At 35.9% G+C, this 72089-nt stretch overlaps 3 protein-coding genes and 1 pseudogene across 4 annotated transcripts in view; 2 read left to right on the top strand and 2 right to left on the bottom strand.

Annotated features, from left to right (window-relative positions):
• LOC307186411 overlaps positions 1-1315 on the top strand; it is an 18710-nt pseudogene extending 17395 nt beyond the window's left edge. Inside the window, exon 3 of the transcript in view lies at positions 1065-1315. The product of the transcript in view is annotated as an uncharacterized misc_RNA (transcript). The remainder of the gene's footprint in view (positions 1-1064) is intronic.
• Positions 1316-34258: 32943 nt separating this feature from the next.
• KRTAP15-1 (keratin associated protein 15-1) lies at positions 34259-34706 on the bottom strand (the record flags this gene model as incomplete). The annotated part of the gene is given in 2 exon segments (XM_079921457.1): positions 34259-34468; positions 34470-34706. Coding segments are annotated over 2 exon segments (447 nt in total).
• Positions 34707-37481: 2775 nt separating this feature from the next.
• Positions 37482-38498, top strand: LOC307187319 (keratin-associated protein 14-like). Its single transcript, XM_079923188.1, is given in 3 exon segments — positions 37482-37851; positions 37855-37944; positions 37948-38498. Coding segments are annotated over 3 exon segments (474 nt in total). The 5' UTR covers positions 37482-37749; the 3' UTR covers positions 38230-38498.
• A 3846-nt stretch (positions 38499-42344) lies between these two features.
• LOC307187317 (keratin-associated protein 13-1-like) lies at positions 42345-66563 on the bottom strand (the record flags this gene model as incomplete). Its single annotated transcript, XM_079923186.1, is given in 3 exon segments — positions 42345-42482; positions 66189-66500; positions 66504-66563. Coding segments are annotated over 3 exon segments (510 nt in total).
• Positions 66564-72089: the final 5526 nt, after the last annotated feature.

The raw sequence follows: 72089 nt of genomic DNA, 5'->3' as shown, positions 1-72089 counted from the left end.
AAATTAGAGACGTGAGTAGAGGGATAAAATATTGATTGGAAAAAGTGGGTAAGAACAAAAGACCTAGCTGGTTCAAGCATGTATTGGGAATGAACGTAGAATGAGATTTAAAGAGATGTTTAAGAAGAGAATGATATATGGATTATAAAGAAGCATAGAGGAGAGAAGAAAAATGGTAACTGTGTAGCATAGAGCCAAGATCATCTGCATTTTTAGATCATATTTTGGGTATTGTCCATTCTGGAAAAGTGGGTAATTGTGCAAAGGGAATATTTTTTAATGGTTTTCAGACTGGTTTTGAAAGTGAGTTTGTCTTGTGTGCGTATATATATATGATATATATGTATATGTATATATATTTTATATGTGTATACAAATGGAAATAAATTTGATATTTATTTGGAGAATTTTATAGATTTAAAAACTTTAATCTTGGGCTTCCCTGGTGGCGCAGTGGTTGAGAGTCTGCCTGCCGATGCAGGGGACATGGGTCCGTGCCCCGGTCCGGGAAGATCCCACATGCCACGGAGCGGCTGGGCCCGTGAGCCATGGCCGCTGTGCCTGCACGTCCAGAGCCTGTGCTCCGCAACAGGAGAGGCCACAACAGTGAGAGGCCCGCGTACTGCAAAAAAACAAAAAACAAAAAACTTTAATCTTGATCAGCGTATTTAAATTTAGGTGGAATTAATACACAACAATCCAAAAAATGCTATGAAAATGAGAAAATATTTAATGAGAAAACTCCATCAAATATGAATGATGTAATATGCTTAGTAATGAAGAATTCTATTCAGGGAAGTTTTATTTTGTGACTTTGAAGACAGATTTTTTTTTTCTCATTAAAAAAGACTGTAATGAGTTCAAGGGCCTTTTGACCAGGCAGCTAACCAAGCTCAAATATTTTAATGAGTGTGTGCCTTTCCTTGTGTCAGCAAACAGATGAACAATTTGCCTCAAGTAAGTGAATAATCTGGAATGATACAAAAGAATGGCCACATGTTTTACCACATGTTCTGACCAGGGTATATAAGCATCCCTCTACACATGCTGATATTCACACTTAGGTTCTTGCTTTGAACAGCAAACCAAACTCACCACCCCTGACCGCAACTACTATGGAGGCCTGGGCTGTGGCTATGGAGGCTTCAGTGGTCTGGGCTATGGCTATGGCTGTGGATGTGGCAGCTTCTGCAGGTTGGGCTATGGTTGTGGCTTCGGAGGCTACGGACATGGCTCTGGTTATAGAAGCTTCAGATCTGGCTGCCATTGTGGTCCATTGTGCTATGGAGGTTATGGATTCTCTAGCTTCTACTGAACTATGGCCCTAGTAACCCAGTACCCGCTACCATGAGTGGATTTGACACAACATTATTCAGTCAATGAATTGAGATTACCCTAGACCTATTTAGCAAGAGAAACAAGAATTTCAGAGAATTTATTATTTATAAGCATGTCTGCTTTATGTCTTCTGGCATCTGTTAGCTTGGGCACTAACAGATGATGTATGTTGACTACCAATAAATGACCTAATTTGAAATAGAAAATATAGCTCTTTGGGGTTCATTTAACTCAGTTATGTGTACATACCTATATGTATTTTTGCTATTTGTCAATTATAAATACAAGGATTATCTCCTTTAATTTTTTTTTTATAAAAACAAGTCATGTTAGATACACCTATTTATAGTTGCTAGCCATCCATATTATTAAAACTGTAGTCAGAGCATACTTGCATTTCACAAATATTATAATCCATATTTCTAAATTTTTAGAGAATGTAAGCTCTGCTTTTCTGTGAATCTTTGAATTATATGTTATCTTCCTTTATTCATAATCTGCTTTCATCTAGTTTGTTATGCATGTAAGATAAGACTGACTTAAATTACTTAAAAGTCATTGACAAATTGGATAATAAAAATGTGAACTTGGACATGCAACTCATCTCATTTATCCTTTTATGGGAACACTGTCCTTCATCTTCCTCATCATTACTACACTGAAGTATTTGTAATCCAGTAAGAACAATAAATGAACGGAAATATCATCAAGGAGCAAAACATTGTTTACCTTCAACTGACCAAAATTACCATTCAATAATTTTTTTTAATTTATATAAAGATGAATTTCAGTCAAACATTATCTCTTCAAAAACAATCATTTTATTGCAACATAAGAAATAAGGAATAGAATAGGTAAAATACAAGATTTCCTAACTAGTTTTCCTAAAACTGAATGATATCTTCAGGTAATGATATAAACCAAATAATATTTGGTATAAACTGGGCAAATATAACTTTAAAAAAGGACTAAAATTAAATCATAGAGTTAAAAAACTGAAAGGGATGTTAGAACTCTATAATGCTGCCTCATAATCTTGCAGGCAGGGTATCTCAGAATAAATGATTTTCCCTTGAAAATTAGTGGTAAGACTAGGGTCTGAACCCTGTTGTCCTGAGTCCCAGGACAATTATACTATGTTGACTCTCTCTTTATGTATTTTCTCTTTGAAGGTTGTCAAATAGACCATTTAAAATGTTCTGTTCATGGTTACAAGAAGAGCTAAATTATGACAACTGATTTTTGAAGATTGGTCCCTTTACCTTGATTAACACCTGTGCTTCTTTAACATTTTTATTGTTCTGAGATAGAGATTGTACTTATAATTTTCTAGTCTATCTGCTGTTGAATGTAACTAAACAATAAGCAATGTTAAAACTCAAGTCTAAGTAAGAATAAGACACAACAAAACAAAAAACCCATGACTTCTTCTTTTAGTCATTGCTACCTAAAAGTTGTATGTAGCTTCACAGTGGGCTGAGCAGGAGAAATAAAGACAAGTTACTCTACTGAAGGATCAGACTATGTACTTTGACCCAGGAGGACAAAATTTCTATTTTCCTTTCATTTGGTTAATAACTCTAGGGACAGTATCCATGGGGCTGACAAGGAGTAAATAATCAATACAATCAAACAATATTATTATTGTTGCTGACATTCTTAGTATAATCAATATTATCATAATTCTGTGCTAAGATTGCATTGATCTATGTCTTAGGTGAGAGAAAAATGTTTTGAATTTTTAACAAAAGACTTCTTTACTTCCAGGGAAAATGTGAGAACATTTTTCACTCCATGAACAGAAACTTAGGTCATGAGTTAAAACTTTAAAAAATATAGTGACAATCCAAATCTGCTTTTGATCCACTGATTGGACAGAAAAATAATAACTCCCCAAAGAAATTTCCAACATGACTTTTTCTCTTATGCATGTGGAGGAAAAAAATACAGATTTGTTCCATATTTTTCAAACTGTTTTTTCTTGCTTTTGCAACTAATGGACATTTATGAAATATGCATACCTTTGTCACATGTTTTCTTTTTTGAAAACACATTTAGCATTATTGTTATTGAAGATTTTCATTTGTATCCCATATTCTTTCCATATATAAAGTAGAGACAGTCTTTATGTTTAAAAAAATAGCTATACATTTAGTCTATACATTTAAAAAAATAGCTCTTAATCATGGTCGCATGCTCTGACAGAGTTACTCAAGAAGAATGTGAAATCCTTAATGTTATGTAATTTATTCATATTTGTAAATTATTCATTAAAAATAAAAAGATTCTTATTTTCAATTGGCTGATTTTCTGAAATGAGGAATAAAAATGAAATAAAGTAGGGTTAGAGTAGTATGGAGTTTAAAGCCTTATACTGGATTAAACGCTAGTCTGTAACCAGAAAGCCTGTTGGAACTCATGTCAAACTTAAAATATTTCTAGAATAGCCAGTGAATTGCTCAGGTTATGATATGCATGTTCCTTGTTTTAATATTAAATTCTTATAATTCTTTAAAAAATAACTGTTGCTATGCTTTATTTAGATACTAGGGTCAGCTTAGTGAACAAATCTGTCAAAAAATATGTCATCCAAATATTACTTATAGATCTCAGCAAAAGCTTAGCAATATGGTTATAGTCATATAAGACATGTTTTGTGAATCTCAAGTTTCAAGATATGGGCACACTTACCTAGGGCTTATTCAGGTATGGGATCAACTTTGGGTATTAGTAACTACCTCTCTGGGCTGAGGTGAGGAACTCTGTGAATATCAGGCCAAACATTTCCAAAGAGTGTCTCCTTATTCTCTGTCCATTTTTACAATTATGCTGCATATTTAGATAATTTAAGTATTCCAGATTGTACAAGTCCTTTTAAAATTCAGATGATTTTAGGAGTTGAAATATGTTTTAAACAAGTATCAATATCTTATAGAAAGGTCTAGTTGGTATTTTAGAAAAGACTAGTAACAAAAAATTGGCACAGACTAGGTAAAGAGAAGACAAAGGCAAATGTAATATATTGCCTATGAGATCTAGATGGAAGGAATGCAGTGTTGATTTGAGTATGTAGGTTAGAGCCCAAACCATTTTTCTCTATTCACACTTTTACCTGGATGCATAATGAATCATGGAGGGAGGAAGTTGGATGATGTTCAAAATGGAATTCGAAAAAGATGTAAAGTACATGGATAAATGATGAAGAGTAGAGAAAGAGAGAAAATGTGTGGAGGTGAGTATAATCTGCATTTGGAGCAGCAGTGAGACTAGAACTTATTCTGGGGAAACTGTTCAGGATATTAAAAAAAAATAACTGTGCATGAAGGTTTTCCACAAGATGGAGTTTTGATCACTGTGATAGTCTCTCCATTTCTGAGTCCAATTCTGCTAGTTTTTAAGCCAAAACAAGTATGCTGGTGTGTAAAACCAAAAATAAATCGATCATAGTACATGGTCAAAGTTCTAAAACTCTAGAAATCAAGTGAGCTTTTGTTGTCGCTTTCTGGTATACACAGCAAGCGAACCAAATCTTTCTGGACTTAGAATATTCTTTTATCTTCTGAAGAAAGGTGCATCCTTTGTGTCTCATGCTGCAAAATATGTGTGCCTTTTGACAAAATTGATCAATTTAAATGTCTTGATATTTCCTAGAATCAGTTATGACAACCCTCAAATGCCTATGATGAGAAGATAACTAGAAATTCAACAACATTTAATATAACTGATGTTAAGTGACTGGTGATAAAGAATTCAATTTAAGGTTTGGTATGCTTATATTTTAAAGAAAGAGCAATTCATTTTAAGAAAATTAATGCACCTATCTCAGGAACAACCTAACTAGGGAGCCAAGCTGGTTAACACATTCTTAACGAATATGGTCAGAGCATCATAGATTTAGGAGTTTTCTTAGGCAAGTATAATTCATGAATGAAACCAAAGGATGGGCACCTGTTTTATCACATTCTCTGACCAGGGTATATAAGCCTCCCTGTAAAGATGTTGACATTCACACTCTATGTCTTGCATGGAACAGCAAACTAACTCACCACCTCTGATACCATGAGTCATTACAGCAACTGTATGGAGGCTTGGGCTTCAGCTATGGAGGCTTTGTTGGCCTGGGCCATGACCATGGCTGTGGACATGGAAGCTTCCAAAGACTGGGCCATGGCTGTGGCTTCAGAGGCTATGGATATGGCTCTGGTTATGGAAGCTACAGTTACAGCTGCTGTCACCATCCATCGTGCTATGGAGGATATGGATTCCTTAGTTTTTACTAAAGAAAATGGAAATTGGATGCAGAGGGAAAACCTCCAAATTTGTTTGGTCCTATTTTGTGCTTTCATCCCCAAAACATCCACCCTATTTTATCCAGGATCAATTAATAGCATTTATCAATGGTTACAGTGCCCTTATGAATATTTGGTGACTTTTTACCTCTAAAGCTGCCATCTAAATGCATAGTCAATAGGTATCACCATTCTAATTTGATATCCTCATTTTGGTTTACTCTTCTTGCCACCATTACCATGATGTTCTCTTTCTAGCAAGACCACAGAGAAAACTTGTATTTTGCTTTTGTCTAATAAACTGACACTTTAATAAAATATAAATGTTTCTTTCTGATGCTTTTATCTTTTTAACTCCTTCTTTTGAAACTAATCTAAAAAATTTACTTGTGAAGCAGTGAGAGCTGTGGTTACATGTTATAGTATGATACAAATGTTTCTAGTTCACCACATTATATAAGCTTGAGAACACCTAGGGTGTCAGTTAACACTAAATGAAATTAACGTGTCCCTGTTTACTCACTTAGGATATCAGCCCCCTCAAATGTCCCTCAAATGTCCCTCAAATGTTCCTAGAATGACTAAGGATTCTGGGGTTCTCATATTTGCATTCAAGTGCATTCTTCTGTGTGACATTGCTGTTAGCTAAATATCTTCTTTTTTTAAGACTTTTTTCTTAGAGCAATTTTAGGCTCGCAGCAAAATTGAAAAGTAGGTATTATGATTTCCCACATACTCTCTGCTCCCACACACTACCAGTATCTCCCTAGAGTGGTATACTGATTACAACTGAAGAACCTGCATTGACATATCATAATCACTCAAAGTCCATAGTTTACCTTAGCGTTCATTCTTGGTGTTGTACATTCTATGGGTTTGGACAAATATACAATGGCATGTATCCATCATTATAATATCATACAAAATATTTTCACTCTCCTAAATCTCTTCTATGCTACTCTTATTCATCCTTTCTCCCACTGAATATCTTCTTGGTACCACTGGCCAGACGTGCCTTTGCTTTATTTCCAAACTTTCTCTTGGACAAGGGGAGGTGATAGGGAAGTATCACTCATTTCCTGGGAAGGAACTACATTTCTATAGTTGGCATCTACTGAAGGTCGTTGTCCCTTACAAGGCTGATCCACCTAGCACTGCCAGGATGCACTGGATCATAGAGGTACAGTGTTCTATGGAAAATAGGGGTGGGGGATCTTTTCTCATTTCTTTTTGCATTCTATTAGAGTGTTCTTAATATTCTATACATTTTCTCATGAATGGATGATGGTACAAGTCAAACCTGAGTAACACAAAAGATGCTTTGCTGATAAGAGTTTCTCATGGCTGTCAACTCTGGCTCCATTACTCTGTCAAGATCAAGAAAATTTGTTGGCTCTTTCTTCTTTCAAGATTTATTCTCTCCCAGAAAATTCCTCAGTTTCTCTAGAGGGACTTTCTTTTTAGGTTATTTCATCATTCACCACTTGGAACAAGCTTTTTGGAACAAAAACAGTGAACACAGATTGAATCCTCCTCTAGAAGGTTTTTTAGCCAACAGGCCAGAGCAGCCTGTTTCACCAGTTTGTCCAACATGACCAGACATGTCTGAATCCACTTAAATTCATACTTGGACCACTATTGCTTACCTCTTGAGAAATTCTTTTTATCCTTTTGTAAATCTAAAGGAAGAGCATTACTATATGAAAAATTTCCCAATGAAAAAGTATTACTTTTTAACCTACACTGCAGTTTAGATTTCAAATTAAAAAAAAAAAAACAAACATGAGAAGCAAAAGAAAAAAAAATAAATGAAAAAGAAGAATTCATAGATCAAGGGCTCAGTGTCTTACATAGAAGATAGCTTACATCATGGGGATGACATGAAGCTCAGAGTGAACACACACCCAGTGCTATTAGCTGGAAGGCGTCAACTCAAAGAATCTCCAGAAGATCCCTTTGTATGCATTTAACCTTGCTAGTGATATATAAGCTTTGTATTTTCATGCATAAAGCTTAGTATGTTCTAAATCCCTTGGATAAAATAGAAGAGTTCTTCAGATAATTATTTTGTCCTTTAACTAAAAAGGGCAATGGAATGATACTTGTAGATTAATAATGATGATAATTGTAGTTCTTGTTCTGTATGATTCATATCTTTGATTTTCATTTTCTATTGTCTAAAATTTAACAATATGTGAATTGATTTGCATGTACTCTGATAAACATACAAAACATATGAGCCTTCTAGAGGACTATTACTTGGAATATATAGTATGTGATTGCTCAACTTAATTTTCTCCAGACAGATAGTACCTCCTACTAAGTATGACCTTGTATACCATGTATGTTATGTTTAAATATTGGCCTTATTTGAAGGTGTTTCTGATTTTTTGAACTGTCTAGATGCTATTAAATTGAATTTGTGCCCAAACATAATTAGTGATTCTCCTGAGTGTCATATCTTTTAGAAGCATATTGCAAAAGTGATGTTTATGTCCTTGGTTTGCTTGTAAAAGAATTGGAAGCCAGGAACATGAAACATTTTAAAATTGCGATCACTAAATAGTTCTGTTGAGAGAATTTTGTTTATATCTATTATGTCAGTAATACGTTAGAAAATAAGTAGGGGAGAAATATCTTGATTAAAAATAAGGTCCTAATTTTGAAGAAAGCATAATAGTGTTAGTTTTATCCCTGGTATGCTAGTAAATAAAGGTTGCATAATTTAGGATCCAAGATTAATGTTAAAGGATAGAGTGGAGGGAGAGTAATTTCTTGAAATGTGGATACAAAAAGTAAAATTTCTTACCCCCACTAAAAAGGGTTTTAGAGACATAACATTCATAATCACAACTCATTACAGCTTAAATTGGTCACAGGAAATCTAATGATAAAAATAAATATAAAAACTCTTTAATCAATGAAAAGTACTCTATTAATATGAAAGGGCAGTTTAGTAAATATTTTATCATATGTATGTATAGAATAAAAATTCAGTATACCTAGTCCATTTTCCAAGTCTGAATCAAAGTTTATTTTTTTTTAAATATATTTAACAAATATAATTGCTGGTCTCCAAATGGAGGGGCCTAGGCTAAATCTATGAATCCGCCTATAACTATAGCTATGAACTTGGAGATTCTGAGGTTTAATATTGGCATATATTTAGTTATGTTCTTGCCAAACACCTTGCTATGGGCTGTAGAAACCATGTGAATTCTATTGTCCAGTTTGTTGATAATGGCACAGTGATCCATACAGCCACTCTGGTCAGAATTTGGAGAGGCTTCACATGTCTTTTCTCTCATCCATATCCAATTGGTAACCATTTTGTGCTGCCTACTTAATGTATGTAGTTCAGTTTACTAATTTTTTAAAGTCTATAGTTATCGTTTGTCTCTTGGGCTATGGCTATACATTCTCATCTATTCATTTTTTCTTTTTCATTTTATAAATTTAATTTTTATTGGAGTATAGTTGCTTTACAATGTTGTGTTGGTTTTTGCTGTACAGCAAAGTGAATCAGTTATACGTACATATATCCCCTCTTTTTTAGATTTCCTACCCATTTAGGTCATCACAGAGCATTGAGTATAGTTCCCTGTGCTATATAGTAGGTTCTCTATAGATAATAGTTATCTATTTTATACATAGTAGTGTATATATGTCAATCCCAATCTCCCAGTTCATCCCACCTCCTTCCCCCCTTGGTAACCATAAGTTTGTTCTAGACATCTGTGTCTCTATTTCTGCTTTGCAAATAAGTTCATCTGTACCATTTTTCTAGATTCCACATATAAGCAATATTGTATGATATTTGATTTTCTCTGACTTACTTCACTCTGTATGACTGTATGACCAGTCTCTAGGTCTGGTTTCCAGGACTCAAAGCCTCCTTTCTTTTCTTTTCTTTTTTTTTTTTAATTTAATTTAATTTATTTATTTTGGCTGCATTGAGTCTTCGTTTCTGCGTGCGGGCTTTTCTCTAGTTGTGGCGAGCAGGATCTACTCTTCCTTGTGGTGCACAGGTTTCTCATTGTGGTGGCTTCTCTTGTTGCAGAGCATGGGCTCTAGGCACGCGGGCTTCAGTAGTTGTGGCTCACGGGCTCTAGAGAGCAGGCTCAGTAGGTGTGGCATACAGGCTTAGTTGCTCCGCGGCATGTGGGATCTTCCTGGACCAGGGCTCGAACCCGTGTCCCCTGCATCGGCAGGCGGATTCTTAACCACTGCACCACCAGGAAAGCCCTCAAAGCCTCCTTTCATCCTTTGGTCCCTTTGTTGAAAGCCCTTTGTTTAAAATGGTTTCTTATCTGTCTTGGGATGACACATTATGCTGCTATTATGAAGAGAATAATTCAGCTCCCAATGTGCTGATATGGAAAGAATTCAATTAAAAATCAATTTGCAGAAAAACATGGATCATAAATTTGGTCCACCAGATATGAAGCTCAGTAAACACTGACTGAATGAATATATGGAATTACCTAAATAATCCATAATCTTTCTCAAATAATTGCCTTTGTCCTAGCTCCTTCCTCACCTCAGATGATATGGTCTTCTCTTTTCATGATGAGCTCCTACTCATCTTCAAATATCAATCTAATTATTATCTCTGTTGGGATGCCTTCTTGTATTCCACAAGGCACCCAACAACATCACGTACAAATGCCCGTTCCTGACTACCTTATTGGCCTCTAATCCCCTATGTAGCTTTTTCCTCATAACACTTATCACCAATGGATATTATATATTTGCTTATTTATTCACATATATGGTTTGTCTTTCCCAGCAAGTGTAAACTCCATATGGGCAGAGACTTAATATGTTTTACTTACTGCTGAATCTTCAGTGTCTAGAGCAATGTTTGATCCATTTAAAGTATTTCATAAAGTATGTACTGAATAAATCTCTGCTAGCACTAATCTATTAATTATTTTTTATGTCACATTCTTCATTAAATTAGAAGTCATTTATTATAATAATATGATTCTATTGATGAAAATGAAAAATAAACTTTTATTTTTATTTTAAACATCATGGTTCATCATCTTTTTCACAGATATTTATTAACCGTTTACAATATGCTAAGCACTCTGCTTGGTACAAAGGCATAATCATAAGCCAACGTCAATATAACTACTAGTAATAATAACATATTTATTGTGTTCTTACTTTGCCTGTCATTGTCACACCTAAACTTCAGAATTTTAAGAGATTGTTGCTATTCTAGGGTAATAAGTGAGGGAATGATAGTTTGAGAGGCTAAATTACTTATCCCAAATCACACAATAGTGAGTTGTGAGATAATAATAATCAATGATAAATTAAAAAGTAAAAGATTTTCAACCTCAGCACAAGTTCGTATACATGTAGTAAAGATGGTCGGTTATAAGAATGTAGCTTCATGCTGCCATCACATTGCTGGTTAATGACTACAAACCTCAACTGTATACAAAAATAAGTCTAACGCTCATCCGAGAGCTGGGGGAAATGAGATAGATTTTCTGGGTTCACTAACTTGACTGGGGGTTGGTGTGGGTACTTGGCTCTGCACCACACATCTTTCATACTCCAATAGGCTAGACCAGATATGTTTTCATGCAAATGTCAGGGGTATGAGAGCAAAATAAATACCTGCAAGGATATTGGATACCCAAACCCAGAACTGACACACCATTAATTCTATCTCATTTTCTTGGTCAGAGCATCTTATATGGCTGAACTAGGGGTCAGACTGGGAGAACACTAAAAAGTCATAAGGCAAAGAGAGTTGATGAGAAAAGGGGCAAAACTTTGTATTTTATCAAGGACATCATTGTCTACCCTCACTTTTGAGAATTCTTTTTCTTAGGTAATGTCATTATTCAAGGCAATCAGTGATCTCTTCTCTGCAAGCTGATGACTCTCAAATCTATATCTCCGGTTTGTAGGGATGCCAAATTAAAAACAGGACAACTTGTGAAATTTAAATTTCAGATAAACAAAAAATACATTTTAAAAATAAGAATGTTCAAAATATCAAATGGAACGTACTTGTACTAAAAAAAATATCATTTGCCTGAAATTCAAATTTAACTGGCACTATGTTTTTTTTTTTTTTTTTTTTTTTGCTCTACGCGGGCCTCTCACTGTTGTGGCCTCCCCCGTTGCGGAGCTCCGGACGCACAGGCTCAGCAGCCATGGCTCACGGGCCCAGCTGCTCCACGGCATGTGGGATCTTCCCGGACCAGGGCACGAACCCGTGTCCCCTGCATTGGCAGGCGGACTCTCAACCACTGCGCCACCAGGGAAGCCCATCACTATGTGTTTTTATTTGCACTATATTGTATCTGTCTTAATCTAGCCTTTCTTCTGATATTTTTCTGCTTGGAGAATGTTTCTAAATGTGTGTCTATGTAGGCAACTGAACCTCAACATGGTCTAATAGTTTATTCTTACACATGTACCCTTTCTGCCTCCAGACCCTTTGTTCTGGTATTTCCATCCACCTAATACTACAAGACTGAAAAATCAATTACGAAAATAATTCTCAATTTGTCTCCTCTCCTCATTCATTGATTTATCTTTAATTCTGCCATTTAAATCTTCCTAAAAGAGATCTCATCTTCTTCATCACCAATTCTTCTCCTTTACTTGACATCTTTTCATCTCTTCATCACAATATTCTCCATTAAGAGTCTTCTTAAATCAACTTTTACTCCATTCACATCTTAAGATGACATTCTCTTTTACATCCATTGAAGTCAAACCGCTTGGGTTACAATGTCAATGTCAAATAACTCTATTACCTTGGGCAATTTATTTTACCTCATTAAGTCTCATTTTTGTTATCTGAAAATTGAAGATGATTTCATTGTTTTCCCTGTAATGTTGTGAGGATTAAATGAGCTAATGTTTGTAAAGCCCAAAGAATGGCCAGAGTAAACAATAGACTTGAGCTATAAGTATAATTATTACTCTAATACTTTCATTGCTGTATAACACGTTTTTCCTCTGTTTCATTCCATAGAAGCACCTCCTTATCCTGTAAGGCTTAACATATAAAAACTATTCTTTCATCATGGTCCTGAAAAAATAAAAATAAAAAATCTGTCCTCAACTATATTCTTTTCATGTGTTTTATTTTTTCACAACAACCTTTATTTTATAATGTAATATTTGCTTTTCTTTCTCCCCTGCTCAATAGTGAGCTCCTTCATTGAAGTCTAGATTTACTCAAGTTTAATGCAGCTACATTGAAATTCATTACAGACTCATACAGTGAGATGTCTTTCTTTTGTCATTCATTGCTGTAATACTAGATTCCTATTAAGACTGTAATACCAGATGGTTCTTAAACTTGATATGATCTTATTATAAGTTGAATTTCTTTTATGCTATATTTTTATGCTAAAATGAGAACTGAAATAATTTGCTAAAAAGATTTAAACAGCCCATATAAAACACTGCATTGCTTCCTAGGTAGACAGTAAATGCACAATTAAATTATCAGAACCCACATTCCAACAGTCATTTGTACCATATGAAGAGGCTCAAACCCACGTTCTCTCCACCAGTCTACTTCTTCTATCCGCCTGTCTACTCCAATGTTCTGTTCAGAGATCTTAGGAAAGCACTATTTACTAAGCAAGGAAGTAGTTAAAAGAAAGATTACCAAGTCATTACCATTGTCTTCATCATGTACTTTTCTTCCAGAAGTAAAGAATGTTAAGGAGAAATTGGATATATCTAACATAGTTCTTGATTGGAAGAGATGGAAACCACTTAAAAAATAAATTTATTGATAGTACAGGTAACTCAAAGAACCTGTTGGTAAGCTGGGAGATTAATTTAACAAACCATACAGGATCCAGGGATGTAAAGATGGCTGGAATAGCAACCAAACCAATGCTACAGCAATAGTCTTGTCACAATATCACTTTATCCATTACTGTCACAGTTGGACTGATGTGGTGGGACCTGCCCTGTGGTTTTTATAATTGTTAGAAACTATTAGCAATAATCAGGAAACTTTGGGGAAAAAAGAAAAGGTTTATTACTTACAGGACCTGGAAATTACACAACACACCTGGGGTCACACAGCGAGGTCAAGGGGAGAGAGAGGGAATGCATGGGTCTGAGGTTCTGCTTTTATTGAGGTTGAGGGTGAAGACCTAGGGTTTCATGGTCTTACTCTTTATTGGTGAATTAATACATAAGAGTGAGAATTTACAGTGCAGGAAGAGAAAAAGAAACAAATGGCCCGTTATTGAAATCAATCAAGAGCTCTAAAACAAAGGTGGCTTGACTCTCTTTATCTAATCATATGGCTGGAAATGTGTTTATTTGAGATACCTTCTTTGAAGTGGATGTCTCTTTGAAGTGGATGCCTGGGTAATCAAAGCTTAAGTCAGGCACTTGACTTACAAAAAGAAAAAAGCAAAACAAGACAAATGTCAAGGGTTTAAACTACATGGTGAGAGTATTTCTTCTTCTTTTTTTTTTTTTTCCAACATCTTTATTGGAGTAGAATTGCCCTACAATGGTGCCTTAGCTTCTGCTGTATAACAAAGTGAATCAGCCATATGTATACACATATCCCCATATCCCCTCCCTTTTGCATCTCCCTCCCACCCTCCCTATCCCACCCCTCTAGGTGTCCACAGAGCACCGAGCTGATCTTCCTGTGCTATGCGGCTGCTTCCCACCAGCCATCCATTCTACATTTGGTAGTGTATATATGTCCATGCCACTCTCTCACCTCGTCCCAGCCCACCCCTCCCCCTCCTCGTGTCCTCAAGTCCATGAGTATTTTTGAGATGTGGTTAACATCTACAATTAGTCCGCTTTAAGTAAAAGAGATTACCTGTGTAATGTGGGTGGATCTAAACCAATCAATTGGAAACCTTAAAAGCAAAAACTAAGGTTTCCAAAAGAAGGACTTGGAATGCTTTTAAGACTGCAGTAGCAAGTCCCGCCTGAATTTCCAGCCTCAGTGTGTGTGTGTATGTATATATATACACATATATATATATATACTATTGCGTCAGTTTATCTGGAGGCCCCAAAGATGCACCTTCCAAACAATTCTTCCAGTTTTCTATAGGTGGTGAAAATTTCCCTAAATGAAATCAAATCACCACTTAGCACTTAAGGTTATGACATGTGATCATGGTTAGAACTGTCAATTTGTTTCCCAGGGTTTGAGTGCACAGGTGGTACATTACTCCCCACCTGTCCCTGAAACACTAGACACAATAATATTGGGAGGAAAAGGAAAGAAGAAAACAAAGAGATAAATCTGGAGCAAGAGATATGGTGTCAAGAGGGCAGACTCATGTGGAGTGACACAGTGAGAGCCTTGGAACCTGTGAATGAAAAATGTTGCCCTCCATATTAGTAAACAAAGGAGGTTGCAGCCATCAAACCACTACAGTCATCCCCAGCAGTGAGCCCTGAGGGAACTCAGGATGGAGACAAATGGGCTGCCCACCACCAAGCTCTCAGCCACTGCAGCTCCCCAGCAGTGCACCCCAAGGGGACTCAGGATGAGAAAGCACAGGATACTGACCCTGGATAGCTAAGGTGTATATTAAAGGGATAATTTCAATGAGCCCAGACTCTTGCGTCTTCCCATACATAGAAAAGTGCTAAATTCATTAACTTGAGGTATCTGGTTTTCTTTAATTAATAGTAATCTTTTGCTGTTCCGACTACCTGGCCTTTGTTGCAAAAACTCCTATACATCCTGGATCCTCCCTTACCTCTTCAGAGCAGTCCCTCAGAGTTCTTCTGAGAGGCTGTCTCCCCAGCTTGAAGTCTTCGGAAGGTCCTCCAAATAAAACATAGTTCTCAATTTTTAGGTTGTGCTTTTTTTTTCAGTCGACAAACTCAGGGAAAAGCATTTGGTGAGGGAGATCCTAAGAACAGATGTGACAGGGGTGAGAGACAGTGACCAAAAGGAAGAGAAGTCACCAAAGATCAATCACCTCTACAAAAATTATGCCCCAAGCTTTTACTTGTTCTAAGTGTGTTGTAGAAACACCATCAAGAAGTGTCTATCTTATTTCTCTTTTGGGGGCTCTCTAAATCAGCAGTTCAGGCAAGTGAAAACCAGATAAGCTCTCAAGCCTCTTAGCTAAATTCAAAACCAACTTATGCAGTTAATAGCTGTGATGCCTTGGGTCATGTTATTACTTAAGTGCTCTGTGACATCTGTGGAATGGGGGTAATAATAGTATCTACCTCACAGGATGATTGTCTTAAATGAATTAATACATCTAAAGTTTCTGACACATAATAAATATGAATAGACACTATTTTTACTATTATTATTACCAAGTTGAGATTCCTTGTCTCTATTAGTTGTCTGATTATCTAATAGGTAGCCTATAAAATTTGCAAGGAAAGTGCTACAACATTCAAGCCAAATATGTTTCCAGCTTTACCTAATGTACAAAAGCATAAAAGATAACTGCTCTTTAGTGTTTACTAAAGAATCTACTGAGAATTTAAATTCATGACTTGAAATAACTTGGGTTAACTGATTTTTATTTTCAAGATATTTTCTTACCCTTCACGAATTGATTTTTACTGCTAAAAATAAAACAAGTAAGCATATGCTTTTTGATGAGTTTGAGCTACAGTGCTTAGCAGTTAGTCTGGCTGGCCTCAAATTTAATCACCTGGGATCAATTGAATTGAATTTAATAAAAAATCAACCATTTAAAGCTGAATAATTTGCAACAACATGGATGAACCTGGAGGATATTTTGCTAAGTGAAGTAAGCCAGACACAGAAAGACAAATACTGTGTGATATTACTTACATGTGGAATCTAAAAACGTCAAACTCATAGTAACAGAGAATAGAATGGTGGTTCCAGGGTTTTCGGGCTGGGGGAAGTGAGCAGATGTTGGTCAAATGGTATAAACATTCAGTTATGAGGTGAATAAGTTCTGGAGACCTAATATATAGCATGAGGACTGTGGCTAATAATAATGTATTTTATACCTGAAAATTTTCAGGAGAGTAAATTTCAAGTGCAAAAAAGAAGTTAACTATGTGAAATGATGGATATGTTAGTTCACCTGATTATGGTAATCATTTCACAATGTATATGTATATTACAACAGCACGTTGTACACCTTAAATGTATACAGTCTTTATTTGTTAATAATACCTCTATAAAACTAGAAAAAAGTTGCCATTTAAATGTGCCATTTCACACTAAACATTCTATCCTCCTCATATATCTATAGATGGGGAAGAGGAAGAAAGAAAACCCCTCTCTTTCATAAAATTCACTAAGGTTTTATTCCTTTCCTTACAAGGCAATAGTTGTCAAAAGTATGTTTGGACTCATCAACTTATTTTTATTTGTTCAATTTCTTCCTTTATTATATTTTCTTTAGGTAACTTTTAATCTCCTTTGTCCAAATTTCCCGTTCTTTTCTCCAAACATTTCCTTTACTGCAAAAGACAAAAAATAATTCCTTTCCAACATGTTTATCTCCTTAAATTCTTCCTACATTATATCTCTAAATTAAAAGGAAATAATAGAAAAACATACAGAATCAACTAAATCATCCCTTGACAGATTAGACAGAAACTATAAATATCAAAAACAGCTCCCTTTTTGGGGTAAATATCAAGTATGTGTTTGCATTTGAACAAATGCATATGTAGATTTTGAACTTTCTATATGTGAGGACCGTCTTGAAGACTATTTAAAATGAAATTTGTATTAATCTTTATCTGCATCAATTATAAGAGGAATACATTCAATTTTGAATATGACTGAAAGGTTTTTGAGCATCTAACCTCCAAGCAGAAAAAAAAGAGAAAGTACTTTTAATATGAGTTGATAAAATATTAAAGTTGGCTGTTTCAGTCTGAGTGTTCATCAGCTAGTGTTACTGAACTGTGAAGACATAATTTTAAACACATCACCTTCCATATCTTTTCTATGAGTCTCTTAAGGAAGAGAATTGAGTCTTCAGAAATCAAAATGAGAAGTGCAGAGAAAAGAGAAGAAATGTTTTGCTAAATTGCTTTAGTTCTTGTCATACAAAGATTGAGAAACAGTATTATAGTAGTATCATTGTATGAATATACCACATTTTCTTAACCCATTCATCTGGAGATGGATGTTTAGTTTGCTTCTGTCTTGAATAATGCTTAATAAACATGGGAGTGCAGATACTGCTGTTTCTATTTTGAGTGAAAGGTACTGAAGTTTCCATGGGTGACTTTATAAAGCATTGACCTTATAAAAAAATTAATATGGAGAAAAATGTAGTTGCAGAGAAGAAAAGATATGATTAGCTAGCGTTAAAGATACTAAGAACTTTAGAAGAGACAAGTACAATAGGAGAAATATAATATACAAAAATATTATAGACATCACTTATTAATTACCTAATTTAAGTCAGGCATTTTGAATACCTTACATAAACTCTGAAAAAATTACTATCCCCATTGTAAAGATAAGGGAATTGGATCAGACAGTGGAAGTGACTTGTCCAAGACCAAGTAGCTGGTAGGTGGTAAAGTTAGGATTTGAACCTGGATTCAAAACCCTTGTTTTTTCTTTATGCTACACCCTGCTGTTGCCAGAGAGAGGCATCAGTGGTGATATTTGGGATAAATTGTGGACTGCGAGAGATGATATTGATTTTGTAGTCTTCACTGGTTAATTTATATTGAGCATTAATTGGTAAAACTCAATAGTTTTAGAAACCAGAAAAGAATAGAGAAAATGAATTTTGCTTAAGATCATAAGTTTTTCATTGGCATATACCTGGGAAAAATTTAGGAAACTTTAGTATAAGCCAACTGTGAGTAATTTTCTATAGTGTTTTGTTTTAGCATATCAAATTTTACATAAATTGAAATAGATATTAATAAATACTTTGTGTATAGCTGTTGAACAAGACCTATAATTTTAAGTAGAGGATGGACAGAAAATCACTTAAATAGAGGAAAATTCATAAGGCTCAGGATCACAACAGTGGGTCTCGGTCTAGTGGGATATGGGTGAAGGAAGAATAGTCATGTAAGCAGCAGATTCTAATCTTTCTTCATCCTCCTGTTACTCTCTCTTTTTCACCATGGGATATATAATGTCTCAAACCCTAACTTTTAAGGAAGGGAAACTTTGCAAATATTCTCCCAGGTGGAATAAGACATTTTGTGGGAGGTAGCCTAGGTATTTGGAAGGAGAATTTTTGAAAGAATAGTCCAAATGGAGCACAGATTCTCAAGAAAAGGGAAGATGGACTCCTCTTCATGGAACATTTTCCTAATGTGCAATGTTGCCTAACACATAAAGTCTAGCTTCTCTGTGCTAAGAGTCGTTGGATTATTATTAGAGGGCAGATGGTTTGAACAGCAGAGGTCATATAAATGAAGCATTAATTAAATGTAGTTGTAAATAAAGTAATATTTGAAAGTAAAAACAAAAAATCATGGTTGTGGAAAGACTGTATTTGATTTTCTCAAGATTGAAGAGCCTCTAAAAATCCCTGATACAGGCAGACATCTTTTTCTTTAAGCAAGGCAAACGGCTGCAGAGGTACCTCTGTCCACCAGGGGGCATGTCACCATTGTTTACTCTCCACTTTCCACTTAGGAAATTTCGGAAGTAATTTTCAGAACTTTCATTCACTCCCTCTCTTGCTCATCAGCTCATTGATCATTTGATTATCTTTCAAGACTGCCTTTGGTCTCTTCTAATTTTATCCTGGAGTCTGAAGACCTTGAAGTTGGCTGGGAGTTTCTACTGCAAGTGTCGTTTATAGGCCGACTGAGAGACATTTTAAGATTGGAATAAATCTCTTCAAACTTTCTTTATTTCAAAGCCTAAATTCTTTGTTCTATTAAGCCTGACACTTCTGTTGAGGTAGAAACTGCTGCAAATTAGGAAGAGCACGACCTAGTTTTACATGCTTTGGATGGTTGTACTCCATTGCTAGTTTGCTGAGGATCTTTCTGACCTTACTTAGAACAATTCCCATGAAAATCAATGAAAAATTAGTGATACTTAAGGACACATAGAAAAAGCCCTAGAATACTGTCTAATGCTTCTTAAAGAAAAAATATTCATTAGCAAAAATCCTTTATTTTTAGTTATTAAAGAGTATATAGATTTTTGAAACTACTGAACCATAATCCTTGGTGTACAGAAGGTACTACTGCAGCCTTTTTGCCTTTGTCAACAAAAAGAAAAGGAGATTTCTCTCTCTCTCTCTCACTTGCTCTTTCTCTGTACACACACACACACACACACACACACACACACACACACCCCTTTATTACAATTTCAGGACAAATTGAAATGCAAATGTAAAATAGAATATAAAAACCGAGCATTCTCAGCCAATTGATTTTTAACACTTGAACCTGAAGGAAACAGAGGCTGTGTATCAATAATAGAAAACATGATTTTCAATTTGCCTTGCAAGGCACAGTCTCTGTAAGGTGAATCCCTCATACAGATCAGAGTTAAGCAACATAATGGAGAACAGCATCTGACGTGGTTTCTGAGGCATGCCATAAATCATATTCTATTTCAATTTGGAAATGTCTCTGCTGGCAACAACCTTTGCATTCGGGGATCAAGTGGAATACTCATCTCCTATTAAATCAATGCAAAATGTGAAGCAAAGCTTAGTGGCTGTGTTGTGGTTTATTTCTCAAGGGACTCTGGTAATTACAAGTGAAAAAACCCTGGACTGTTCTCATGATAGAAGGTTGTGGAAATAAATATACCAATGCACAAGTGTTGCTTAGCAACATGGTTTTCGTAAGGAAAAAGCAATTGTTGAACCTTTCAGAAAGTCATCACTGTGAGTATACCATATTCCAGTGCCTTTAGTGAAAAGGTGAGAAAATTGGAAAAAGGTACAAACACTTTTGACCTCACTGTTGATGCTAAACTAGTGATGTTTATGTGTAAGTTCCAATATTTATTTACTCATGCAAGAATTCACATTTTGGGGAACATCTGCTACAAGCTAAGTGTGCACTCCAAATGTGATGTCAATATCTCACCTCATCAGAACAACATCCACTATCTCTTAAAGAAGTAGCAGATTACAAATAAAATGATTACCATTTCATAGTACTTCCATATTTTTTAATGGCCATAAAATTGGAAAGAAGAGCAATATTGTAGGGGTCATTGTTTAAGACTGTTTAAAACATTGTCTAGGTAGCCTTCTCTAATTACATTAAGTCCAATGAAATAAATAAAAATGAAATTTCTAGTATATAACAATAAAAAATAGAAACCTGGGTTGGATGCTGTATTAGATTTTTAATGAAGTATGTACTCAAATGGTAGGAAACAAACATATATAAATTTCCCAATACAAAGAGAAAAATGGTTGTCATAAGTAGCAATATCATAAAACAGAGGAACACTTCTGAGAGGGTGAAAGTAAGAACAGGCTTAGAAAGAGTCGAGTATTTCAATATATAAAAAACAGAGCAAGGTCAAAAACAAAAGCAAATGTATATAAAAGCATAGTATAAGAGGAACTGATGAATAATTTGAAGTGTGGCAAGAAATAAACTGGAAACAGTGGGTTGGAACCAAATCATAGATTATTATGTGAAAGAACTGTACTGAAAAGATGAGTTTGGATTCAGACTGAGCTAAGAATCCTGGCTCCAAAAGTTATTAACCCTGTGTGCCCTGGGGCATATTATTTGTTTTCCCTGACTTCTAGTACCAACCACACAGAGTTGTGAGAATTAAGGTACCTCATGGCAAGATGAGACCTCATATTTAAACAGCAATGAGAGCCAGGCACTTTATATAAATAAGTACAAGAGAGCCACACATAAGGATTCAGTATATCGTTTTTCAAATGGTATCTTAGCTTCCTTTTTTTTTTCTCACAAACAAACTTGGTTAGTGTGGTTAGTGTATTCAGTATGTAGAAATAATCTTTCACAAAGAAGTATGTGCTTTAATATTTTTAAAAACATAGAAACCTCTCAGTATTTTTTTCACTTTTGATAGAGACTAGGGTTCAAGAAATATTTCACCGCTTTTAAAATTTTACTGTATGATAGAAAACAGTGCAAGTACATTAAAAAATTCTAATCACATTGGTTCTCAGTTTAAAAGAAAGAGGTGAACTTCTGCAAAGTGAGGATCATATCCCAGGATAAAAGGAAATATATCTACAGTTTTAATCTATTGTCCTGTAGGAGTCAGTCTGAGACTTACCAGATTAAAAATAAAAAATCCGAGTAGCAAGATATCTTTTAATTTCTCCCTTTTAAAACCTTGAAAACCTATTCAAATTAAAAAAAAAAAAACACTAGGGCAATCAACATATGTCAGTTGAACAAAACTTGGAAGAATCATTGGCATACAGATATTCTCTATAACTACTTATTGAATGAATGAATGATGACTGACTGAATGAATGATTGATTGAATAAATGAATGCAGGACCAATGTGGCCCACAGTTTTTGAACTCTGAAGTAAAGTATGTATCATATATGCCAACAGATAGTTCTCAATAAATCTTTATTCTTGTTATTATCATTGGCAAACCACTGAACATCTTTAAGGGAAGAAATGATATTATCTGAACTGATTTAAGAAGACAACTCTGTCTTATTATTCAACTCTGTTTTATCAATTAAATTCTGTTTTATTCAATGCAGAGACTAGATTTATGTGGAAAGTAACCAGACGCAGGGAAGTTCTTGCAATATTGTCTGACAAGAGGTCACACAGGCCTCCATAAGAGAGTAGGACAGAAATGAGAAGAAATGGTAGCTATTCAGAACATTTTAAAGTACAGACTAATCCGATTTGTTGTGAATGAAGGTTAAGAGAAAGATAAAAATCAAATGAATATCAAGATTTTTGAGACTCGGTTACAGAAGTAATGGTTTATCTTAATAGAAATAAGATATAACAATGAGTTCAAATTTAACAAGCTGCATTTGAGATAGTGATGGTTAACATACATGGCAAGACAGAACTTCCCTGGTGGTCCAGTGGTTAAGACTTCACCTTCCAGTGCAGGAGGTGTGGGTTCCATCACTGGTTGAGGAGCTAAGATCCCACATGCCTCGGGGCCATAAAAACCAAAACATAAAACAGAAGCAATATTGTAACAAATTCAATAAAGACTTAAAAAAAAAGGTCCACATCAAAAGATATATATATATAAAAAACTACATGGCAAGAGGTATAAGAGATATCTAGGAATTAGTTGACTTTCAAGACTTTCTTAGGAAAGTAGTTAAGATTTTGAATGCAAATTTTAAAATTATCTGCAACTTTGATAGTGGAAAACATGAAAGAAGATGCAATTGTCCTGGGAGGGAATATGGAGCTTAAAAAAAGAGAGAGCATGGTACTCCATCTTGCAAGATTCCTACATTTGAGGACTGGATAGGAGGACATGGCAATGGAGAACTTATGGTGAGGTGCATGGTGAGAGATCTGAATGACACAGAATCAAATAAATAGTTTCACGAGAAGTTCAAAGGAAGAGAGAATTTCAAGAGAACGTAGAAAAATAGTCCTATGACACAGTTTAGGAAGGGCAGGTAAGGTTAAGAATGAGAAGAAAAGTACTGAGTTTGATCACTAGCAGGGCATTGGTGACCACTAACTCAGCATTTCAGCCGAGAGGAAGTGGCAGTGGCCAACAAAGAGTGAACAGGTAAGAAAAAGAAGAGACATCAAATATGAAGTTTATTTGTAGGGACTTCCCTGGTGGTCCAGTGGTTAAGACTCTGTGCTCCCAATGCAGGGGGCCCAGGTTTGATTCCTGGTCGGGGAACTAGATCTCGCGTGCCTGCCACAACTAAGAGCACACATGCCACGACTAAAGATTCCTGCACACGGCAGCAAAGATTCCACGTGCCGCAACTAAGACTTGGCACAGCCAAATAAATAAGAAAATATTAAAAAATAAAATAAAAAGAAAGTTTGTTTGTAGATGTCGGTAAGGGTCATGGAGGTGAAAAATGGAGATGGGACATGTAAGTAGTATGGAGGCAGGGGAAGGGGCTGCGTCAAGCAATCAGATTTCACCAACTTGTTCATTTTTTCTCTGTTCTCATGATATGTGTATTTAACGTTACACTTTTTATTTGTTACAAGTTGATGAGTTGTATTGTGATTGTTTTGAGTCAGTCTAGATTGTAAACTCAGCATTTGCATCAGCGCCTTGAATTATTATTGTTCTAGTGACTAGACCTGGTAATGTCAGTGGAATGTAAGCTCTCCGAAGTCAGGAATCTTCCCTATCTTGTTCAACACTCTATACCCAGCATGTTTGACACATAAGGGGTCAAAGGATGTTGACTGATTGACTGATTGATGTAGAAACCCTTTCTGACTCACTTGCTCTAATGTTTTACATGCATATCTACTTCCTTAATTGGATTCTAAGTATCTTAATGGCGAGAGGTGTCAGTTTTTAATTCTTTTGGTTTCCCACAGTTACTTTGAAGATATGTGATATTCTTAAATGGTTTCCAGAAGGGTGGGTGGCAATTAGATTAAATTAAAAGGTGAAAAATATCTGATAAACTGTATTATCAGACTATTTTTAAAGGCCTACTTTTTAGGCATCCAGTTAGCTCAGGTTGTCCTAGATGCTTAGTCATGGCACATACTCTAATTCAGTGTTTTGAGAATTAATGTCTAAAATTATGTGAAATAATTACTTTAAAAAGATAAAAGATTTCTGAAAATGAAGTATTTTATTAGATTTATAATATATAAATAAATCTCTCCCACCACCAACTCCTAGGAAATTCAACTAAATATTAATGATCATGACATTTCTGCCTGCAGTTTCATTAAGGTGATAGATTCATCCAAATATCATGGTTGGACATCACAACCATTAGTAAGGCACAAAGGTTAGAATACTGGGTGCAATACTTTCTCAGACCACTCCCTAAAAATGAATGCATCAGAACCATTATCAACTGACATTCTGGAAACTTCAGTCAGGTCCTTAGGGTTCCTTTTAGCATCTCTCCTTCATTCTTCCTATCCAAGTCACTTTATTCTCTTCCTCATACCTTTAACTTCTCTCCTTCATTCTTCCTATCCAAGCTACTTAATTCTCTTCTTCATGCTTTTCAAGATGGCTCTCAAATCCACGAAGGTTGCCATGATTCTTTCTGCAATGCCATTCACTATCTGTGCTCCACCCCTGTGTATCCAGCCAAAACTTTCTCCCCGTCTCATTCTTGACAAAGAATTTATACCAGATAGTGGGATTACAGAAATGGAGTTTACCATCTGAGCAGAGAATTCCCTGGATTTCCATCTTTAAGTTATGATCCCTTGTGATATCTCACCAGGTGGAGAAACTGGTCACCTTGCAACTGATACATGAGTGTCCAGGACCTATGGCTGAATGTGTGGGACTTACCAATCAATGTGCTGGCCCTTTTGTTGGGATTCTTCTGGTTTTGAATATTAGCAATCTGCAAATTCTCTATTATGAGGACATTGTAATACAATACCTTTGAGAAAGTAGTAAATACCTGTATCTTCTATAGTACAATAGATGGTGTTCACATGTAATGTATTAAAATACCATATAAACTGTAAAACACTATATGAAAATTAAGGAACATTAAAATTTGTTAAGAGTTTTACTTGAAATAATTCAAACTTGAATAGGTACTTGATTAATATGTTTTGATTACAAATATAAGCAGAGATATATGTGAGTTATTTTTTAATTGATTTAAATTTGCATCAACATACTTTCCTAATTGTTATTTATTCCTTTTAGAATAGCAACTCTGATTTTGTCCTAAATCATCTTTCCTTCTAAGGTTTTGTAATTTCAACTGAAAAAACATGTCTAGAAATCTAAGATTTCTTCTATGACCATCTAGTGACCCATGGTAGAACCATTGTTTAATAGGAATTTTGTTCCACTTACTGGGAGAGAGATAGTGCAGTGTTATATAAAATAATGGAAAATGTTCGAGATAAGGTTAAGTAGAAGGACATGGAATTAGCTGCTTCAGTAACTCCCATGTGGGTAATATCCTTAGCAAAAGTTTCTATATGTGAGTTTTGTATCATTAATGGGTCACAAAATCTATTTCTTGATGGTGACCAGTACTTCTTCTAGTGAGGAATAATAGAATAGGATAGGATGGGATGGGATGGGATGGGAAAAAATTTCAGAGTTATCTCACACATTTTTTTCTGAAAGTTTGGTTTTTAAGAGAGAGTAAGACACACACACACACACACACACAGAGAGAGAGAGAGAGACACATACAGAGAGAGAGAGAGAAAGAAAGTAGGAGAAATAGGTTCTGAAGTAAAATGTGTTTCTCAGTATCGGTCAGGGTTACACATATTTGAAAGGCTCTGATATTACAAGAACTTTCCCTGTCTCCCATTGCCCTGCCTGCATAGTGAAGGCCACTGTGTCAGGGATGGTGTGGAAAATCTTCTAGTAGAAGAGCAGATACAGTTCTGGATACTGTTCTGGATACAGTTTTAAAGACTCATACATAGAAAGAGAAATAGTAAAATTCCTATGCAAAGTGTCCATTTTACTCTTCCAGCACTTGAAAACAATTTTCTTCTTGTGCTAGATGGAGTCTATTGTTTCTAATGCACTTAAATACACATGGGGATTTTCTTTCTTTCTGCTACAGTTTTTCTAACTGCCATGTAAGTTGTTTGAGGGTAAGAACTATGTTTCTTCATTTTGTAAACCCAAGGCCAGAACCGTGACTGCTACACTGTTGACATTCAGGGTTAAGTATCCACTGAAGAAATCTCCATGCTTTAGGACATATAAATTAAAACTAGTAAAAATAATACATCAAAGGACCTCACATTTGTGGCCACCTTCCATTAGATAACAAGTGTTTTTTTATATAATGTCTCTAATTCCTAGTCTAAACCTGCCAAATATAAGATTTTATTCAATTATAAAAATGAAGAAATTGAGGTTAGGAGGTAAGTCACCAAGAGTCACCAGTTTGTATGTCAGGAAAAAGTCACCCCTGATAACTAAGTTTAAAAGGAAAAAAAAAATTAAGTAGATTTCTCAAGAAGAAGATGTGGAAACTGAGATGGGTCATATTTCCACCATAACTGAGCTCAGAGGATATTCAGGATCTCAGTTTCTCAATAAAAACAGCCTCTCTCTATTACTTAGTGTTATTAGTTTCAGAAAACACTTAAAAAAAAGGAAAACACTTTTATTCTTAATAGAGCTCATTTTATATATAAATATAAAATGGTTGTATATATTAAATTGTTGTATATGCAACAGAATAAGAACCATAGACAAATAATGAATAGTTATGTGTACTCATTGAAATATAAGGCATCTTTGGGAGTTGAGCTGAAGAATCAACAAACTAAATAAATCCTAATTCCTCATAATAGAATTTGTACAAAAATGGCCTATTTCATAATTTTTAAGGGGCTAGAATGAATTTGCATTCACTTGACCACTGCTTCACAGAAGCCTGGTACTATGAACTTAAGCAATTTAGAATTTATCATTACAGACTTGCATTCCTCTGTTTCAAAAGGCAGCAAAAAATATTCCGTGCATGACATACAAAAGAGCAAATTAAAATGTTTCATAATTTTAATTTTCTTGTTGGTACTTTTTGTGTTCCTTCTATATTAATGTGAAATCTGATTACTTAAGTTGATCTCATGATAGTTGGAAATCTCTAATTTAGTTGTTATGAGAACGTGGTAGCCACATGTGTTTAATGAGACTGCATTGTGCAATATATAAGAAAGCCTGCTCTTTGCTTGGGTCTTCTGCATGAACACTCTTGTCTTTGTGTAGAGGTGTCACAATTTACGTAAAATAGAGCCTCTCTTCAATTGCAGACAATTTTGTCCAATTCTCCACACTATTTCTTTCATGTCATCATTTCTCAATTTGTACTTCACTTGCTCAAAAAATATTCTTAGATACCCATCATGCATATGGCTATAATTTTTCAGAGTGTTTTTCAGCATTCATTTTACCTTTTACTGGCCTTTACAAAATAAATTTGAAGAAATGCAATTTGTTAATGGTATAGATTCTTAATAACAAAATGCTACATTTTTCAAGGTCTTTGAAAAAGTAATGCTCAATATTTCCTTGATGTCAAAAGCTTAGAAAATATTAATAAGGAAAATAGATACTTTATTATCTAGAAGACTGTGATGGTTCACCATCATCAGGATGTGCTCCTTTTAAATTAATTAATTAATTATCACTCCTTGCATTGGGTGATATGTTAAAAAGATAAAGTTTTAAAAGTAAAGCTGAGTTTATAATACATCACTAACTAGCTGTATGATCTTGGACAAATTGACTTCTTTGTACATTATTTAAAAACAAAACAAAAACAAACAGACAAACAAACAAAAAAACTGAACTCATTGTCTTGTTTTATGGATTATAAGAGTATATTGTTATAACATATATTATTAAAAATGGAAGCCCTCAAAATTTAGACTACTGCTTTTAAAAGTAACATAAAAGTGGATGAATTAATGACTGTAATTGTGATAACTAATTTTTATTTTTGTCTACAATGAAAATTTTTAAATGTTGTGATCTTTTTTTCAGCCAGCAATAAAAGCCTAACAATATAATTTGGTATTAATGGAGCGACATTGTTCAAAACGTCCTTACACACAAGCATGTTTGAAATTGTCATTAATAAGAAATATGTGCTGCTTCTGAGATGGAACATTCAGCTCCTTTGAGAGGATTGCTCTGTCTCCAAAATTTTCTACTGTTCATCAGGAAACATGACCTGTCTGCAACATAATAAGATACATGTCAGAAACATCAGGAAATAACAGAGATTTTTGTCAATCAAGACAACTTCTGAGGGACAGAAGATATCAAGGTAGTTTTCTACATTTAATAAATAATTTATAACTAAAGTGCTGTGCTCCCTTAAAAGAAGAGTGACTCAATTGTTAGCATTTTATTAAATGATACTCTGAAGGTAACAAATTATGAAGAAGATATAGTTCTTGTCTTGGGGCTTCCTTTCAGGCAAGTGGGCAAGAGTTGGAAAAAAAGGATATAACCCTCTAACTACAAAATATTTCTAATACCTTTCTGGCCAGAATGATTCCAAATGATAAAACATGAAAAAAAAAAGTGAATTGCAAATATATTGCAAAAAATCTATTGACTAAAATAATCAAATGAAAGTTCTCATTTAAAAATCTGCCCCCCAAAATGCACATTAAATTGAGATGACAGAATGAAATTCTAAAATTATTACTCAGAAATTTCTATTGATCTCCAGTTTCTTATATAATATAATCTAAATTTGTAACTATGATACCCATGGCCAAATAACCTTTCTACTTCAAGCTGAAGCTTCTTTTCCACACACAAAGGCAAGGGAGTATCCTCATAGATACTCTTTGCCTATTTCACTTGTCCTATTTCCTGTGACTTTAATCTGCCTGTTCAAATGTATTATCTTCTAAGTCCTACCTTGAGCTTTACTTTTTCTGGGAAATGTCTTCCAATCTTCATGTCTTGTCTTGTGAGATTAAATCAGTCTAACTAAAATTATAGTTAGTTTACAGTATTGTTGATAGCTGTGTGTCAGTTTCATTACATTATTACCTAAACTTGTATTCTCCAGGACCTAGCATAAACCCTGGCATATAGCAGGAACAAATAACTGTTTGTTTAAATAAACTTGTTTTCTTGTATTTGAAATATTAATCTCTTTGAGTAGATGAAATATTTAGCATGAAATATTTGGTAGATACAACTGAAGAAGTTCATAGTAAAGTACCCATATGATGAATTGAATTGAAATGTTGAGATACTTAGAGAGTAAAACTTGTGATGTCAGCTTCAAAGCCTCAAATTGAAGAAATGTAGTTTATGATCAACTCCATCACTGCTGGCACATACTAAAAGAGTTGAAGTCTTTTTTGTGGAGTACACAGAATGAGTCAGATAAATTGAAGAAAGCTCTCAGAATGTCCAAGAGATATTGCAGCAGAGTCTATAAACCAGAAATTGGCCTCAATTGGTCTTGACTATTTGAAACAGAGTGAGAAGATAACTAAGTCTTACTATTACTTTTTGGTCTGGGATGATCAGAATAGGTGTGATCCCAACAGACAACTTAGACATTCTAGAGCTGAGAAGCTTGTCACAAACATACCATTTTCTTTTCTCTAATTGCATTTGAACAGATCATTATAATTGTGATAGTTGTAAACATAATCACAACTACTATATTTATGTGCAACAGTGGAATAATATTTGCCAAGTAAGTATTCAACATTATTTTAGATTTATGAAGTATAAATATATTTATTGGGTAGTCATCATTCATAACACCTCATTAATCCATGGAATAAAGTACTATTGCATTTTTACTGTTCTAGCCCTATCCCAAACATCTCATTCTCAGAATACCCATCTAAATCAGTGGTTCTAAACAAAGGACAATTTCACTTCCAGGGGACATTTGGTAATATCTGAAGACATACTTGTTTGTCACAACCGGGGTGAAGAGGGGATGGTAGTGGGAAGAGACCAGGGATGCTATTAAACATCATACAATGCACAGAACAGCCCTATCCTAACAAAATAGTATCCATCCTAAATGTTGATAGTGCCAAAAGTTATGGAAACTGTGAAGAGAATGAATACATGTATAAAGTACAGGAAACAAAGCAGGAAAGTAGAAAATGATAAAAGAAGGGCATGACAAACAATGGAGGCATGAAAGAAGTTAATGAAGCAAATATGAGAAATATGATGACAGAAATAGCATAAGTTGAGCAAATAGATTAAAAATGATCTTGGAAATAAATTCTCTGAACATTGCCCTCTGCCCTAATAAGTCTCTTGTGCACAGCTGGGTCATAGTTGTGTTCTTAGCAGAACCACACTAAAGAGGCCAGAGGGCTCATTAGCAGAAAAGAAATAATTTTTGTGAACAAATATAGACATTTTATTGAGACTTAGTTATTCTAGTGAGTGATCATGAAATTGTGCTAGAAATCTCTCTTACAAATTAGACATAAGAATCTGAAAAATTGATTATTAAAAAGTATGAAAATAATTTTGTAAACTGAGAGGAAGAAAAATTGATTATTAAATCAATTGATTGATTATTAAATTGATTGATTATTAAAAATTGATTATTAAAAAGTATGAAAAATTGATTATTAAAAAGTATGAAAATAATTTTGTAAACTGAGAGGAAGATTGCTTATAAGTAAAATTTTGATTTACTCTCACTTTCAGTCTTGTGCAGTAATTTAAACTATATTTTTTTATGAAACAGAAACTGTGAGCCCAGATTTTCTTGGAAACAGAGACTTTGACGGTTAATTTTATGTGTCAGTTTGGCTAGGCTATGGTGCCCAGTTGTTTGGTCAAATACTAGTCTTGCTCTTGTAAAGGCATTTTCCAGATGAATTTGTCATTTATAATCCATTGACTTTAAGGTGATTGCTCTCACTAATGTGGGCAGGCTCATTCAACCAATTAAGACCTTCAGAGAAGAAGACATTCTGCCCATCGAAAGCATGCTGCCAGACTCTGCTTGCATGAGTAGTGTAGCAAGTGTGTGTGTGTGTTTCCTTTAGGCTAAGAGGGTTGGCTCCACAACAAGTGGATCCTAGCAAAGGAAAGCTGGGTAGGTGCAGCACTGGTGGTGGGCAGGAACTGAGGGTGAGGACCTACAGAGAAGTTATGGAAGTGTGTGTGCTGTCAGGGTAACGGTTCAGTGCAGAGGGTCCCATGGAGTGGGGCGGGTGGTAAGACGGTGGTTTCTGGAAAACATACCACCAGAAAAGAGCTAGTATTCAGACATGAGTGATAAGTGAGGATATTCAACAGCAAAGACAGAACCATAGGGAACACTTAGCACTGGCTAAGTGGAAAGACTTTTGATGTCCCTTTTGAACATCTCGGAATATCACCAGACAATCTGTTAACTAAGCAAAATGAAGTGTATTCAAACTTCCTGCAGAAAAGGGAACACCGTTGCATGGAGGCATTTGGCTGCGTCTCTATAGACAGACATTAGAAGTGAGATCTTGGGCTCAGATGGTTTCAAGGCACAGAATTGATCAGCACTGGGCAAATTTATTAGTTGATAGTTTAGAATTGATGGGCATGGCAAAGAGGGGGTACCAACACGAGTCTCTTGAAAAGTTAACTGTTGCTTAATTAGAGAGCTATTTTTCAGGTCTGCAGACTGTTGTATTCATACTACAGGAGTTTCCTGAAGCATACAGTGAAATGATTTATTGGTTTAGTCTCATCTTTTCCCAGGAAAAGTTTCCTGAATCAACTAGCTCATGCCGACACAGTTGGTCTAAAGCAGATTGAGACAGATGGTCTCAGCTGTCATTTCCTTTCCTCCCATCCTTTCTTTTTGGCTTGAAGAGGAGAAGCCAGGAGGAGCACATTAATGGAAGACAAGGGAGATCAAAGCAGGTAAATAAAATGATTGGGCCCCTCCAAGTCACAGGCGGCCTACGTAATCACATGACAGGCTTGAACTCAAGATAAAGGGAGGAGGCTTTAATATGGCTGTAAGACTGGTTCTTAATTTATACTGGAGTAAACTTAACTACTAATATGGAATAAAATGTTTCTTAATATCTTAATGTGATCATAGATCTGCACAAGGTATTATTCAGAAATTCAGGGAAGTTAGAGTATGCAGGTCAAGAGTGAAGTTCCATAGCAGGAGAAAAATGAAGCACTTTCCTAATGATGCACTACTGGGTCTAATCTGTTTAATACATCACTTGCATTTAAAATCAAAGATGGCCATCCAATAATTCTGAATTGTTTCTCACATTCAGTTGTAAGGTTTGACTTTCACTCAGTGAGTCCCATATAGGGTCTAATATAGGAATTAATTTTTTTGATTGATGAAAGTAAAATAAAGTATATTGAACTTAATTCATGGAAAAGTCTTTTTTTCAGTTATTATTATACTATTTGTCATTATTTCGGCTTATTTGAAATCAGAATAAATTTCATGAACATGGAAACTATGAAAATGTAGCTCTCAGAACTTCCCTGGTGGCACAGTGGTTAAGAATCTGCCCGCCAATGCAGGAGACATGGGTTCGAGCCCTGGTCCAGGAAGATCCCAAATGCTGTGGAGCAATTAAGCCCATGCACCACAACTACTGAGCCCACGTACCACAACTACTGAAGTCTGTGCACCTAGAGCCTGTGCTCTGCAGTAAGAGAAGCCACTGCAATGAGAAGCCTGTGCACCACAACGAAGAGCAGTCGCCGCTCGCTGCAACTAGAGAAAGCCCGCGGGCAGCAGCAAAGACCCAACACAGCCAAAAATAAATAAATTAAAAAAAAAATGTAGCTCTCATATCTCCCACTTCAGGGAGCATAACTGACTTACAGTCCCAGCTGCCAGTCTCTGAATCTACCCCCACGTTTATGCCAAGGTCATGCTGTGCCCTGTTCTTGGCCAGTGACTGAGCTTGGCAGGGATACTCAGGCAGGCCCATCTCTGTGACTTGCGGGTGACTTACCAAAACTTTCTTGGAACTGCCTGAAGAAGATTATTCTAATACAAACTTCCTTCCTTCCTTCCCTCTTTCCTTCACTGAGTTCAGACCTGCATTGTTGTCTGCTGGATCTCCCAGAATTCTCCAGCTACCTCCCCATTTTCACTGACAGGTATTTTCCCCAATAAATATCTGTCATGTCAAATCCTAGAGAGCAGCTATTTCTCAAAGGACCACAACTAACACATTAGAACAGCAAGATTTATATTTTTATATGAACTGGTAATTTACACTTACTATTGTCAATAATGAGTTTTGTGTGATATTCTCACCATTCTTTGAAGTTTCTGTTCTTTGTGTTCCCTTTGAAACACGTTTTTATCACCATTTTGCACTTGCTACATGGCAGTGAGTTAAAATAGTGTGTGTGTGAATTCCGTGAAGGCAGGGAATTTATGTCTTCATTCAGCATAAATGCCTGGTCTAGCACCAGAACACAATAAATATTTTTCAACGAATGCCTACCTAAAAACAAAATTTTCTAAAGCAATTAGGTGAACAAATGCACCCATTGAGGAATATAAACCTGTTAAGACATAAGATATGCCATATATTTAGATTCTCTAAACTTCCTCTTTTCTACCCAGCAAAATATTAATGAAACATACGAAACAAAGAAAACAACAACAACAAGATGTTTAGCTAATGAAGACAGTTGAAGATACTGGATGCATTCACTAAATGTACCATATGGATAAAAAAATGGAATGCCATAATTCATGCTAGAGAAATAAGTTTATTTTAAATGCCATATCTATTTGAAGTACACTTAAGTGAAAGAGTCTCAGGAGGAAAATAAGAATCTTATTAAGATAGTAACAGAAATGATTCAGAACATTGGTATAGGAATGAAAATTCAAGATATATCTCACATGCCTGATTTAGAAAAGGTTACAGGCCAAGGTTACTTTGTTACTTCTGGGAGGACTGTGATAGCAAGTCCTAGTGTTGAAGATGGTCAGTAGTCAAAGATGTTGGAGAGGCTGAGTGTTAAAGTTTCATAAAGTGCAGATATAACCATGAGGTAACGGGAGACATTCAGTAAATTTATGCAAAAAAGCGAGAGCTAAAGGCTGGTTGGTAACAAGATGACTGGCAATTCCTGGAAGAAAAGTAAGCTGGGCAGCAGAAGCTGGATCCACACCCCAGAGACTGGAAGCCAGTATTTCCATAACCAAAAGATCCAAGGCCAGTATTTCCAAAACCTAGAGATCCAGTGTAATTTGTTTGGCAGGGACTGTGGAAGATGATATTTTTTTGGATGGAAGTAGGATTTCTGGTAGGATCTGGTCACAGCCCAGGGTGTCTGGAAGCTGGTGGGCTTAAAGAAGTTCTCATGACAACCACCGTGGAGAGAGGAGCCCGGCTGGAAAGTGTTGGGGTGGGGGTAGATTATATTGATGGGGTAGAAAGAATCATAGGTGGAAACTGGGTACCCCAGGTAACCTCCGAGGGAGAGGGAGGAGAAGTTTCCGGAGCTGCAGTTGAAAGGCATGTTGTCAGGAATTCTAAGTTCAACTGAGTTGCAGAGGGAAGTTTGTGAGTGTGAACATTACCTTCTATAGTGGACAGTTATATACTGTACTCTAGCAATGGGTGTAATAGCATGTGCCCATTTTAATAAGAACGCTTAATTAGGTTCTAGTCCAAATGAAATACATTAACCTTCAAAGACCTTTTTTTATGAATGTGGACTTTTAAATGAAAGAATTGCATTCGTTTTTTAAAGTAATTGTTCATGAAGCAAAAATGTTACTGTACTATAATTGTACCTATAAGATTGGTATTTTATTCATCCTATCCTTAAAGATATTGTATTGAATGGGTAACACAGTGAGAATTTTGTTGTGTTTAAGGCTCTAAAAAATACTTTGTATTCTGGAGGGGACATTTATTTAGTTCAAAGTTTAGCAACCAGATTGAGAAAAAGAAACCCTCAGTATCTGCTCCATCTCCCAAATTTTGTGTACCTTATAGAAGAAATAACCTACTTACAATCCTCAATTGGTACAAACATTAGATGAGTGTTTAAACACATTTACATTCTAGTTTTCTTATAGCACAGGTACCCAAGCTGCTCTTGTGTGCATGAGTTTTTGATTTAAAAGTAAGGGTTCAGTATTTGCAGGAGTGCTTTGAAGATTACATTATAAAAATACTTAAGTCAAGAAATTTTTGTTCTGAAGTTGATTTGCTTCTTGAAAGAACTCATCAATAAATTTAATTCTCAAAAAAATCTCTATCCCCATAAAGTTTAAGTAACTTTTGGTGGTGTTGATGTTACTGAGAAGTAAATGATAAGCAGTATACATTAAAAATGGGCTTTTATTCCCTTAGTTTTCACTCATAGAGTGGGATTTTTATTACAGAAGGTAAGTAAAATCAAGAAATTAGGAAAGTGTCTACCCCGGGTAAACTTCACCGAAAGATCAAGTTAGAAAAATTCATAGTTACAAATGATCTTTATAAATTGAACTGAGAGTGGAGGTTATCAAAATGTATGATAATGTAAAAAAGAGAATGAATCCTTTTGGGACCTCTGATGTGGTAAATATATCAAATGACATATATATATTCTGCCTAGAGGACTAGTATAAGTATTTTTCTAGACTCATAAAGTTCATCATCGCTAACTGTAAATAGAGTAGTGCCTGGTACAGGGGATGGCTTAAGATAACCTGTGGGTATAGGCAAATCTCTTAAGACATCTATCCTCAAAAATTGATGTATTGTCCAATGGAAATGAGCTGATACTCATTCTATGAAGACTTGAAATTACTAAGTGGAAGTTTTGAGGAAAGATTCACCTAAAAATCTAAAACAAGGTACTTTTGCAGGTAAGTGAGATTTCCATCTTGGGGGCACTTATTAGATATTCACCTAAAGAGGTATTGTAAATGGGATTCCAACATGGTAGAGTACTGAAGGTAATTGCAAAACTCCCTTCCAAACTGTAGATTTTATGAGTCTGAACATTTTGAGTAGACAAATTGGTCTTCAATCATGTTGCGTATACTAGGTAACATAATTCGTGCTCCATTACTGTAATAAACAATTCTTATTTATTAGGCTTCTTAATTATGAATAGAAAAAAAATTCTAGTAGATTCCAAACCTTCCTGTTTTATTTGTTAATAAATTATTGAACATCAAAACATCCATATAAATATTTAACTCAGCTAAATTGAATTTGCTTGCTTCAATGTCATCCACTCTTATATAAGTTATTTCTGTGGAAGAATATTCTATGAGATCAGATATTAAGTAATTTTGAACACCCTTTTCTCAACAAAATGGAGGTTTGTGTACCCAAGCACTTTTGTTCAAAAGTATAAGGGAAATGTTTTTCTATGAAATGAACAAATCAAACAGCACAGAAGCCACAGAAAGATAAACCTTCTTAATCTCTCCTCTTCTTCAAGGTTGTCAGTCTTCATTAGCCTACTACACAGAGGTGGAATACAAGTCATAGAACAATAACAACAAAAAAAAAATGACGATTATTTTAGAAATTTTCTAATACTTGTCAGAAACACCTGAAAACAATTTAAGTCAAAGTGATATATGTCACTTTCTGAGGCAAAGGAAAAATCTGCTTAAGATGACTCCTTTGCTCCAAAAGTTCAAGGCAATTACCTTATAAACTTTCTATAGAACAGGGGCATTTTTCAGATTCTGGGGAATCCTTTTAGTGGTAAACATTGCCTCTGATTAGAGAGAGAAATACTAGGCATTTTTGCCACATTTCTAATGTTTGTTTTTTCCAGCATCTTAGATAAATAACCTCTAACATTCCAAACTAATATAAAGAAATTTATATTTAATACTTAACTCATTCTACAGTAAAGACACACACAGAAGACAGAAAAACTAAGACTGACTCATTAGTTTGCATACAATTTTAAGCAGGGACATCAGAAATAAGGGAATCTCTCAGTTAATATTTCACTAAAGCCATTAAAATCAAGATCAAATGTAAAAAAATAATCCTCATACATCTGCATGTTACCATTGCTGCTTCCTGATGGCACTGTCCATTAGGTAAACTTTCCACTTCCTGGTAACAGTCAATGTATGTTTTTGCTTTTGAAAAAATGACTTTGAGTAGATCAGTTAGCAACTTTGTTATCCAGATGGCAACGATTTTGAGACAGACTTTGAAAGGGGTATCAATTATTTTTAATTAAGCCCGCTTCCCTCAGCCCAGACACTACATCTAAAGTTTTCTGAGTGATCTGCTCAGTGACCTTTGGTAGAGAAGGATGACTAAGAGCTTTGAAAATTCAATACTATTACCTGATTCCAATTACCTGAATTCCAAGGCACAAACATGACTGCACTTTCCAGTTGTAAAAACACAAATACTACATATGTATAACTATGCTGATCTTTTCCAATTCATTTAAAAAGAGGAAGGTGACTTGTTTTTATAAACCATGTGGATGACACAGTCAATGATAAGATTATATAAATGCCCCTGTCGAAAAAGCGACATTCAAACTTAGAGTATTCCCATTGTAAGTTACATGTCCTGTCAACATGTCCTACTACCGCTGCTCTGGAAACTTCTCCCGCTCCCTTGGGGACCACCTGCGCTACTCAGGCTTCTCCTGTGGCTCTTCTTACCCCAGAGACCTGGTCTAAAGCACTGATCGCTGCTCTCCCAGTTCCTACCGTCTGCACTCCTCTCTCTACACTGGCTGTCAGGAGACTTGTTGTGATCCCATCAGGTGCTAGACATTCCATATTGTTTCCGGTCCCTGCCAGACGTCCTGCCGGAGGACCTCCATGTTCTTCATTCCCTGCCAGATGACTTACTCTGTGTCTCTGGGCCTCTGGGCTTTGGCTCCAAGTAACTTTCAATCTTTTGATTGTGGCATCCCATCTCTGGGCTTTGGATCCAGTGGTTTCCAATCAGCGGTTTGTGGTCCCAGTGCTTTCTCATCCCTAAGTTGTAGATCCAGCTTTTACCTTCTGACCTACCTCTCTTCTAGGAGCTGCCAGTCTCTTTCTTTCTAACCAACCTGTGGACCTGGCTTCTACTAATATTATGCGTGAACACAATATCTACTACATCTAGAAATTTAATGCAATACCTGCTATATCAATATCTATACTATTTATTGACCTTTTGTCCTACATTTAGCTTATAAATTTGACTTCTACTGTTACCTACTATGGCTTAGGGATAATTTGAATACCACTAATTGGTATTACTAGTAGAAAAAAATGTTGTAAGTTTAAATAAAAATATGGTAGGGCTTCCCTGGTGGCGCAGTTGTTGAGAGTCTGCCTGCCAATGCAGGGGACACAGGTTCGTGCCCCGGTCCAGGAAGATCCCACATCCCGCAGAGCGGCTGGGCCTGTGAACCATGGCTGATGAGCCTGCGCGTCCAGAGCCTGTGTTCCACAACGGGAGAGGCCACAACAGTGAGAGGACCGTATACCGAAAAAAAAAAAATGTGGTATATGACATCCGCATATTGGCTTTAACATTATTTGTTTACTTTTTGTCTTCAAAACTACTTCTAAATATCTGGTTGAATATTTCTGTATCTTGTATTCATCATTTAAAAAATCTTTACTTTAAAATGTAAAATTGCCCAGTGTCCTTTAGGTTTGGAAGAAATTATTTCATCTTTTATGTTTACTCCATCTGTTAATACCTTCATATGATAAAACCTGAAAATACATTTTTAAGACTACAAACAAATAACTGTGACCTTTGGTTTTGTCGTGGGTTAGAAATGAATATTTTTATATAAAATAGTTACAAATTGTAAGGAATATTAAATTGACTACATCATATAATTCTGGAAGGAAAGTTAATCATAAATACATTCTAAAATATTTGAGAAATTGAAATGGGGATATTCAGTAAGAACTTAGATTTTAGTGAGTTAGATTTGGTGAGAATTCCAGTTCTCCCAGCTTTACAGGCATATAAGAAATCAAATGAAATTTCTAATTGATTTATAAATGAAACATCTAACACATTCCAGCACTTATTAGCAAGTAAGCCCAACATTTTCCATACAATCTGTTATACAAGTTTGATGGAGTCCCAATTGCTACTACTTTTTTAGTTCTGTTGATAACATTTGTTTGGAAAAAAACAAACAAAAAGAAAATGAAATTCAAAAACAATGCAAATATTCTCTTGTTACAACATTCAACTAAATGTTTAAGGAGCTGATCACTCCTGAATCAGCAGTTATGCTCCAAACTTTTATCCATTATGTCAAGGACAACATTACTGAAAGATACAGATGACCTAGATTCTCACCCACTGGGTAACCATATGTCTTGGTTTATTCCATTTGTCTCAGCATCCAGTCCCATTTGGTAATTGTCTTAGATTTTTCACTTTTTATTTATAATGAATAATTGAGTTAACATAAGTGATGATCAGTTTAGGAAACCACTTTGCTTTTCCTATGGTTTCATCTAGTGGAGTATGGCATACATGTATAGTGTACAGAGTTTTCACTTTAACCAGTGTTAAATCTGAAAGAAGACAAGCCATATCCTATCCTTTCTTTGGTCATCCTGCCTGAACAAAATGTAACTACTCCTTTTATTGCAGAGGGACCATGGAAAACAAATTACACTCAGATACAAGCGGTAGGACAGCTCACATGTTCAAATCTTGCTGGAGGGTCATTTGTCATTCTAACCTAGCCAGTACTGCTACGGCTCTTTCCACAGCCTGCAAGACGCAATAATACACCCCAAACTACCAGTTGGTGGAGGTAATGGGGAATTTAGAATTACTGATTAGGTGTACATAAAATATGGGCCTAAAATTGAGGGTGGCACACAGCATATAAGTATTAATCTAAATGTTCTTGCTACAGTGGCTTGGCCACATGTCATATTGTTTAAATCTATAACTATTCATTTAATTGTTTGGGAACATCTTTCTTCTTTAACCTTTGCAAAAAAAATATCTTTTTAGGAGCAAAGAGCTAAAGCTAAAAGTTCATATTTAATTTAAAAATGTGAATACTTAATATCTATTACTAAAACAAATTGATGGTGAATATATGACTTGTACAGCAATTCAATAACATTAACTCTCCACCACTGGGGTCAGAAATATCACTTACCACATGAAAAATAAAAGAGGCAATTTTGCTGAAGAAGCATCAGTATCTATTTCAAAAGATAGAAATTTTAAGACGATTATTTCCAAAGATAATTATTTATCACTAGTAGTTGCAAAAGCTGTGTTAATATATCACTCTGATGCATACATTTCATTTAGGTCACATAACTATTCTAAATCATTTTCACTCGTGTTAAATTCTAAGTTTTCTTGTGGAAGTAAAAACAAACAGGGCTTCCCTGGTGGCGCAGTGGTTGAGAATCCGCCTGCCGATGCAGGGGACATGGGTTCGTGCCCCAGTCGGGGAAGATCCCACATGCCGCGGAGCGGCTGGGCCCGTGAGCCATGGCCGCTGAGCCTGCGCGTCAGGAAAGAACAAGAAAAGATTAATTCAAGAGATTGGATTCTACTAGATCTTTGATGTATAACCTTGGGCAAAATTCTAATTCTTTTTGACTTTTCATTCCTTCATGCCTAGAAAGATCTATATGACACAATATCTGTCCTTCTCACAAGGATGTTTGAGCATTAAATGCAAGTGGTATATCTGGTACCTTTGTATTCTCTGTTATATCCTCATTTTCTCACCTATGATCCCAGGCACACCTATGGTGAACAATTTCATGCAGGTTTCAACCCTCTTTGCACAGACAGTCTCTCCCTTCATGCATAGACAACTTTTCTTTCACTCTCTACCTGGGTTTCTCAGAGGGCACAGCCAGGAAAACAAAAGGAACACACTATGAATCCTCTTTGCACAGGTAATGACGTTCCAGAAAAGTGACAAACATCAGGGACAACATTCTAGCAATGGGAAACAGAAGCTGATGCATAAATGCTTCCCCCTGTTGATCAGATCCTGGGGTGGACAATTCCAAAAGTCATTCTATACATTCCTAAAAAGGCCCTGAACGACTGAGTCCCCAGTGCCCACCATAAAGTCAACCAAAAAATATGTCCCTTTGTGAAATTTTCATCTTTCATTCTTTCACCTTCCATGGTCTCCCAAACTAGCTCCTTGGGGTCTCGTGGCAAATACACTGTCTGCACCCAAGGTTTTGACTTCAGCTCTGCTTTCGGGGAGAGAGGGGCTCAGGCTAAGACTAATGGATACAAATGTTTGTTCAGCATTGCTCAGGTGTGTTGCTCTTAGTTGATGCAGTTTGAACCTTGGAGAAGCATCAGGAGGTTTTCCCACACCGCCTTAACCCAGTTACTCCCCACTTAAGGTCATTGTGCATCTCTTTATATATGTTCATAGGGACGGCTCACGAATGGATCATGCTCAGGGACCAGGCTCAGGGAAGGATCATGGCACTTATGCCAAGCAACAGGGAGCAAAACATCTATCTTAGCAGTTGTTTAAGGCTCATCTTTTCTCTTAGCTGAAAATCCACACTCAGATACTAGACTTTCAGGTACATTTTTGGTCTATGTGTAACCTTATCTTATAAGTTATATTGTATTCTTGTTGCCTGCATTTCTAGTTTTGTGCCAATTTCTCTGTTTTCCTTTATCAGCAGAAATCCATGCCTCCATTCTCAGGAAAGTGTCACTGATATTGAGACATACAAAATATGGACCTCCAGGAAATAAATACTCCCAGTAGGGAACATATGCACTGACAAAAGAAATTTGCTCAAATCTATCAAAATGTGTGTTCCCAAACCCAGTTTCAGAGTCATATTGGTCTTTATTTTAAATTCCCAAATCCTAAATAAACTATAGGCAAATAATAATAAGCCGAACAATATATTTCGGTGCTAGATGACAATATAAATTTATCAGATTAAGGTTTTCATTTTCAATTGCTCTTACAAGAAAATCCAATAGCATATTTTCTATCAATAGTACAGATATTAGGACTTCATACTGGGTTATTCATTAAATTCAGAGTCTCTCAAAAGTTGATGATGCAAGAAACTGATGATTTTAGAATAAAAGAACAGTGGTAAATGGTGAGAATGAAAATGATGGCTGTACTGAGTAGAGACTTTGATCGCAATACTCGAAAAGATCTAGACCCTCAACAAGTTGAATGATAGAAAGCAAATCCACATGTTGTTCTGTAACACGATGATTGGCAGCTACTGGAGGCAAAGTTGGTTGGACGGAAGAATCTGGATCCACAGCCCAGGGAAGGGAAGCCACAGACTCCATAACCCTGGGGTTTGAGGCCATGGAAGCCATAGCCCAGTGAGTAGCAGCTTCTGGATCCAGAGCTCAGGGAACTTCAGCTGCTGGACCTAAAGCCCAGACACCCAGCATAAGTTGTCCAACAAGGACTGCAGAGACTGGAGGGCCTGGGGCAGTAGCAGGATGTCTGGCAGGGACTGGACACCACAAGGGACATCTGGCACCTGACGGGCTCATAACAGGTCTCCTGACTGTAGAGAGAGGAGCCCAGCTGTCAGGTGCTGGGAGAGCAGAGGTCAGTGCTGTAGATCAGGTTGCTGGGGTGGAAGGAGCCTGGGTAGCACAAGTGGCCCCCAAGGGAGTGGAAGGAGAAATTTCCAGAGAGGCAATTATGGGACATGTTGACAGGAGATGGGAGTTCAGCTGAGTTACTGTGAGAAGATTCTAAGTTTGAATGTCACTCCTGCACTATGGCATTTATATACTTTCAGCAATAGGTGTGACACCTATGGGGTCATGGGCCCTACGTTAGATTTCCTCTTTTTCATATGTGTAATTCGATAGTCTTCTCTGTAATTGCAGTTGCATTCGAATAGTTTTCCGCATTTGTTTTTATGGGTGCTGTATTTTGTTGTTATAGCCAAAGCCAATGGACTACTGCTGTGTCAGAAATGCTGACTCTTTTACATTAATGCACATCCCATCATGGCCAGGAAAGCAACAAGACCAGGAAAGCTTTTCCTCTGGTTTATGCTAATCTGATTCCTGTGTATCCACATCTGGTTTTGCTGGTAGATGCTTTCCTCCTAAGAGTGGGGAGTGAGACAAAATCAATTTTCTTCTGGTACAATGGATCAGAGACACAGTTTCTAGCTGGATGGAATCCTTCCTGGAATGATCCGCCTTGTCAACATTCATTCCCATTCTCCAAAATCACTTGGTGGTAATCTGTTATGGCAGCAATAGAAAACTAATACACCAAGTATCACAGTTACATTGTGTCTTTAATCTGATGAAGAGAGACCAAAAATAAATAAAACAGAGACTGAGAGAGAAATGGCTAGAAACTGAAAGACACTTTGCTGTGTATGTAAAGATAAGATGACAAAAACAAAACAAACAAAAAAACAAAAAACGGCTCAGTTGAAATAGTACCAGGGAAGATCAATCTGGGCCCATCTCTATTCAGCCAGGAAGGAATAGTCTGATGAGGGGAGGAAACAAATGAAAGTGAAACAGAGAAGGCTCAGGATTTTTTTTTTTCTATTGCACTAAAATTACTATCTGTTTCCTAATGTCTTTTTAATTAAAATTTTCAAAATTAGTATATTTTATGAATTTTCATATGTTGTTCCTTTGCAGAGCTGCAGTTTGAAGGTTTTTTTTTTTTTTTTTTTTTTTTTTTTTTTTTTTTTGCGATACGTGGGCCTCTCACTGTTGTGGCCTCTTCCGTTGCGGAGTACAGGCTCCGGACGCGCAGGCTCAGAGGTCATGGCTCACGGGCCCAGCCACTCCGCGGCATGATCCTCCCAGATTGTGGCATGAACCCGTGTCCCCTGCATCGGCAGGCGGACTCTCAACCACTGTGCCACCAGGGAAGCTCAGTTTGAAGTTTTTTTTTTTTTCTTTCCAGTTCTCTTTTCCTCTGCAGAACGTATGAATCTCTCTCTCTTCTCTCTTTCTGTCCCCACAGTAGCATTTTTCTTTCCTCCTTTTTCTGTGCTTAACTTAGACTTTCTCTTCTGTTTTTTCATATATATATATATATATACACACACACACACACATATGTATATATGTATATGTATATATGTATATGTATATATATACATATACATATATGTATATATGTATATATGTATATGTGTATATATATATATATACATATATGTGTATATATATATAGCCTCTACTTAACTACAGATTATAAGCTTAAAAACAAAATTTGCTAGATTTTTCATATTCTGAGAGTATAAACAGATACTTTCTAATTCATTCACAAAATATTTAATGTTAGAATAAAACCAGTTAAATTATATTCCAGACTCAAGGAAATATAGTGTTATGGTTGATGGCAATATTTTCTTATTTTATTTTCTAATAAAACTGTTATAAACTTACAAAAAATAATAATGTTAAAAATATTGAAGTTTATCAATAAAATCTATGGCAACTGGGCTTCCCTGGTGGCGCAGTGGTTGAGAGTCCGCCTGCCGATGCAGGGCACACGGGTTCGTGCCCCAGTCCGGGAAGATCCCACATGCCGCGGAGCGGTTGGGCCCGCATACTGAAAAAAAAAAAAAAAAAAAAAAAAAAAAAAAAAAACTATGGCAACTTTAAAAGTAACATAATGTAGACCTTATAGAAGGAAGAGGACCGAGGAAAGAAGTAAATACACCCAATTCAAATAGTTACTTGGTGAGTCCTTTATTTTCTGTTCTTCAAGACCAGAATTCATTTCTCCTTGCTTTGTGCCTCAACAAGTAGGTAAAATGTCTAATTGATACAATACTGTGGACACTATTCCTTCCCCATTTTTTCTGTTTTCAAACATAACTCTAAAAGTATTCTGATATTGGCCAAAGGGTACAAGATGTTAATTATACAGGATGAACACATTCTGCAGATCTGATGTACAGCCTGGTAACTATAGTTAATGATAACACTAATACTATTTTGTATACTTGATATTTCCTAAGAGAGATGATCTTAAGTGTTCTCACCACACGTACACACACAAATTGTAACCACATGAAGTGATGGATATGTTAGTTTGATTTCAGTAACCATTTCACAATATATACCTATAGCAAAACACCACATTGTACACTATATATATCAACTGTTATTTGTCATTTATACTTCAATAAAGCTGGACAAAATTTTTAAAATGTTTGAATATAAAATACCTGAGTTAAAAGGGGAGCATAAATTTATCTGGCAAAACTGGGAAATTGAGTGAATTTGTCTTCAGTTACTCCAGTTTCCTTGTTCAAGGACTATTCCCTGAGAAGAGGTAGTCTTCTCTTCCCTTTGCTCTAAATTGCTAAATTTTCATCTACCTTAAATTAATATAAATTCAAGAAGAATTTGTAAACTCCCTAATCGTGGACGAAATTAAGCCCAGAGATTATATTGTTTGTTCTACGTACCATAAACCTCCACCATTATTTTTGTTCTTTTTTTTACACTGAGTTATTTATAACAAAAAATGAGATATATATTTCATGTAAAATTTAACACTTTGAGCTGTGATCCTGTGACTTCTGATTTTTTAATTGCAGAGTCTAAATCCTTATGTTATGAACAAAGTTGTTTTGATATGTGAGGTGTGTTTCCAGCAGAATCTCATCCATAGTTAAAAGTTACAATGGTCGGCACCCAGCTACTACTCTTCTCCAAATGACCAGTCAACTTGTCACTAAACTGCTGGGGATCTTTCTTTTATTAATCATCTAGGTTTGAAACAATAAACAAAAGCCAATACTTCTTATATAAAGATCCCCTTTAATCACTATCTATTATTACCTATTAACCACAAAATATGTTCTTTATTATTATCCAACATAGATTAGAAGTTTTTTGAATTCTGTGTTCTTAAAAATATATTCATTGAACAAAGATATCATGGCTGCCTTTCTTAAATGTGTCACATGCAATACTAAAGCACATTTCCCTTTGTAATATATTCTTGGTATTTTTCCCTAGGACTTTAAAATTACAATTTATTTATTTTTATTAAATTATGGTTGATTTAGAATACTGCATTAGTTTCAGGTGTACAGCACAGATTCACTTATAATGTACATATTATATATATATTCCTTTTCAGATTTTTTCTCTTATAAGTTATAAAATATTGAGTATAGTTCCTTGTTGTTATAATTACAATTTTACAAGGTGGAGAAACATCGAAGATTTTTCAGTAAATGTATTAATGAGGCATCCAAGTATTTTTCTATAAATTATCTGGAAACAAAGCTTGAGAACATGGATTCAAGGGCAAGTTTTTTACTTGGGAAGTGATCACAGTAAACACCTGCAGGGGGTGGGAAGATTGACAGGGAATGGAAGGAAAGCAGTACAGTGTGCATTACTAAGCCAGGCACCACTGTAGACATCTGGAGCTCAGTTCTAGTGGAGGATTCCCTGTGCAGGGGCTCAGCATGCCCTGGGAAGTGAAAAAGTCCTTAGACAGAGCTTTACAGATGCGCTGAAGAATCAGCCTTCAGAATATACAGATGATTACCCAGGAGACATAGGCAGGGTGTGGACAGCTTCCGTTGGGAGTGGGGTGTCACTTAGAAAAGCAAAGATGCAATAAATATGGAACAGAACAAGATAAGGTCTGGAAGGTTAAAACGGGATGAGAAAATCAGAAAGGTATGAAGGCACGTGGTGAGTGTAGGCCATATTGTAACAGTGTAAGGCACGGGAAGTGGTACGGGGGTGGGAGACAGGGTTAGAAAGAAAGGTTGATACTCACAACAGCAGCTTTAAATTCCATGACTTCTGGTGTCATCTATTACTACTTAAACTGCTGTAACAGACTTTTAAATGGTCACCTTCACTGTAGCTACTCCCTTATTTGAAATGCTCTTATGTTTTCTAAACATAAATAAACCTTTCAAAATTACATAAAATTAGCAAGCTAACATTGTTTAAAACATTGAACAATTCCTTTCAATGAGAATAGAAAAGCTGGAGAAATTAAAAAAAAAAAAATCTGTGTTTGAAAACTTCAGAGACATATCAAAATGTTCCAGAGTCACAGGGATACTATATGGGTCAGAACTGAAATCAAAAGAAATGAGCCTATATCTGGAGTTTGCTATTCCCTTCAAATTATATGTTGATTTTGGAAGTAGTGACTAAGAAGCTGAGAGAATTTTCATAAACTAACAGGACTAGAGAAATAAAATTAGAATTTTGGACTTACCAAAGAGTTGGGACCATGGAAAATATCCCAGACCATGGAGAACCAGTTCATGGAAGTAAAACTGAGTTGCTAATAGACAGCTTCCTATGAGAACTGAAGCCCAGGTTTGAATTCTCTCAATCCCTCTTTGGATTAAAATAATCTAGAATTCTGACATCTTTATCCTAGCAGCCTTCCAAAAATATAAGCAAATCTTTCTGGAGGGAGATAAAGTCACCCAGGTTTTTAAAATATATATGAAATATCTATTACTCTAAAAATATAGCAGGAATATGAGAAAATAAGACTGGAACAAAACAGAACAGCAGAAAATAGAATCTGAAATACACAATCCATATAATGGACATGTCAAAATCAGACATTAAAATACCTATGTAAAGAATTTAACAATAGGAAATAGGAAAATACTATTATCAAGGAATAGTTATGTTTAAAGAATTAAAGATAAGATTGAAGATTTTGACAGAAAACTGAAAACTAAACAACAGAAACTAATTGAAATTTTTAGAAATTTACAAAATAATAACATTTGGAAAACCTAATTTATATGTTTTATCAGGGGATTAAACATTGCTGAATAGACAATTAGTGAATTAGAAGATGGAATAGAAGGAAATTCCCAAAGTAAAGCATAAAAAAACAAAAAGATTGAAAATAGAGAAAAGACTGTAAGGGGCATATATAACATAGTTTAATAGTGTATTTTGCTTATAATTAGAATCTCAGGGAAAAAAAGAAATAAGAATGGGACAGAAAAAATACTTGAAGAGACTATAGTTGACAATTTATCAAAATTGATGAAAGACATCATCTCACATGTGAAATAGTAATGAGGAAAATAAGAAGAACTGGCCTAAGGTTGAGATGGCTGAAAGATGATGGGCTTTAGCAAACGTTACCCAGAGACAGCCTTCAACAAATGCTCCAAAGCTGAACTTCCAAACAGTTTTCTTTAATTATTAAATAACTGAAATAATTTTATTTGTTAACCTGGGTTGGCATGTACAAGACAGAATGTTCAGTCTGAATGTTTTACTACCCACCAACCAATTAGTTTAATTCCAAAAATGTATAAACAAGATTCAACATACTCAGATTACCTGCATTTTTCCCTCACTAGAATCTACCCTTTGTATTTTAAATCTTATCTTGCCTTTGCTTCTTTAAGACAAAGTTTAATGACTGTCTTCCTTACATTTAAAGTAAACATTTAGAATGCTTAACATGCAAAACAGAGAAATGCATCTGGGAATTCTTTGACACACAGATTAAGGAACCATCACAAATTTCAAACACAATAAATACAAAGAAAAAGATGGCTCACACTGTCACACCAAAAAAAAATGACAATCTACAAAGAGAAATATACAAATCCACAATCACAACTAGAAATTTAATACTCTTCTTTCACTTCTGAAACAGATGACAGACAAACAAACAATAAGGGCATAGAAAATATTAACGACATGATTAGCAAATATGGCCTAAGTAACATGCATAAAACATTGCGGTCAAAACTTCAGAATATCAGTTATGTTCAAATGTCTACAAAGCATTTACCAAAATAGATCATATGCTTATCATAGTGGTATAAGCTAAGAAGAAATAGCAACTAGAACAACAGAATTAACTAGTAAATCCTCATATATTTGGAAATTAAGCATTATGCTTATAAACAATCCATCCTCAAAGAAGAAAACACAATAAAATATAAAATATCAAAATTAAACTGTGCTTTGTAGGAAAGTTATAGCCTTAAATGCATACATTTTAGAAGAATGGCTGAAAATCACTGAATCCATATCCACACTAAGGAGTGAAAATTGGAAAGTACATTAATCCCAGACTAAGCAAAAGAGTGAACTAACAAAAGGGCAGAATTTACTGTTAAAAAAATAAGGAAATGGAGAATCAGTAACACCAGATAGATTCTTGGCAACAAATCCGTAAGGCCTGGAAGAGACATAGTTGGGCTGGCAAAAGTCACTCCATAACTTACTGTGTTAGTACAGGTTATTCATGAAGCAGACACCAAGATGGAATTAAAGGTACAAGGATTGTACTGGGAAATGTCTGTGGGAGAAAAGAGCTGGGAGAGGGAGTGAAGAAGGCTAGGAGATGTCAGACTTCCATACGAGTCTGACCAGAGTGAAGAAGAGAGGGAAGGACATGCCCCAGGTAGCCACAGATTAAAGGTAGTTCCTCAAGGCCATGGGAGAATCCTCAGTTGTTGGCCATCAGAGGATTCCATGTGTCTCTGCTATGCTCAGTCATTGCCTGGCAGCAGTCACATGAATAGGAAGGCTTCCATGCCAATGAAGTGCTAGATTTCAGACCATAGCATGGAGGGGGGGCCCTTGGTCAATCAAGCCTCCTGCAGATGAAGATCTGAGAAGTAAATTCTCAGGGCTGCTACACATACAGATGAGAATCTGTTAAGACTACAGGTCTCATATTAGATACACTGAATCTAAAACTCAATTTTTCCTTCCCTCATCTCAATATTTCTTAGCTCTTTGATTCTCTTCATAAGGGTCCAAACTGGCCTGCATTTGTGACTCTGTCTTGGTTCTGTCCCTCACTGTCACTATGTCTCCAAATAATTGTCCAAGTTTCTCTCTGGTTGTAGCCATCAGTGATATTAAATTTGTCCTGGCTGATATTTTTTCCTCTCCATTGTATCTGAGACACATGTGTAATAGAATGTAATAGATGCGCAATAATTTTGGAGAATGAGAAAACATAGGGACAAGTAAGGTCAGTATTTAATAGATTGCTCATTCAAGCCAAAGTTGCACCTTTGATCCATTGACAAGGAAGAGATATAATTTTATCTTATTTAACCACCATTTGAGAAAAGTGTTTTCTCATCATTGCCAGACATAAAACACACAAGGATTATGACAAGAGGAAAAGGAAAATGATGCTTATCTCACCATTTCCTGACTATGATGGGATAAGCATTAGTGTGAAACAGTCATAGCATTTCTGACATAGTGTAGTTCATTGGCCTGGGCTATAACACCAAAATTATAGCACCCATAAATACAATATGGAGAAAACGATTCCAACTGCAATTACAGAGAAGATTACTGAGTTACACACATGTAAACGAGGGAGCACAAATATGTAAAAAATGACCCTGTAGGTTACCACACCTACTGCTGAGAGTATATATATACACACCTGTCCAGAAGGTTAAATTCAAACTCAGAATCTTCTCCCTGTAACTCAACTGAGCTCATACCTCCTGTCAGCATGTCCTACAACGGCTGCCCTGGAAACTTCCCCTCCTGCTCCCTTGGAGGCTATCTGCGCTGCCCAGGCTCCTTCCAGCCCAGCAACCTGGTCTACAGCACTGACCTCTGCTCTCCTAGCACCTGCCTGCTGGGCTCCTCTCTATTACGAAGCTGTCAGGAGATCTGCTATGAGCCCATCAGGTTCCAGACATCTCGTGTGATGTCCTTTCCCTGCCAGACATCCTGCTACCGCCCCAGGACCTCCAGGCTCTGCAGTTCCTGCTGGACAACTTATGCTGGGTGTCTGGGCTTTAAGTCCAGCAGTTGCCTCTCCCTGAGCTCTGGATACAGAAGCTGCTACTCAATGGGCTTTGGATCCCATGGCTTCAGACCCCTGGGTTATGGAGTCTGTGGCTTCCCTTCTCTGGGCTGTGGATCCAGATTCTGGCACCCAATCACGGAGTTTCCGTTCACCTTGTTACTGGCCAATCTGTAGATCTGGTTTCTACTGATTAATTTGTAGAAGAGTCAAATCCATTAAGAAATTTAGATTCTGTACTGTGATTATCTATTATCTTAATTTCCTCCATTGAAAAGTATTCTAATGTTCCCCGATAACCGGCAACTCTTTACCTCTCCAGCCCTCGAACACTGGGTGATAGATTAACTCTGTCAACCTACAAAATTAATGAGAAATTCAAATTGTATTGTTGATAGAATTTATGGTTTTGTACTTCTCCCAAAGACAGATGGAAAATCAAATAATTTGATTTTAATAAACTCTTTATTCTGCTATCCAAATATGCTGTGAATATTGTTATTTACAAGTAATGTGTCAGCTAGGATTTGTATTGTCATTGCTTCTTTTAATGGGCTTTGGTAAGGTCAGATTTGGGGGACTATGCACTAATTTTGATTAGGCTTAGATATTTTTCTTTTTTTTAAGCAAGAGTTTTCCCCGGATGCCCACAGTTTCTTGGTACAGACTTTCTCTAAAAGAAAATCCAAGTGATTTGAATACCTTTATTCACACAATAAACACGGACCATGCATCTCTAAAGATATTATGTATGAGAATGGTTTTAAGGGTGTAGGAAGAAAATTTAGACTTCTATGATGAGGCATGTGCATAAAGGGTATTAAAATGGAAGACTAGTGTGTGGGTGTACATTTTTAGACTAGGAGCATCTCTGAGCTTTAGATAATCACAGTGGTGGAAATTTTCTCATTTTTTTAATTGACTAAATCCCTGTACCCCAGTTACTATTTTCAGTCTGCTCTAATTATCAACATTTGTATAAGAAGGCAGGCAACAAACTTAGATAGGAAGGAACTAGGCTCAGCAGGTGTGAGGTTGCACCTGGGTTCTTAGCCAACATAGAAACTGAATCTAACTGCAAACAAGAAAGCTTTAATATTATCAAAAATGAATGTTTCAATTGTATATTGAAATAAAATTGGATATTCTTTATTTTATGCCATTCTTCTGACATCCAAGTGTTACACAAAGTAACATACTGACATAATATAATAATAACTGGAAACTTAATATCCATATAAAACAAGTAATGTTCAATTATTTTTCTTATCTTTATTTTATAAGATTCTCAAACGTCCCTGAAATTAGAAAATGGGTTGCAGGGTATGAGAGGCTTAGCAAAATCTAGTCTTATAAGTATTTCTCAGTCTTCTCATCACGTTCTCTTTACTTCTTCCTTTACGACCAACGTGATAAAATATAAAACATAAAGGAGTTAAATAGAATTTTACAAGATTACACAGCAAGTTATAGTAGAGTGATGAAGTAGAATGACTTTATTCCATCCAACTGTACCATTCTCTCTTTTCTCTTCCCTCATATGCTCCTTCTCTGCCTCACCTTCTTATCCCTCTTCCTTCTCCTCCCCCATGTTTAGGAACTAGTTATGGTGACTGTATAGTTAGAAGGAAAAAAATAAAAGAATAATGAAAAATAATTGGAAAAAAATTCATCAGCCACTGCATTATAAAAATTTAAATGATAAACAGTAAATCCTCTGTAAAGTGTCCTGCTTATGAATCTTAATGATTCAAGGTCATCTCATGTGCATAATCTCCAACCAAAGAAATAATCAAATTTTAAACTTCAAAACATAAGCAACTGCAGAACACTCATGGGGAACAACTGAAGTTGTTGGCCAAGCTGATGCCTCATCTATTAATGTCTCTCAATTTGAGATGCAGGAGTGGAAAGTTTTCTGACTTTAGGAATATACTAATATCTTAGTTTTTAAATTATTGCTATAACAAATTATATCAAATAAGCCATACATATATATATATGTACATATACATATACACATAATAGCTTAAACAACAATTTATTATAATTCTGTAGGACAAAATTCAGGCAGTCTCACTGGACTAATATCATGGTGCTGGAAGGACTACATTTCTTTCCAGAGGATCTAGGGGAAAATCTATTTACTTACCTTTTTTTTGTTTTCTAGAGGCCATCCGAATTCCTTAGCCAATATCCCACTTCCTCCATCTTCAAAGCCATCAATGGTGGGTCCAATCCTTCTTACAGTGTATGACTCTGACCTACTCTCTTCCATTTTTAAGGATGCTTATAATCATGTTGGGTCCACCTGGCAATCTCTATTTTAACATCAACTGGTTAGCAACTTTAATTACATCTGCTACTTTCATTACCTTTGTCACATAACATAACATATTCAAAAGGTATATAAATAACTTTAAGGGGCCACTATTCTCCCTACCAAAACTAGTAAACAAGCAAATTTATAAAAACAGCTCAAAGATTTATTAAGTGTAACTAGCTGTATAATGAAGTGATCACAAATAAACACTAAAATTCAATGGTGGAGACAATGAATTTATAATACTACAATTATGTCTGAAATTAAATATAATATCCCACTTCAGGTAGATAGTCAAAATAAGAAAACTGTATTAGTTTTACAACAAGAAACACAACTCCTGAACTGATGTCTTGCCTTTACCACTCAGAAAACTGCATCTTCCTCTGTTCCAAGTCTCTGGCACATTATAAATTTCCCAGAGTAAAGATTTTATTCTTTCTCTATTTCATCAGTTAATTATAGTATAGTGAATAATATAGTGGTCATCCAGATTTCATTAACTTAATTCCACTCTGCACAACTAAGAGGACACCAGCTGGCACTTATCTGGCTTCTAGCTTCTGAATTCCTCCTGGTGCATGCTTCCACAGATGGCTAACACCATGGACTGTGAACCCAGGGGTTTGAGTCCCAAGCTGCTGTCCACACAACTAAATTTCCAGAAGCTGCTGATTATCTGTCTATCAACTTGCGTCCAGTTCTGATTTCCAAGGATAAATATACCCAGTTTCCCAGGAAATTCTCTCATGAATCATTTCTAGGCACTTGATATAACAATTTCTATTTATCAATGTTTATCTCATTAGTAATTACAGAGAACAGCTTTATCCTTCCCAACTCCCTGTACCCATGTTTTTGTTTTTGTTTTCTTAATTAGTCACACCTCAGAACACATTGTCAAACATTTTGCCAGTATTACTATTTTCACAATGTTTTCATTAAACCTCTACCATGAGCCAAAATCTCTGCTATGGGAATATATTGTTGAATATACCTTTTAAAATAAAATTGTTTTGTGTATTACTCCATAATGAAAAATAAAGTAAGAAAATGTGTGCTCTTTGTTCTAACAGGACTGAAAGTCTAACAGGGAAAGCAAATATAAAATAATGAGCTGTGAATGAGTCCTTGATGCTACAATAACATACATCAAGGGCACCTCATCTAGTCTTAGAAGTCAAGAAAAGATTCCCAGAGGAGCTGCATTTGAAACAGGTCTAAGGAATAAGTAGGGCATAGATAGGTGGGGCTTGCAGAAGTGTTTTTAGGACCAAAGTCTTGATATGTGCATTATAAAACTAAAAACCATTTTGTCTGGTCATTGAGGGGAAAGGAAGGAATGACTTGAAATTAGACCAGAAAAATTTTGGGGCCATTTTTCCCCATGTCTTTAGTGCTAATTCAGCATTGCACTTTCTTCTAAAAGCAACAAGAGCTGTTGAATGGTTTTAAGCAGAGGTATAAGATTGTTGCACAACACATTTTTCCCTTTTTTTTTTTTAGTTCTTTAAATGTATCCAGTGATTTTAATACTATGTGTTGAAAATATATTTTTCTGCATTTGAATAGATTTGGCATCTTTGTAAAAAGAAATCGACAGTATACTTGTGAATCTATTTCAGAATTCTATTCTGTTCCCCCGAATAATCACCTATACTTTTTGCTGTACCATAATTTCTTAATATATCTGTATATTAAGTCCTGAAATGAGATAATAAAAGACTTCCACATTTAATTCTCTTTTTAAATATTATTTTGCCTCTCCCTGCTCTCATATAAATTTTAGAATCAGGTTTTCAATTTCTATTAAAATGCCTGCTGGCATTGTTGTTCAGAATATATTGAATCAAAATGCAAAATGGATGGCTAGTAGGAAGCAGCTGCATACCACAGGGAGATCAGCTCCATGCTTTGTGACCACTTAGAGGGGTGGGATAGGGAGGATGGGAGGGAGATGCAAGAGGGAAGAGTTATGAGGATATATGTATATGTATAGCTGACTCACTTTGTTATAAAGCAGAAACTAACACACCATTGTAAAGCAATTATACTCCAATAAAGATATAAAAAATAATTAATTAATTTTAAAAAAGAATATTGAATCTGTAAATTAGGGATATTGAACAGCTTTCAATCTGTGATATATCTCTATTTATTTGAGTCTTATTTAATTTCTTTCTGCAGTATTTTATAAGTATAATATGGGAATCTAGAATCTTGAAATGTATTTTTAGATTGTATGTTTTGTTGTCATTACAACATATTTTAGACTTAATTTTTCATGTACTTTTGGTTTGTATATTGAAGTAAAATAGAGTTTTCTGTAGTAATTTTATACATTCCTAGGATTTTTTATGTAGACAATCATTATACCTGTGAATAAAGACAACTTTCTTATTCACTTGCTGATATTTATGTCTTTTATTTGTTTTTCTTTTACTGCTCTGGCTAAGACCTATAGTACAATGATGACTGGAAATGTTGTGGGAATATGGTAATGTGGCTGATTTTGTGCGTGTTTATATGAGTAAGTAGTGTGCTACCTTCTCTATTCACAATTGATAAATATGTATCTTTTTAGTTTTACAAGCCTGTTGTTTATAGTATCTAAGTATATCTGACCAAGGGAGTGAGTGAAAAATGACTGATATTATTAATCTAGTTCATTTAGAAGGCATTTGCAAAAAAATCCCTGCTCTGTTATCCCCATGAGCCTGGGAGTTCCATTTTCAAACTCTCCTGAGATCAGGAAATGGGGTCTTTACACATAGTAATTGACTAATTAAATGTCTAATTCAAGATTGCCAGACTCGCTCTACCATATTATCCCTATTACCTCACTCTTTAAATTTCACTGTAACTCAGTTCAGTTCCAATATCAGAAGATGGAAAGAAAACTTTTATTCGATGATGTAAGAATTATAAAGGAAATGGCATTTAAAAATGAATCTAAAAGTTGAGACTCTCTTAAATATCGAAAACACAAAAGTTATGAGAATAGATAAGGGAAAATATATGAAGATGAAGTGAAATGACCAAAGCAGAGGGGAAAAATACACACGTGTTCAGGGAAGAATTGAAGTTCAGTTGGTTTATACTAGAAGGAGAAATCTATGTAGAAATGAGAGACAGAGATAGCAATGTAGGATGGGTACATGTGGATATGCTGACTTCATTAATGATAGGTTTTATTATTTCTGTTCAGATTGGTACAATCATCTAATTGGGTACCTTTGCTCCAGCTTCTACCTGGATCAAGCCATTTTTACTCATTCTCCAGACTTAGCTTCTAAAATACTTTCTCTGGGAAGCTTTGTTAACATCTCAGATTGTTATTAAGGTCTCATTGTCAAATGTACTTATATGTTGAAGAACAGCTCTTTTACAGCTTTACTTACTGTTGTAATTAAATGATTATTTGGTTAACCTTGCTAGTTGGTAAGTTCAGAGAAATGGGAATCCCACTTAAAAACCAGTTTTAAATTTTTCTTAATATAGAGAAGTATATGAATGAATGCATTCTCCCTGAAAAAAAAAATGTAATAGAACATTTGTTCATCCTGCATTCCCTAAGAACAGAGCTAAATGAATATTATTTTGAGGACTGGTGCTGACAAGATGTTTGACAAGGTACTACTGAGGCATGACTAATAAAAAATATGGGAGTTAAGGCCGGGTTGGGGGGGGGGGAGAACAAAGCTGTTACCTATAATCACTAATGTGACAAGAATAAATAAATAGAAATTGGTGAAATCAATTGCATGGAAATGACTCATGATGAGTTTCCTGGGAAACTAAATACATTCATCCCCAGAAGTAAGAACCACATGCTGGCTGGTAAAAAGATGACTGGCAATTCCTGGAAATAAAGTTGCTTTGGCAGCAGGAGGTTGGGAGCTGAACCCCTGAGTTCAAATTTCATAGGGACATTGAGTGTAACAGAGGGACAAGGAATGCAGCAGGAGGAAATGAGAAATCTAGTTGGGGCAGGATCTAAGAAGGAGATAATGGGAATCTGGTAGAAAGTAGGGCTGCTTTTGTAAGGAACTGAAGACCCAGAATCCCTGTTGCTGGAATATAGGGAGAACCTTATCTTGATCCTGATAAATTCAGAGTGGCATGGATATAGATACACTACCAAATGTAAAATCGATAGCTAGTGGGAAGTAGCCGCATAGCACAGGGAGATCAGCTCCATGCTTTGTGACCACCTAGAGGGGTGGGATAGGGAGGGTGGGAGGGAGACGCAAGAGGGAGGGGATATGGGGATATATGTATATGTATAGCTGATTCACTTTGTTATAAAGCAGAAACTAACACACCGTGGTAAAACAATTATACTCCAATAAGGATGTTAAAAAAAAAAAAAGCTTTGAATCCGGCCTCTGTATCCCAACACCAAATTAAATCTCAGAGACAGAGTTTTGGGTGAAGTAGAAAAGAATAGCTTTATTGCTTTGCCAGGCAAAGGGGGACACAGGAGGCTATTGCCCTCAAAACTGTGTGTCCCAAGAACTGGGGGGGAGGGGAGTGGCTGTAAGGAGTTTTATAATCAAGGGGCAGGGTTACTAATAGGGACCGTGGTGCGTGCAGGGCCCACATTCCCTCAATCCAGAGATCATCTGGTGTCAGGTGATGAGGGTTGAACTGTGACCTTCTCTGGAAGGAAGAATGCTTCATCAAGTAGTTAACATCTTCCATTTGGTGGTGGTTTTAGTTCTGCAGAAGAGCTCAAATATATTGTTATGTGTTTCCCTTGAGGGGGAACCAGGACTCTGCCCCAAGTCTGTACCCGGTGTTTCTTGACTGCTCTTCCCTTATCTCTGCATCCCCTCCCTTTCCTGGTTAGCAACGGTTTGAACCTGCCCTTTGGAACTCAGGAAAGGGGACACAGAAAGGCTTTTGTGCCCAGGAACTCCACAGGGCCCTGCTCAGTTTCAGAGGTAGGGGTTGGCTGTTTCTAGATTGTTGTATGGGATTGGGACAGTTTCTTGAGAAATAATGATAAAAGTTTTTATACTTTGATGCTTATATATTTAAATGAGACTTTATTATATTTAACTTCAGCACCAGTTGTGATATTACAAATTTATTCTTTCCAACATTATAATTACTAGTTGCGTGTGAGTACTTCACTTTATGGCTGTATAAATATTATTGAAACTATCCCTGATTCTTCTTTAAAAGTAAGTTTGCTTTTTAACTAGAGTACTTCCGGAGGCCAGAGAACCACTTTCACATCTGAAATATGCAGGTAATTTTTAATCAGCAGAGGCTGCTCCGACTTAACCAAAGTGGGCATTTGCATATGGGGATAACTTGGATTATCACATTTTCAAAACTTATGGAAGTTATAAACAAAATATGATTATGTTCATAGGGGAGCAACCCGATATTACTATTTCAATTTCTGTCAGGGATGCCAAATAAAATTTCTATATTTTCTCTCATTATTTTGATCCCTTTAGATTTCCCAGTAATAGTCTAAAAACCATGAATATTTCCCAAGCATTCTTATAGTGATGATGATGGTGATGATGATGTGGAGGAGAAGAGAGAGAAATGACTGAAGGGGAGAGAAGATGAGATCGCGTGGCACAACTGAAATTACATTAAAAGGAAATAGGAGGGCTTCCCTGGTGGCGCAGTGATTGAGAGTCTGCCTGCCGATGCGGGGGACACGGGTTCGTGCCCCGGTCCGGGAGGATCCCACATGCTGCAGAGCGGCTGGGCCCGTTGGCCATGGCTGCTAGGCCTGGGCGTCTGGAGCCTGTGCTACACAACGGGAGAGGCCACAACAGTGAGAGGCCCGTGTACCGCAAAACAAAACAAAACAAAACAAAATGAATTGATATCGCCCCTTAAAGATTTTGTCAATCTGGACTTCCAGTTTGGTGGGGCAGTGGTTGAGAGTCCGCCTGCCGATGCAGGGGACACGGGTTCGTGCCCCGGTCCGGCAAGATCCCACATGCCGCGGAGGCCACAACAGTGAGAGGCCCGCGTACTGCAAAAGAAAAAAAAACATGAAATAGGAATTAGGAGTTCTGTTGTTAGCCTTACCATTAACTTCCTGAGAGACCAAGAAACGAATGCTTCTAGTTCTCAAGTTCTACATCTGTACAATAAGTAAGTTCAGCTTGGGGATCTATACAGTTACTTGTGTCACTCATATTTAATGTACTTAGGAAGAGAGTGAGACATTTTCATTTCCTTAAAGAAATGCCATCTTTGGCAAGTCTGTTTCTCTTTGAGCCACTCTCTTCTTAAATGCTAAAAGGACCTTAAAATATAATGAGCAAATTCCTCACAGGTCTGCTTGAGGGTATAATGAAATACTAACGCTTAGGAAATTTCTTTAGATTCCTTGGCTCTACACAAAGATAACATTTTATTTTTATGTTTGGCTCATTTACAGCAAGTTATATTTTTAGCAACTTATTATTTCCTGAAATTATATGTATATTTATAAAAACTTAGAAAATAACCATAAAAAATCAAACAGTAACCAATTTCATGGTGAGAGGCAACCAAAACGGACATATGGGCATTTCTAGAAGCTCATTTTCAGCTGCTTTGAGTTTGAGACTTGGGAAGGCATTGAGATGAAACAAATGCCTTCTGAACCTGACCCTTCTAGAGCTTCTAGAGCAGCCCATGTATCTGTTTTGGTTTTATCTCACCTAGGTTTAGGCATAACCTCCTTACATACACTTAAGAGAAATGAATCAGACTAGAAACTGGTTGTTGAAATGCAAAATTCAGATACTTTTGCCAACCAAAATGAGGCTAATTCAATGATAGTTAATGAAAGATCATAGGCATTTTTTTCTCAAGTTTACAAATGTATACTAGTCCTTCATTTACTTTTTTTTCATATGAACTGGAACATATGAACTAAATTATTTCCTTGTTTTTCCTAATTCTGTCCTTCTCCAGATACAAACACATGGTCAATTGTTCATGAGTGAATTCAGCTCTCCTCTGCTTCGGAGATTTATAGTCAGAGAAAGTTGTGCCTTCAGTGAAATTCCAGGAAATTACCATATTAAGACACTTAAAATTCTGAAGACATTAGTTTAGACCTTGCACAGAGTTAGGATTTCAAAGCCCATTCACAGGGGAATATTGATCTTTTGTTTTAATCCCACAAATGGACAAGAGAACAAAATTAGAAAATAAACAGATAACAAACCACCACATTGTTTTTGAATTAAGGGGTTTATTACATTTAATTCATGTGAATTTCATTTTGAGGAGAAAATCTATTGAAATAAATTCTATCACAAATGGTGACATTAGACGTTAAATTTGGTTTATTGTTCAGTTTACTGCTGGCAATACATTTTTAAAAGGTGAGAAATCAGTAGATATCAGATAAAAATAAACTACAAATTTTAAATAAAAAGAACCTCATATGGCTGTAAATTAACACCATTCATAAAAATTCAAACATCAAAGAAAAAAATGGATGAAAATTTGGAAATATTTTAAAATGCATAATGATGATATAACCCAGTAAAATTTGAGAGGTACAGCTGTTTAGAAGGAAAATTTTAGATTTTAAAGTATATATAACAATTCAAGAAAGCTTGAAATCAATTATTTTAGTACTTTATATGAGGAACTTAGAAAAAAAATAGCAATTTAAACCAAAAGTAAATTTAAGATAAAAATAAGAAAGGAAAGAACAGAAATCAATGAAATAGAAGTCAAATATAAAACAGAGAAAAAAAACAAGGTCAAAATTTAGATTTTGAGAAAATCAATTATTTTAATTTTTAAAAGAAACATCATATAAGAAAAGAAGTAACCAACAGCTTCACAAAATTTAAATAATTATTTGGAAAAATATTTATTTTTCTATATTCCAAAGCAGAATTAATTTTTTTTTCATTTTTTCCAGTAGGCAAGGTAAATATCTTAGCCTTCCTCATTCTCCCTCTTTTCCAAACACTTCCTCAAAATAGCCCTGTTGGCAAACTTAAGAGTAACCACAGGATGAGCAGGGAGCAGAACTACTCTTAGACAAAGTGGAAAGTTAATCCATTTGTTTTCAAAGGGTATAGAATCTTAGTTCATAACCTCTGCACCAATCAAAGAGGCTCATGGCCTCATTCTTTACTAGTTTATTTTCATCTTTAATTCTACATTTGTATTAAAGTGAATGATGAGGGTTATCAGTTGAAGGAGACTTCCCAGGAACTCAGAACCTGGTCAACCCAGCTCCAGTCTCGTATTGATTATTCTGTACAGTGTAGGTTTCCAGGGGCAGCTTTTTTTTTTTAAGAAAAAAACGTAATTATAAAACTGGGCATTTCCAAAATATGTGTGGTCTTTACCGTGGAAATATTGACTTGCAAGTTTTTTTGTTTGTGAGTCTGTATTCCTTAGATATGGATCCAATTCTTTCTGATATGAGAAGTGTTATTGATAGATTATAGTACTTTTTCAACTGCACCCACTTCTGGAAATTGTTGATCAAATCAGGCAGGGTCAAATTAATTATTTTACAGAAAATTTTTGAGGATAAAATGTTTCTGAAAATTTTTATTTTTTCTTTATTTTTGAAGGATATTTTGAACTGATATAGGCTGACTTTTTTTAAAAAAACTTAAATCTTTAACTTTCTGTTTGAGAATATCCATTAGGTTGTTGTTGTTGTTTTTAAATGTACATATCTCTTAAAATTCCCTATATATTTATTAGTTATATCCATCTTTTTCTTAAATTATTCACATATCCATCATGAGCATTTTAGCCAACTAATTCTAATAAGTGTGTTAAATGTGAATTTCCTCTTATTGATTGTTATTCTTTTGATGGGGGCAGTAACACTTACATACTTTCTGACATTTTTTTGTAATGTTTTATTGCATTATGACATTGTATATAAAAGAACAGTGTATCTTGTAGTATAAATATTTATATTTTTGTACACATATGATTATATAATTATGTAATTGATACACATATATACACACAAATATATATATGAAAATATTTTGATTTAATGTTTTCAAGAGAATGTAAGTCCTTTTTTCTGCATGTTAGATGGGTCAAGGGCTTATCAGTAATGTTCTTCTAATAACTGAGTTAGGCAGGCACCGTCTCTATTTTTTTTAATTTTTTAATTTAATTTATTTTTTATACAGCAGGTTCTTATTAGTTATCCATTTTATGCATATTAGTGTATATATGTCATCTGATTTTAATCAGCTTGATTGAACCTCTAGTTTGCCTATACTTTGACCAGGTATTCTGACACTCCCTTATCTGAGTTCATTATTATATTTTATTTCAGCTGGGAGGGATATTGGCCCATAGTTTCAGACTGTTTTAGTTTGCCTTTGAAGTCATTTGAGTTTTGTACATTTTAGTTACTGTATTTTACAGTTTTTGCATTTTTCATTTTCATCTTTATATATTCAAGCACTCTGTCAAAATTCTTAAACTCGTCTTTAATTTCTTAAGAAAAATAACCACAATTATTTTTGTGTATATTTCTAATATGTTCATTATCTGGATCTCCTGTAGACTTGTTTGTACTCTATGTTGTCTCTGTTCTTGTCTTGTTTTTTTTGCAGTATTGATAGTTTTTAATCATTTACTATAGGTAATTAGAGGTCTATTTGCAGAATTTACTCTGGAAGTACCAAGCTGGGGTAAGATTAGTAATATTGTCATATCATCAAGATGGATGTAATTCAAAGGTTGACTTCAGTTCCTGTGAAACATATTCTGTTTGTATACCCTTAAAATTCTAGTGGAGTTTTAAAATCCTATAATGTTTCAAAATCCTAGAATGTTTACCAATATCCCCAGTTCCTTACAGTGCCATGGGAGTCTAATTCTGTTCATTCACACTATGAGCCCATTGACGTTTTTGGATTTAGTGGGCAACTCTAGGAAGAAATCAGCCCAAATACCAACATTTCTTTTGACTTAAAACCTCTCCTAATTTTGATCTAGCAGTTCTTAGCCTGGTAATGCTCCAGTGTTTGTGCACAGATTATTTTATCCAGTTTTACTAGCGTTCTAGTAGTGATTTGAACTACCCACTCTGATGCTGACAAAAGTTATACTTGGTAAATGATATCATGTTACACTTCTATATATAAGGATGGTTGGTAAAAATATTTATTTTACAATATATGCAAAATTATTTAGAATAGACAAGAAATCTGGTGTGAGAATTATCACTGGAAGTCGGTTCCAGTAAATTTAATAGGTGGAGAGGAAACCTAGGATTAATGTCATTAATGTCATTCAAAATTCAAACTTCAAAATGATGGAGTAATGTGCAGCCATTAGAAATGCTATCTAAAACTATTTACCAAATGACTTAATTGCCCATTGTAAATTAATTGCCCATATATTCCCTGAACATACCAGGTAACTTTATATCTCTCTGCTTTGTCCATTCCATTTTATTTTTCCAAACTTTTTCGATTCTATCCTATACTACTTCTGTTTTTGCTTTTAATAGGAGGTTCCATCTTTTAGGAAAATTGTGAACATCAATTTCTCTGTAAGACTGGGATCTTTGGCTGGATCTTGAGTCCCTTTGAACTTCCATTGCCTCATGTTTAAAAAACAAACAAACATGTAGCACACAAAAGTTATGTTCCTCTGAGTGCTATTTAAAGTTCTAAAGAAATAATGACTTGAAAATCTCTTTGAACGTTTATTTGGCTCAACACAAAGATAATGCCCTTTTATTATTAGATTTGTCTCCTTTTCAAAATGTGTCCAACAGCAATGTACCATTTTCTGAAATCTGTGTCCTATAAAAAAGATTAGCACATGACTATAAAAAAGTAAAAGTAAAGGATATCCATTTTTTGCTGACATAAAGGTTGTGGTTCTCAGCCATATATAGCCTGAGCCACTGGAAAGCATAGAGATAAAAACTCACACATCCTGAATCAAAATTCTTCACAACAAGAATAATTGGCTTCCTTCTTACATGCTGTAAAAAAATGACTTTCATGGAAAAGTACTTACTGAGATTCAAAAAGTCGGTCACTTTTACCAACCAACTTTGGATGAACTTAATAGAAGTTATTTAAGCTTTATATTTAGTATTTTCTGAAAATATACAGACACAAGTTAGATTTATATTTAATTTTTGTTTTATGTGCAAACCTAGAACTATACCTAAATTTTATTCTTTCTCTCTGCATTCCATACATATCCATTAACTTTTGTGCTTTTCTTCTCCTGTGAAGAGAGGTATAAGGACACATGATTTAAAGAACAAGGCTTTTATAGCTCTTGAGATGTTTATTTGTACTGTCTAACAATAATAACATATATGGATGCCAGAATAAATGTGTTTATTTACTTAAGATAATTAGATACTGTTAAATTTTGAAGGATATCTAATAATTGGATGATTTCCATCACCAATGCAGGTATATGATTTAAAGTTTAGGTTTGTTACTTAGTTTTACATTCTACAAGACCAAATCTGTAAGTTAGGTTGGGTGGCTGGCTGCAGAGTGAGTGAACAGCCAGTCTTTGGGGACCATGAAGAGGGTTGTTTCTTGTGAGAATAAAATAGTTGTCATTTGGGGTTTCCCTGGTGGCGCAGTGGTTGAGAGTCCGCCTGCTGATGCAAGGGACACGAGTTCGTGCCCCGGTCTGGGAAGATCCCACATGCCGTGGAGCGGCTGGGCCCGTGAGCCATGGCCACTGAGCCTGCGTGTCCGGAGCCTGTGCTCCGCAACCGGAGAGGCCGCAACAGTGAGAGGCCCGCGTACCGCAAAAAAAAAAAAAAAAAAAAGTTGTCATTCTGCCAAAAGATCTAGACATCCAATAAATTGGTCTTTAGAAGCCAGATCCACAGATAGGCCGAAAATCAAAATAGGTTGGGTGGCAGAATCTGGATCCATAGCCCAAGGTAGGAGAGCCCTGGACTCTATAACCCACGTGTCTGAAGCCACTGGATCCACAGCCCAGTGGGTAGCAGCTTCTGGATCCAGAGCTCAGGGAGCAGCCTCTGCTGGACCTAAAGCCCAGAGACCCAGCATATATTGTCTAACAGGGATGGTAGAGAGTGGAGGTCCTCGGACAGTAGCAGGATGTCTGGCAAGGACTGGACACCGCACTGAATGCCTGGCACATTGTGGGCTCATAGCAGGTTTCCTGACAGCTACTGTAGAGAGAGGAGCCCAGCTGGCAGGTGCTGGGAGAGTAGAGGTCAGTGCTATAGACCAGGTTGCTGGAGTAGAAGGAGTCTGGGTAGTGCAGATGACTCCCAAGGGAGCTGGAGGAGAAGTTTCCAGAACAGCAGTTGTAGGACATGTTGACAGGGGATGTGAGTTCAGCTGAATTAGACTGACAGTATTTTGTGGCATTAGACTGAGAATATTCTGTGGTATTTATATACTCTCAGAAATAGGTGTTTACAGCTACAAGGTCACCATTCCTACATGTCTGCTCCCTCATGTGCATAGTATTACCTCAATCATCATTTCTGTAATTGCAGCTGCATAGTTCCCTACACATTGTATTTATGGGTGCTATAATAGTTTTGGTTACAACACAAAGCCAATAAGCTAGTCATGTCACAAATGCTATGACCGTTTTATATTAATGACCATCCCATCACAGCCAAGAATGTCCCTCCTTCCTGGTATACGCTGCATGTGTATCTGAGTCTGGCTTTGCTGGGGTATGCATTCCTTCTAAGGGTGGAGATCAAAATGGTACCATCTTCCTTTTTTATTTGGTTAGAGGCATAGCTTTGGCCTTCTAAAAAGCCTTCTAAAGATTGAAACTACTTGTGACTATTCATTTTTTTCTCCAAAATTAATTTCCAAGTATTAAATATTAATGCAGATATATCCAATGGAGAAAGCCCAGCAATGTTACAAATGGAATGGAGGAGAGCTACTAACAGAGGGAACCCTGGATCTAAAGCCATTGGATCCACAACCCAATGAGTAGCAGTTTCCAGATCCAGAGCTCAGGAAGTTGCAGCTGCTGAACCTAAATCCCAGAGACCCAGGGTAAGTTTTCCAGCAGAGTGTGGAGGTCCTTGGGTGGTAGCAGGATGTCTGGCAGTGACTGGACACCACACAGGATGTCTGGCACCTGGTGGGCTCACAGCAGGTCTCCTGACTGTAAAGAGAGGAGTCCAGCTGGCAGGTGTTGGGAGAGTAGAGGTCAGTGCTGTAGACCAGGTTGCTGGGGTAGAAGGAGCCACGGGAGAAGCCTGGCTAGCACTGGTAACCCCCAAGGGAGTGGGAGGAGAAGTTTCCAGAGCAGCAATTGTAGGACATCTTGACGGGAGATATGAGTTCAGCAGAAATACACTGAGAATATTCTGAGGTCTAAGGTCATCTTGTGGACTGGGTAATTATATACTCTTGTCAATGGTTTGGCACAGTACTGGTGCAATCCTCTCACATTTTTCACTCCTCTTCTGCATGTGTGTAATTCATTAATCGTCTCTGTAATTGCAGTTGACTAGTTTCCTACTTATTCTATTTACTGGTGCCATGATTTTTTATAACACAAAGCCAATGACCATTCCTGTACAGAAATTCTAGGACAATTTGTCAGTTATCTTCATCCTATTAAGGACAGGAAAGCCCATTTTTTACTTCCTGGCCATGACTCCATGTATATCTACTCCTGCTTTGCTCTGGGATTTCTTCTGTCACTTTTCTACCATGTCAAGTGATCAGTGGCATAACTTTGTCTTTTATAAGGATGCTTCTAATGATTGATTCTACTTGTCACTACTGATTCACATTCTTCAAATTTATTTTCCGTCTATCACATATTATTATACAGTGCTCCTCATATCCAATGGAGGGAAGAAAAATAACACATAATGAGAAATGGTTAGAAACAGAAAGGAATCAGGCAAACATTTAAAGACAAAGTTACTCCAGAAGACTGAATTAAGATGGAACCACAGGAAGAAACTGATTTGTGGCATGTGAAGAGGGAGTGGGGATAATGATGGTAGTTTGAGAAACTGGGAAAAGGGATGAAGAGACAGGGATTTCAGGTATCTCTTCTACTTGCTTTGAGACTATGGATCTAAATGCCGTTACAAAAAAACACTTCAAAAATGAATATAATTTATACATTTTCATATATTTTTATTTACCTCATAAAAATTTTAAAAGAACCTGGGTTCTGCATCCTAGAACAACTCAGGCTTTTCTCTGCTCATACTGTGAATGATTTTTGTGCATTTTTCAAAGTCAGTTCCTTTTCTGTAATTTCTTTCAAAAATATAAAATATTTTCCCTTTGTCACCCCTGTTCTCCATTTTATTTTTTCTGTTGTATAATATAATAGCTGAGTGCTAATTTCCAGTGGGCTAATTATATCAGATAAACTTGCACTGAAATAAACACAGAAATTCTTTAGGATGAAGGAAAATAATCTTAAAAGGAAACATTAAGTTTCAAGAAAGAATAGAATATTTGCTAGTTGGATTCTCCAGGAAGCAGACACTGAGACAGGAATGGAAGAACAAAAAGTTTGTAAGAGAGTAACACTTGTGAAAGAAAAAAAAGCCATTATACCACCTTGTTCAGTCATTGACAAGGGGCTGCCATGAGAAAAACCTGACCTTGGCTTGAAATCCGAGGCAGATTCCAAGGAAGCCAACAGAGAAAGGCTGTCAACTAACCTCACTTGTCACATCTGGATAGCTATTCCTTTTTTGAAGTGATGTGAAGTGAGTTCCAGTGCAGATCTGTACCTGTCACAGTCCACCATTTTCACCTTGAGGGTCAACTTATCAGGAGAGAGATTCTCCGTAGCTCTTGTTGGCCTCTCTTCCTGAGGGGAAATGTTCAAGAGTGACTGGGTGGGATGAAACGCACTCTGTCACTGCATTTGATCTTGGAGCTGAGATGGATACTCATTATTTCCCTCCTTCACAATCCATTAGAAATTTGCTTCACCCTCAGCTACCACTTCTATTGGTCTCAGTGGATTTCTTGGTGGTATTACCTATGCCCTTTCCTAAGAAGTATGAACACTGATAACCATACCCTTTTCTTGCTATAGTTACTGCATATGACAAATCACATCAATTGGGCGGGAATTTTCAAGGGCCATCCAAGTAGATCGACTGAGCTCCACACATACTCCCTCTTACCTTCACTGTGTAACAGTAACCCTACTATTTTCTACTAAACAGGATCATCTACCCTTGGATTAGATGGTAACTCTTTTTTTTTTGCTTGCTGGTACCTGAAACAAGGAACTCGAAGTGCTCAGCCAGCAGTCATAATTGTAGTTCAATGAGACCCTTGGTATGTCCATTAGAAAGTTTATCTTTGGGAACAGGTCTTCTATCCTTGGAAATTCCAGTTGCAGAAATAGGAAGCACAAAGTTCTTAAACGGGTCATTGGGGATGACAGTAAGTGGATATTTGGGACCCAATCTTTGAGGACATTGCTTCCATGCTCCAAGCAAACTTCAGCTTTGCCGTCAGTGGGGCTATTTAATGCACTATCAGGCAGACAGCTTCAGGGTCCTGTGGTTTTTGATATAACTTGTGGATCCCATTTCTTGCTGTCTCTACTATGAAGTGGATTTCCTGATTAGATGCTGCCTTGTGAGGAATTCCATGCTGGTGGATCAAGTTTTTCATCAGCTCCTGAATAATATTGCTGCTGAGATAAGCACAAAAAGCAGAGGCTTACTCTGAATAGGTAGTTATGTGTTTGAGGATGAACCACTGATCCTTTCAGGGCACAAGGGGGCCATGTTAACTTGCAACCAAGTGACCGGTTGGTTTCCTTGAGGAATAGTGCCATACTGGGAGTTTAGCATTAGCCTCCATTGCTGACAGATTGGACATTTGTAGTGGCATTAATTATATCAGATTTGTAAGTGGGAGCTTATGCTGTTGGACCCATTCATAGCCTCTTTGGTCACTTATTCACATGCTCATCTTGCCAGCATGGTGAGGACTTCTGGCAAAGGCAAGCTAGCTCGACTGACAGTCATTTTGTCAACTTGATTTTTTAGTTCCTCTTCCATGTTAGATGCATTCTGGTGGGCATTGAGAAGAAATACAAAGATCTTGACACTTTGGACCAACTTGCATATATCCATCCATATGTCTCTATACCAGATTTTATTGTCTGAATATTATATATTCTCCCTTCCAGGTTTTTAACTAGCTGCTCAGGTCAATTGCAACTGTCCAGGAATCTAGATGTATCATCAACTGGGACCACTTTTCTCTTTTATACAAAGTGGATAACCAGGTGCTAGACATATGATTCTACACATAGAGAAAGCATATTTTTCTTATCATGGTGTTTAAAGGCATCCATGCAATGAGCCAATCCATCTGCAAGCCTTGCTTGGGCTTTTCCCTTCCTCCTTCAGCTGGTCATTTGAGGCACCAAATGTGACCACATATGTGATCTGAGAAAGAGGTGGTGGTGCAGTGCTGGTCGGTGACATGGAGGTCTGGGCTTCTGCTCATGAAGCCTGCTTTCTTGTTCTGCTAGTGTTCATTCCTCTATGAGCTATTTCTGTCTTACAATGGATTGCTACTGAGTCCACCTGACTTCATGACTTGGAAGTTTCAACAGAACGCAGCTCACGATGGAAGCTACAGATGCATGATCACTTGTCCCACAGTCAAGTTTTGTACCTCTACCAGGTCCAAGTAGTTTCCAAGGATCTGATTATCCAAAGATATGTTAATTTTCAACTACAGATTATAAGACCTTGTTCTACAACTTTATTTGCCTGCATTGTGATTTTCCCACTGAGGTGTGCCGTAAACTTCACATTGCAGTTTTATTGTATTTTTATTTTTTTCAATACCACAGATGCCACCAACACCATATGGTCTGCCAGATTGTTTGACCCAACCAGTAGGGTTGCTTGCATCTGAGACTAGACCTACAGAATCTTTTCCTGCTCCTGATCTAAAGGAAGCTTTGTATTAGGCCAGAGAGGTACTTCTACTTGGGGAGTATGTTTGTTCCAGAACCCCAAAAAGCCTACCAGATGCTCTGCTACTTTATTTGTAGTTGGGGATTTAAGAGATTTAACTGTTTGTTATATTTTTTATATTTTTTATATTATTTTATATATTTAATATGAATATATATAAAATAAGGAAATATAATGACATACAATTTTACATAATATTTGACAAAAGTTTTATTTTATAAAGTATTTTAAAATGTTTAAATAAGTAGAAAATAAAATGAAAATGAGCAGGCAGAAAGCTATTTTAACAGTATGAATAAGAGAAGATGAATCCTAAGATTAATGTGATCCAAAACTCAAGATATCCAAAACAATGAAGTGAAAGAGACCAATTATACCTCTCTAGCTGATTTTCCATTACTAATCCATACAAATTGTAACTTGATTTTCAATAATTTCCTGAACACAAGTACCTTTGTACCTCTCTGCTTTGATCATTTTATTTCACCTTCTCAGAATTCTCTTTATTCTCTCCCATGTTGCTTGCGTCTTCACTTCTTATATTAGTCCTCATCTATCATATAGATAGATGGTTTTATTTGGTTTTATTGTAAGACTGGGACCTATAGTGAACCCTTAATCTGCTTTGAGTCTTCATTTCCTTCTGTGTAAATTAACTAGTTCATAAAATGTGTGTTTCTCATAATTCTTATAGTGATCTGAAAAATGATGAATAGGAAAATTCTTTGAACCTTGTTCTTTATCTCTGTATAAAGATACTGTCTTTTGGCTATTTTCTTTAGACCTTATCAATATGTTATCTATACTAGCACTATGCTGTTTTCTGAAATATGTGACCTATAAAATGTCAGAATTGCAACATAAAACATAAAAACAAGGAGTCTGTAAACGTGTGTTGCAATATGAATGAAATAGCGACTTCTGATGGTTTGAAAGCCTTGTTTTTCCAGCCATGTTTAATTTGGATCTTGGATACAATAGGTGAAAATCTACATCTCATGAACCTAATTAATTCTCACCAAATATAATTGGCTTTCTCTTTACACCTGTGAAGAAATCAATTACATACAAAGATACTCAATGAGATGAAGGGATATGGTTTTTTTGCCACCCAACATTGACTGAATCAAAGAAAGCTCTCTAAACTAATGTACAAAACTTTTCATATAACCTAAAATTTTTCCCCATTCAGTTGTATTTTCCAAATTGCTTGCTTTTCTCCTTCAGTCAGCAAACATCAAGGCCCCATATTCTTTGAAGAAAATGTGCTCTATGCCACTCCTGAGATTATTATTCATGTGAAGTTTATACATGCAATGTAAGGATTTCAGAAAACAGAAGTTTTGAAGAAGAAAATGTTTAAACCCACAAATAAATTAGTTCAAATCTCTCAATATTAGTTTTTCAAAGTTTGCTTTCAGAGGTATAGTAAACGTTAACTCAAAAACAGCCTCCAGAAAAAGCAAAAGGAAAAAAAACCCACTTAACTAGTTAAAACTAACAATAAAATTAGTAGCATATTTGCAAGCCAGATTGAATGAGTTTATTAGATTATATTCATTTAGATTTTTATCCATTTTGTGAATAAAATTCATGAACAATGATCCCATTAATTTATTAACATTAATTCATTGTTTGTTAACATGAATTTCATTAATTGATTTAGTAATATATTTCATTCATTTTACTAATTCCGTTAATTTATTCCATAAAATTAATCATTAAGTTCAGTATATGTGGCAGACAGTTTTTTGGTCAGTATTTTACGAATGGAAAAAAGATGAAGAACAGGTGATATTCCCGAAGATCATGAAGATGATAGAAGCTCTGTATAGAGGTTGGACACATTGCTCACATC

This window comes from Stenella coeruleoalba (genome assembly GCF_951394435.1).
Source record: "Stenella coeruleoalba genome assembly, chromosome: 5".
NCBI lineage: Eukaryota > Metazoa > Chordata > Mammalia > Artiodactyla > Delphinidae > Stenella > Stenella coeruleoalba.
The sequence above is the reverse complement of the archived record's forward strand: the minus strand, read 5'-3'. Positions and strand labels throughout refer to the sequence as shown.